General features: G+C 44.3%; 1 protein-coding gene across 2 annotated transcripts; it reads right to left on the reverse strand.

The window, feature by feature from the left end:
- Window positions 1-16,410: 16,410 nt before the first annotated feature.
- LOC142200013 (ubiquitin carboxyl-terminal hydrolase CYLD-like) lies at window positions 16,411-34,722 on the reverse strand. 2 transcript variants are annotated; one of them, XM_075270007.1, is made up of 15 exons: window positions 34,657-34,722; window positions 33,065-33,563; window positions 32,189-32,458; window positions 29,308-29,380; window positions 28,742-28,926; window positions 25,130-25,292; window positions 24,857-24,998; window positions 23,009-23,119; window positions 22,678-22,769; window positions 21,162-21,228; window positions 20,772-20,904; window positions 19,179-19,287; window positions 18,728-18,846; window positions 18,260-18,467; window positions 16,411-18,061 (listed from the first exon to the last, which is right to left on the reverse strand). In XM_075270007.1, exons 2-15 carry the CDS (start codon window positions 33,518-33,520, stop codon window positions 17,877-17,879), a joined length of 2,313 nt encoding a protein of 770 aa, XP_075126108.1. In that variant the 5' UTR covers window positions 33,521-33,563; window positions 34,657-34,722; the 3' UTR covers window positions 16,411-17,876. The 2 variants fall into 2 exon arrangements, with proteins under 2 accessions (XP_075126108.1, XP_075126107.1); XM_075270006.1 differs by having other exon boundaries at window positions 24,857-25,010.
- Window positions 34,723-72,089: the final 37,367 nt, after the last annotated feature.

The following is a 72,089-nucleotide window of genomic DNA, read 5'->3' on the forward strand; positions in this document are numbered from 1 at the left end:
CATAATATACCTCTCATAATATACCTCTCATAATATACAGCGCATAAAATACCGCATACTGTATAATATACCGCACATAATATACCGCTCATAATAGACCACACATAATATACCTCGCATAATATACCGCATATAATATACCGCGCATAATATAACGCTCATAATATACGATACAAAGTGGAACACAAACTAACAGCAGAAAAAGAATACATCCTATAAAGAGTGACACATTGTAAAAAAGTTGTAGTATTACAGTAGTTATATTCTTGTACATAGGAGTAGTATTATAGTAGTTATATTCTTGTACATAGGAGCAGTATTATAGTAGTTATATTCTTGTACATAGGAGTAGTATTATAGTAGTTATATTCTTGTACATAGGAGTAGTATTATAGTAGTTATATTCTTGTACATAGGAGTAGTATTATAGTAGTTATATTCTTGTATATAGGAGTAGTATTATAGTAGTTATATTCTTGTATATAGGAGGTAGTATTATAGTAGTTATATTCTTGTACATAGGAGTAGTATTATAGTAGTTATATTCTTGTACATAGGAGTAGTATTATAGTAGTTATATTCTTGTACATAGGAGTAGTATTATAGTAGTTATATTCTTGTACATAGGAGTAGTATTATAGTAGTTATATTCTTGTATATAGGAGTAGTATTATAGTAGTTATATTCTTGTATATAGGAGGTAGTATTATAGTAGTTATATTCTTGTACATAGGAGTAGTATTATAGTAGTTATATTCTTGTACATAGGAGTAGTATTATAGTAGTTATATTCTTGTACATAGGAGTAGTATTATAGTAGTTATATTCTTGTACATAGGAGCAGTATTATAGTAGTTATATTCTTGTACATAGGAGTAGTATTATAGTAGTTATATTCTTGTACATAGGAGTAGTATTATAGTAGTTATATTCTTGTACATAGGAGGTAGTATTATAGTAGTTATATTCTTGTACATAGGAGGTAGTATTATAGTAGTTATATTCTTGTACATAGGAGTAGTATTATAGTAGTTATATTCTTGTACATAGGAGTAGTATTATAGTAGTTATATTCTTGTACATAGGAGGTAGTATTATAGTAGTTATATTCTTGTACATAGGAGTAGTATTATCCTATTAATATTATAAATGTGAAAGTTTGTGTGTTTGCATGTTCGGATGTTTGTTCCTCAATCACGGAAAAACCGCTTGACCGATTCAGCTGAAATTTTCCACAAACATAGTTAATACACCCGATTAAACAATAGGCTACTTTTCTTCACAATAGCGCACATACGTTTGTGCCAGGACCCCCACAAAACCCAAACTCACACCACCATCTCTGCAATCTCACACAGTTTGGACCATAGCAAGCCACAAAATTCCTATTGCCCTCTACAGCCTCGCCCCTAACCCCACACAATCACATATACAGATACTTTACCACTTTGCCCCTCACCTTACCGATACTCCAGGAGGCGCTCTATAACGCTCCGGAGCAGCCATGTTTGCCGACCCCCACCGCTCTGACAATCCGCGACACCGCCTACCCATGTCAATACCACTAGGGGGTCTAATACATGCAAAAACAAAAGTTTAAAAAAAGTTAAAAAAAATATAAAAAAAAAAAAAAAAAGGACAAATCCCCCCCTTTCCCTAGAACATATATAAAAGTAGTTAAAAACTGTGAAACACATACATGTTAGGTATCCCCACGTCCGAAATCGCCCGCTCTACAAAGCTATACAAATATTTTTCCTGTTCGGTAAACGCCGTAGCGGGAAAAATGGTCAAAAGTGCCAAACCGCCATTTTTTCACTGTTTTGATTCTGATAAAAATTTGAATAAAAAGTGATCAAAGCAATAACATTTCCCGAAAATGGTAGAACTACAAAGTACACCCGGTCCCGCAAAAAAAGACGCCCTATACATCCCCGTACACGCACGTATAAAAAAGTTACGGCTGTCGGAATATGGCGACTTTTCAAAAAATAATTTTTAACACAGTTTTGGATTTTTTTTAAGGGGTCAAAATGTAAATAAAACCATATAAATTTGGTATCCCCGGAATCGTAACGAAACACAGAATACAGGGGACAGGTCATTTTGGTTGCACAGTGAACGCCGTAAAACCAAAGCCCGTAAGAAAGTCGCAGAAATGCATTTTTTCTTCAAATCCACCCCATTCTGAATTTTTTCCCTGCTTCCCAGTACATTATATAAAATCATTAATGGTGGCATCATGAAGAAAAATTTGTCCCAGGAAAAATTAAGACCTCATATGGCTCTGGGAGCGGAGAAATAAAAAAGTTATGGGGTTTAGAAGGAGGGGAGTCAAAAACAAAAATCAAAAAATGCCATCGGCAGGAAAGGGTTAACTTCAAATACTTCTGTCCCAAAGTCACTATGTACAGTATATACCAACACCGTATATATAGCAGCTCTAATACAAAGTAACTGCAACACAAAAGTCTCACGGATTCTCTGAATTACAGCAACAACAAGATACAAACTTACATTTCATATTCCATACCTTATACACAGTACGAAAACCTTACCCGCGCCTGTATATACCCACTACTACAATCACCGCAGACCAAGTCACGGGTACCAGCTAGTAGTAGTTATATTCTTGTACATAGGAGCAGTATTATAGTAGTTATATTCTTGTACATAGGAGTAGTATTATAGTAGTTATATTCTTGTACATAGGAGGGAGTATTATAGTAGTTATACTCTTGTACATAGGAGGTAGTATTATAGTAGTTATATTCTTGTACATAGGAGTAGTATTATAGTAGTTATATTCTTGTACATAGGAGTAGTATTATAGTAGTTATATTCTTGTACATAGGAGTAGTATTATAGTAGTTATATTCTTGTACATAGGAGCAGTATTATAGTAGTTATATTCTTGTACATAGGAGTAGTATTATAGTAGTTATATTCTTGTACATAGGAGTAGTATTATAGTAGTTATATTCTTGTACATAGGAGTAGTATTATAGTAGTTATATTCTTGTACATAGTAGTAGTATTATAGTAGTTATATTCTTGTATATAGGAGGTAGTATTATAGTAGTTATATTCTTGTATATAGGAGTAGTATTATAGTAGTTATATTCTTGTATATAGGAGTAGTATTATAGTAGTTATATTCTTGTACATAGGGGTAGTATTATAGTAGTTATATTCTTGTACATAGGAGTAGTATTATAGTAGTTATATTCTTGTACATAGGAGTAGTATTATAGTAGTTATATTCTTGTACATAGGAGCAGTATTATAGTAGTTATATTCTTGTACATAGGAGGTAGTATTATAGTAGTTATATTCTTGTACATAGGAGGTAGTATTATAGTAGTTATATTCTTGTACATAGGAGGTAGTATTATAGCAGTTATATTCTTGTACATAGGAGTAGTATTATAGTAGTTATATTCTTGTACATAGGAGTAGTATTATAGTAGTTATATTCTTGTATATAGGAGTAGTATTATAGTAGTTATATTCTTGTACTTATGAGTAGTATTATAGTAGTTATATTCTTGTACATAGGAGTAGTATTATAGTAGTTATATTCTTGTATATAGGAGTAGTATTATAGTAGTTATATTCTTGTACTTATGAGTAGTATTATAGTAGTTATATTCTTGTACATAGGAGTAGTATTATAGTAGTTATATTCTTGTACATAGGAGTAGTATTATAGTAGTTATATTCTTGTACATAGGAGGTAGTATTATAGTAGTTATATTCTTGTACATAGGAGCAGTATTATAGTAGTTATATTCTTGTACATAGGAGTAGTATTATAGTAGTTATATTCTTGTACATAGGAGTAGTATTATAGTAGTTATATTCTTGTACATAGGAGCAGTATTATAGTAGTTATATTCTTGTACATAGGAGTAGTATTATAGTAGTTATATTCTTGTACATAGGAGGGAGTATTATAGTAGTTATACTCTTGTACATAGGAGGTAGTATTATAGTAGTTATATTCTTGTACATAGGAGCAGTATTATAGTAGTTATATTCTTGTACATAGGAGTAGTATTATAGTAGTTATATTCTTGTACATAGGAGTAGTATTATAGTAGTTATATTCTTGTATATAGGAGGTAGTATTATAGTAGTTATATTCTTGTATATAGGAGTAGTATTATAGTAGTTATATTCTTGTATATAGGAGTAGTATTATAGTAGTTATATTCTTGTACATAGGGGTAGTATTATAGTAGTTATATTCTTGTACATAGGAGTAGTATTATAGTAGTTATATTCTTGTACATAGGAGTAGTATTATAGTAGTTATATTCTTGTACATAGGAGCAGTATTATAGTAGTTATATTCTTGTACATAGGAGGTAGTATTATAGTAGTTATATTCTTGTACATAGGAGGTAGTATTATAGTAGTTATATTCTTGTACATAGGAGGTAGTATTATAGCAGTTATATTCTTGTACATAGGAGTAGTATTATAGTAGTTATATTCTTGTACATAGGAGTAGTATTATAGTAGTTATATTCTTGTATATAGGAGTAGTATTATAGTAGTTATATTCTTGTACTTATGAGTAGTATTATAGTAGTTATATTCTTGTACATAGGAGTAGTATTATAGTAGTTATATTCTTGTATATAGGAGTAGTATTATAGTAGTTATATTCTTGTACTTATGAGTAGTATTATAGTAGTTATATTCTTGTACATAGGAGTAGTATTATAGTAGTTATATTCTTGTACATAGGAGTAGTATTATAGTAGTTATATTCTTGTATATAGGAGTAGTATTATAGTAGTTATATTCTTGTACTTATGAGTAGTATTATAGTAGTTATATTCTTGTACATAGGAGTAGTATTATAGTAGTTATATTCTTGTACATAGGAGTAGTATTATAGTAGTTATATTCTTGTATATAGGAGCAGTATTATAGTAGTTATATTCTTGTACATAGGAGTAGTATTATAGTAGTTATATTCTTGTACATAGGAGCAGTATTATAGTAGTTATATTCTTGTACATAGGAGGTAGTATTATAGTAGTTATATTCTTGTACATAGGAGTAGTATTATAGTAGTTATATTCTTGTACATAGGAGGTAGTATTATAGTAGTTATATTCTTGTACATAGGAGCAGTATTATAGTAGTTATATTCTTGTACATAGGAGTAGTATTATAGTAGTTATATTCTTGTACATAGGAGGTAGTATTATAGTAGTTATATTCTTGTACATAGGAGCAGTATTATAGTAGTTATATTCTTGTACATAGGAGTAGTATTATAGTAGTTATATTCTTGTACATAGGAGTAGTATTATAGTAGTTATATTCTTGTACATAGGAGGTAGTATTATAGTAGTTATATTCTTGTACATAGGAGTAGTATTATAGTAGTTATATTCTTGTACATAGGAGGTAGTATTATAGTAGTTATATTCTTGTACATAGGAGGTAGTATTATAGTAGTTATATTCTTGTACATAGGAGTAGTATTATAGTAGTTATATTCTTGTACATAGGAGTAGTATTATAGTAGTTATATTCTTGTACATAGGAGCAGTATTATAGTAGTTATATTCTTGTACATAGGAGTAGTATTATAGTAGTTATATTCTTGTACATAGGAGTAGTATTATAGTAGTTATATTCTTGTACATAGGAGTAGTATTATAGTAGTTATATTCTTGTACATAGGAGTAGTATTATAGTAGTTATATTCTTGTACATAGGAGCAGTATTATAGTAGTTATATTCTTGTACATAGGAGTAGTATTATAGTAGTTATATTCTTGTACATAGGAGGTAGTATTATAGTAGTTATATTCTTGTACATAGGAGTAGTATTATAGTAGTTATATTCTTGTACATAGGAGTAGTATTATAGTAGTTATATTCTTGTACATAGGAGGTAGTATTATAGTAGTTATATTCTTGTACATAGGAGCAGTATTATAGTAGTTATATTCTTGTACATAGGAGTAGTATTATAGTAGTTATATTCTTGTACATAGGAGGTAGTATTATAGTAGTTATATCCTTGTACATAGGAGCAGTATTATAGTAGTTATATTCTTGTACATAGGAGGTAGTATTATAGTAGTTATATCCTTGTACATAGGAGCAGTATTATAGTAGTTATATTCTTGTACATAGGAGCAGTATTATAGTAGTTATATTCCTGTACATAGGAGTAGTATTATAGTAGTTATATTCTTGTACATAGGAGTAGTATTATAGTAGTTATATTCTTGTACATAGGAGCAGTATTATAGTAGTTATATTCTTGTATATAGGAGCAGTATTATAGTAGTTATATTCTTGTACATAGGAGCAGTATTATAGTAGTTATATTCTTGTACATAGGAGGTAGTATTATAGTAGTTATATTCTTGTACATAGGAGTAGTATTATAGTAGTTATATTCTTGTACATAGGAGTAGTATTATAGTAGTTATATTCTTGTACATAGGAGGTAGTATTATAGTAGTTATATCCTTGTACATAGGAGCAGTATTATAGTAGTTATATTCTTGTATATAGGAGCAGTATTATAGTAGTTATATTCTTGTACATAGGAGCAGTATAATAGTAGTTATATTCTTGTACATAGGGGGCAGTATTCTGAGATTTGGGATTGGAGGACACTATAAGCAGTTTATTATTCCTCTCTCAGATATTTCGGATGTCACTTGACTGGATTTGTTCTTTATTGTTACAGAACAGATTTGTCTTAAAGGGCCAGCACTGCTATTATTTTGGTTGTCAGGCAGTTGTTGTTGGGGGAGAGAAGTTCATTAATTACACAAGTAGGGGATCAGTAATTAGTATCCTGCAGTTTAGGACAGGAGCGATGTCTGGGCCCCAGGGGTGGAGGTTTCCATTAGGGGACATGTGTCGGGCTCTCTGGGTGATGGATCAGGTGGTCGGGGTTTCGCTTTACCTGGGATTACAAGTATTTCCTTGCTTTATCTCTGACTTGTAATTAATGGCGCTCAGGCGTGCGGGTAATTTACACGGGGGGGAGCGCGCTCCTTGGAGGGACAATCTCTGACATCCTTGTCACTCCCAATTACTTGGTAATTACCTCCATGACGTGCACTTTATTAATCAAATTAATAAAAACCCACCGGCTTGACCTCGGCAGATCTGCTGACACCAGGCGAATCTTGGCAGGATGGACTGGTGGAGTGGGGGAGGGGTGTGTAGATGGGGGGTGCGACATATAGAGGTTACGATAATACGGACTGGGGGGGGGGGCTTATATTTCCCTTGTTTGGCTTTCTTTCTAATTAAAGTGTGTCTTGTTTCCTGGGGCCGGGGCTCCGGGGACCGCCGCGGGGTTATTGCTTACACATAATGTACAAACTTTGTCCTGCTGGAACTTAACCCTTAAAGTTCTGTATTTACGGCCTGAGGACACGTGGGAGGGTCTGCGATCCCAAATAATGTCTGTCCTGGAAATGTGAACACTGAAGGATATAAGTTCTACCTAGTAATATGAGCATAGCGAGCCATGGGAGTCCTCCAGAGCGGCGCTCACACTTCTGCTCTAGGAGCTCACCTCTTATACTCCAGTCACATCTAAAGCTGTAATTACAATCACATATGAATGGGAACATGAGACAACTCTGAGACCGACCATCCAATACTTCCAAACAATGCACACATAACAGTGACGTAGTATACAAAATACTGCCAAGCAGTGCTGACATATTTTAATACAGCCACACAGTTCCAAAATACTACTGCCATATAGTGCTAATTGAATACTGCCATGTATAATACTATTACTGCAACACAGTGATCAAATGATTCCACAATACAGTGCTCAGATAATACCACCGTACAATGCTCAGATACTACTACCATACTGTGCTCAGATAATACAATAGTACAGTGCACAGATAATACTACCGTATAATGCTCAGATAATACAACTGTACAGTGCTCAGATAATACTACCGTATAATGCTCAGATAATACCACCGTACATTGCTCAGATAATACTACCATACAGTGCTCAGATAATACAACTGTACAGTGCACAGATAATACTACCGTATAATGCTCAGATAATACCACCATACAGTGCTCAGATAATACTACCATACAGTGCTCAGATAATACCACCGTACATTGCTCAGATAATACTACCATACAGTGCTCAGATAATACAACTGTACAGTGCTCAGATAATACTACCGTATAATGCTCAGATAATACCACCATACAGTGATCAGATAATACTACCATACAGTGCTCAGATAATACCACCGTACAATGCTCAGATAATACCACCGTACAATGCTCAGATAATACCACCATACAGTGCTCAGATACTACTACCATACTGTGCTCAGATAATACAATAGTACAGTGCACAGATAATACTACCATACAGTGCTCAGATAATACAACTGTACAGTGCTCAGATAATACTACCGTACAGTGCTCAGATAATACCACTGTACAGTGCTCAGATAATACCACCGTACAGTGCTCAGATAATACCACTGTACAGTGCTCAGATAATACCACCTTACAGTGCTCACATAATACTACCATACAGTGCTCAGATAATACCACCGTACAATGCTCAGATAATACCACCGTACAATGCTCAGATAATACCACCATACAGTGCTCAGATACTACTACCATACTGTGCTCAGATAATACAATAGTACAGTGCACAGATAATACTACCATACAGTGCTCAGATAATACCACTGTACAGTGCTCAGATAATACCACTGTACAGTGTTCAGATAATACCACCATACAGTGCTCAGATAATACCACCGTACAGTGCTCAGATAATACCACTGTACAGTGCTCAGATAATACTACCATACAGTGCTCAGATAATACCACCATACAGTGCTCAGATAATACTACCATACAGTGCTCAGATAATACCACTGTACAGTGCTCAGATAATACCACCGTACAGTGTACAGATAATACCACCATACAGTGCACAGATAATACCACCATACAGTGCTCAGATAATACCACTGTACAGTGTACAGATACCACCATACAGTGCACAGATAATACCACCATACAGTGCACAGATAATATCATACAGTGCACAGATAATACTACCATACAGTGCACAGATAATATCATACAGTGCACAGATAATACTACCATACAGTGCTCAGATAATACTACCATACAGTGCTCAGGTAATACTACCATACAGTGCACAGATAATACCACGATACATTGCTCAGATTATACTACCATATAGTTATCGATTAATAACACCAGTCAGTGCCTAAACTATTTCACCCCATATAGTTCTCAAAATAATACAGTGTTCAAATTATATTAATTTACAGTGTCCAAATAATACCACCACACAATACTCAAATTATATCACCTCGTATAGTGATTAAACATCCCTATAAATGAATCATATAATACTGCCATATACCGTTAAATGATACCACTATATGACTTCCCAACCACCATACTATGCTCAAATACCACCACAAGTGATCAAATAATACAACCGCTCATGGTATTTTATCACCCCTTTCAGTTACCAAATAATACTACCATAGTGTTCAAATACTGCTACTATATAATGTTCCGCTACTTCCACCAGAGTCCATAAATAATGCTACTATACAGTTTAATTTATACCACTAGTCAGTCACTATACAATGTACTGTATATCACCCCCTGCAATTCTCAGATAATATCACCATATACTGCTCATTAATACCACTGCACAGTTTTCAAATGACGATCACTAAATTATACCGACATTCTGTGCTCAAATAATATCGCTATAGAGTGTTCAAATAATACCACAATAATCAACTAATAAATAATGCTGCTATGAACTGCTCCCATTAATTATACTGCCTTATAATGTTCAATGGGAAGAATATGCAAATCTGCCTTACATGATGTAATTAGGAAGACATATAATGTTCAAATAATACTGTACTATGTAATTCTCTACAATGCTCAGATTACACCAACATACAGAGCTCCAATAATACCACCATAGAGTCCGAGGAATAATACCACCAATATTAGGACAATCGAAATAACGGCAGTGACAGATTCATCATTAAATGACCCCAATGGTGCCCAAAAGACTAAATCCCAAATTATACCAGCATAACAAGATAATATGATCTGAGCACTGTATGGCGGTATTATTTGAGAACTATATGTGGTGATATAATGGGAGCAGTGTATGGCAGTATTATTTGAGAACTATATGGGGTGATATAATGTTAGCACTGTATGGCGGTATTATTTGAGAACTATATGGAGTGGTATAATGTGAGCTCTGTATGGCAGTATTATTTGAGAACTATATGTGGTGATATAATGTGAGCAGTGTATGGCAGTATTATTTGAGAACTATATGGGATGATATAATGTGAGCAGTGTATGGCAGTATTATTTGAGAACTATATGGGATGATATAATGTGAGCTCTGTATGGCAGTATTATTTGAGAACTATATGTGGTGATATAATGTGAGCAGTGTATGGCAGTATTATTTGAGAACTATATGGGATGATATAATGTGAGCAGTGTATGGCAGTATTATTTGAGAACTATATGGGATGATATAATGTGAGCAGTGTATGGCAGTATTATTTGAGAACTATATGGAGTGGTATAATGTGAGCACTGCATGGCGGTATTATTTGAGAACTATATGGGGTGATATAATGTGAGCACTGTATGGCGGTATTATTTGAGAACTATATGGGGTGATATAATGTGAGTACTGTATGGCAGTATTATTTGAGAACTATATGTGGTGATATAATGTGAGCAGTGTATGGCAGTATTATTTGAGAACTATATGGGGTGATATAATGTGAGCACTGTATGGCGGTATTATTTGAGAACTATATGGGGTGATATAATGTGAGCAGTGTATGGCAGTATTATTTGAGAACTATATGGAGTGGTATAATGTGAGCACTGTATGGCGGTATTATTTAGGACTGTATGCTGGTATAGTAGCTTGAAGTGTTTCGGGCCCCTGAGGGCCCCCATGTGCTGTTAGCAGTGTGTTGCGGGGCCCCTCTGCTGTGGTCCTGTTGTTTTCCTCGGGCTCTGGCGCGGTGTTCACAGACGTTTTGAGGAGTCTCCGGTGAGGTAACCTGATCGCCGCCCGCCATACTCTGCACAGCCGGAGCCTCAATTACAGAATCCATATTTAATAGGAGGTTGAGCGCAACTCCCGGCCGGGCTATTAAGGCGGTTATTGTAGAGGTAAGTAAGGAACGCGGAGGGGGAGGGGTAATGATGTCTTCTGCTCTCATCTTCAGCCGCTCCTTTATTAAACATTCAGGGATGGCGGAGACCAAATGTCTTATCTGTGGACCCCCGACCACAGGAGAGACTGTCACAGGAGGGCAAAGGTCAAGTGATCGGGGTGTTTATAGCCCGCCCCAGACAGAAATGACAGAGGACAGGGCAGGGCAGGGCAGAAGACAGGGCAGGGCAGAAGACAGGACAGGGCAAGACAGAACAGGACAGGGTAGGAGAAGACTGGGCAGGACAGGGTAAGGCAGGACAGGGCAGAAGAAGACAAGACAAGACAGGATAGGAGAGAACAAGACAGGGCAGGAGAAGACAAGGCAGGGCAGGGCAGAGCAGGGCAGGTCCTCCAGACAGAGATGAAGGTCCTCCACAGCCGGCCTCTGCTCCCAAATAGAGATCCAAGTCAGAACTTCCCGCCATTCAGAAGGATCTGACATGGGACACTGTGACCAGAAGAGCAACGAAACAAGATTGGGGAGAGCTGAAATCTGTTCCCATAATCCCGAGCAGCGCAGATTGTTATAATGAGAGATCTCCGGTAATGGTGCAGGGTCAGTAAGTGACATGAGAGGGCGACAGAGGCTACTCACAGGATACAGTATATACACAATGAGATGTGGTGTCATTATAGAGGTGACAGAGGTCAGTCTGAGAGGTAGTCACAGCCCCGCCCCCTGTTACTGACAACCAGCCTGTATATATCATGTCTGAGAGGTTGTCACAGCCCCGCCCCCTGATACTGACAACCAGCCTGTATATATCATGTGTGAGAGGTTGTCACAGCCCCGCCCCCTGTTACTGACAACCAGCTGTATATATCATGTCTGAGAGGTAGTCACAGCCCCGCCCCCTGTTACTGACAACCAGCTGTATATATCATGTCTGAGAGGTTGTCACAGCCCCGCCCCCTGTTACTGACAACCAGCTGTATATATCATGTCTGAGAGGTTGTCACAGCCCCGCCCCCCGATACTGACAACCAGCTGTATATATCATGTCTGAGAGGTAGTCACAGCCCCGCCCCCTGTTACTGACAACCAGCCTGTATATATCATGTCTGAGAGGTAGTCACAGCCCCGCCCCCTGTTACTGACAGCCAGCCTGTATATATCATGTCTGAGAGGTAGTCACAGCCCCGCCCCCTGTTACTGACAACCAGCTGTATATACCATGTCTGAGAGGTAGTCACAGCCCCGCCCCGTTACTGACAACCAGCTGTATATATCATGTCTGAGAGGTAGTCACAGCCCCGCCCCCTGTTACTGACAACCAGCCTGTATATATCATGTCTGAGAGGTAGTCACAGCCCCGCCCCCTGTTACTGACAACCAGCTGTATATACCATGTCTGAGAGGTAGTCACAGCCCCGCCCCGTTACTGACAACCAGCTGTATATATCATGTCTGAGAGGTAGTCACAGCCCCGCCCCCTGTTACTGACAACCAGCCTGTATATATCATGTCTGAGAGGTTGTCACAGCCCCGCCCCCTGTTACTGACAACCAGCTGTATATATCATGTCTGAGAGGTAGTCACAGCCCCGCCCCCTGTTACTGACAACCAGCTGTATATATCATGTCTGAGAGGTAGTCACAGCCCCGCCCCCGTCCTGGCACAGATTATACATATAATAGGGCCCGGGATCTCAGGGTGACATTTGGGCACCTGTACGGGGTTCGGGGCCGGTCCCCGCTCTTGTCTTCTCAGGTTGTGCAGAAATGATGAGCAGGCAGATGTTGTCAGTGACACAATGTTACCTCAGGCAGGGAGGGATCAGCGGCGCCACCTCCAGTACAAACCACATAGTAACACTGCCATCTAGTGCAGCCCTGGGGAACTGCAAGGGACTCTATTAACTACTTCACTGCTGGATGAAAGTAATCTCATGTCCTTCATTGTATAATGTACCTATATGATGTGGGGGAGGGGTAGAGGCGATGATCACATAGGCAATATGGTAAGTCTTTATCTGTAGGGCCAGAAGGACTGATACCGCACACGTGTATATATGTAATAGCGGGCAAGAAATGCGACAAAATAGTGACCTATGTGACCGTAATAGAAATAAGACCTCGTACACACCTATATATATATATATATATATATACAGTGCACCTCCATATATGGGAACAATCCCTGATATTAATGTCTTCCTATTCCCATCCACAAACTTCTTACATCTCTCAGGTAGAATTTTAGGCCCCTCCTCCTTTGCTCCCTGTCTCTCATATTTGGAGGCCCCTCCTCCTTTGCTCCCTGTCTCTCATATTTGGAGGCCCCTCCTCCTTTGCTCCAGGTCTCTCATATTTGGAGGCCCCTCCTCCTTTGCTCCCTGTCTCTCATATTTGGGGGCCCCCTCTGCTTTTACTCCAGGTCTCTCATATTTGGGGGCCCCTCCTCCTTTGCTCCAGGTCTCTCATATTTGGGGGCCCCTCCTCCTTTGCTCCCTGTCTCTCATATTTGGGGGCCCCCTCTGCTTTTACTCCAGGTCTCTCATATTTGGGGGCCCCTCCTCCTTTGCTCCCTGTCTCTCATATTTGGGGGCCCCTCCTCCTTTGCTCCCTGTCTCTCATATTTGGGGGCCCCTCCTCCTTTGCTCCAGGTCTCTCATATTTGGAGGCCCCTCCTCCTTTGCTCCAGGTCTCTCATATTTGGAGGCCCCTCCTCCTTTGCTCCCTGTCTCTCATATTTGGGGGGCCCCCTCTGCTTTTACTCCAGGTCTCTCATATTTGGGGCCCCTCCTCCTTTGCTCCCTGTCTCTCATATTTGGGGGCCCCCTCTGCTTTTACTCCAGGTCTCTCATATTTGGGGGCCCCTCCTCCTTTGCTCCCTGTCTCTCATATTTGGGGGCCCCCTCTGCTTTTACTCCAGGTCTCTCATATTTGGGGGCCCCCTCTTTTACACTCACAGACTAAGGTTGGATTCACACATGAAGTTTTTGATACAAAGGAGTCGATGTAAACAAAGAGACATGAAGCAGCTGAGGGTTTGTCACAGTGTATCAGTCTGGAGGTAAACAGGCCGGCAGCGCACTAATCTCTGTCCTATTCTGTTACAATGTATCAGTCTGTGGCCGGCCTGGATACAATTAGATACATTTACATTCCACGACAGAAAGAAAAACTACAGAAGGAGGCAGAAAAACCCTGCAGTGTGAATGAAGTCTAATGTTACCACTGCTTCATGTCAGGACCAGAACAATACGGACACGTACGGAGCGTGCCGGATCCCGCTGGGCGGCCATTTGTCTACACTGAAGTTTTTATGTACGATTTATGGCAGATCTGTCCAGACAGACACTCGACTGGGTGTGAACTTAACCTTAGAGGGTCCCTAGCCCCTGGCTGCAGCTGTCCTGGATTAGATACGTGGATTAGATACTTTTCCACTTTGTCCTCCCAATCAGAATGTTCTGTATCAGATGACTGGAGCAATGGTCAGCCCTGGATTTATACCCCAAAACAAACAGATCAGTGGGTGACCCCCCCTACAGGCGGAGAAGAGCAGCTGCAGAGGAGGAGCCTAGAAAGAGTTAATAAGCGCACAGTACACAGATTTTATGGGGTTGAAATGGTTAATTGATCCCCACTTTGCGGTGAGCCTGGAGGTCTACATGTCACCCTGACCCCCCCCCCCTCCCCGGGGCAACTACCAGTCCAGAGCCAATGAGGTGCCGCAGTCATTAACCCCTTCCTGGATCCTGCCAGGACCGGCGCTCACAGTAATGGACAGTACAATAACAGATTGGCGGTGGTGGAAACCGTTTTATCATTCGCATCTTGTTAAACCGGGCGGCTCAGCCAAGTGAAGACGGGCCAAGGTGTCTAGACGGAACGGGAGTTGGCGCCTCCATTACTACTGGTAGGATACGGGACATTATAACAAGCACAAGCCTTAAAGGGCAACTCTGCTGATATTAATAGGACAGGTGCGGGGATCATTCCTGAGCCATGTGGTGCACAACTGCTAAAAAACCAGGCATGAAAGTGACCCTCACCTCAAACATAGGGGGTGCGGAGATTGCCACATGAGAGGGCCTAAAGGGGTGCTCTGTCCCATGAGAGAGGAGCAGAAGTAGAAATGATGTGGATGGGGCAAATAGTGGGACAGCGGACACTATACACCACGCTTCCAGTATGGCGGATGTTTTGTCACTCGCTGTCGGTCGGCTTAGCCCGAATATTAGGAAACAAAACCTAAAAACACAAAAAATAATAAAAATAGGGAAAAAAAAAAAGCCAAACAGTTCCCTGTAATACACTGAAATGTCTCATGTCATCACTGACCTCTGGTGGCGAAAGGGAAGAATTACAGCAAATCACAAAATCAATCTACACAGAGAGGGAAGGCCGTCCGCGGGGGCCGAGGGGAATATTCCGGGGGAGGGTTATAATATAAGGCAAAGTAATGGGAGTCGGTGAGATCGGATGATTAGTAGAAAGTGGGGTAACATCTCAGGACAGCGGTGCGATGCCCGGACATTCCCATCTTCTGTGCACAGATGAGCGCGGCTCCTGCTGCTGGAGGTCATTTTGCAGGGCCGTGCTCCTCCTGTTCCTCCTTGCACAGTGGCGGAGGTAGCGGTCCTGCTGCTGGGTTGTTGCCCCCTCCACGTCTCCTGGTGTCCTGGCCTGTCTCCTGGTAGCCCCTCCGGCCTCTGGACACTACATGACAGACACAGCTCACATTGATGTGCCATCCTGGATGAGCAGCACTACCGGAGCCACTTGTGTGGGGTGTAGAGTCCGTCTCCTGCTACCACCAGTGTGAATGTGACCAAAACCTCAGCCAGAAAGCCTTGGCCCTGAGATGTGGCCGCCCCCCTGCAGAGCCCTCCTTTATTAATCTGTTGTCTCTTCAGTGCTTGTCAGTCGGTGCTCGCAGTTACATTGTGTCGCCTCAGTCTTCCCTTTATATTGTGGGCAGTGTATATAATGCATGGAAACTTCTGGTATCAATTGTACATCCCCTTTAAGCCCCTGTCTGAGCCCATATCTGTCACCGGAGCAGCATGTAAGGAGGCGGCCATACTATTGGGACTTGTAGTTCCCCGCAGCCTCCCATGTACTGAAGATAAAATCAGGAGACGTTACTGAAATTAGATTTTATTTATATAAAAATAAAAGCTGCGAGCGCTCCGGATACAATGTTGCATTGCTTGTGACAATTCTAGATCCTGAGATTTCCCAAAAATCAAATAAATCGACATTTTATATCAAGTCTATTGAACGCCCCCCCCCCCCGACAAGATCAGCAGAAAGATGGGGAGGCCACGAGGGTCACTCCGAAGCCTAGAAAGTGGCCCCTAAGGGGTTGTCCAGTCCGGTGAGGCCGGCGGTGACTGAGGAGACCTGAGATTCCTGGTCACAGCGATTTCACTTCCAGCGAGGAGGAGGAGACCTGAGGATCCCACTGATACATCCCAGCACCCACACCTGAGCCTCTGGATTTGGGGGGTGGGTGCTGTGTGTGCATAGAGCTTTGCTACTTTTAGGGGGTAGTGGGGTCCCCAGGGGTGTAGGGGCCACACTTCTGCTACATGGCACTTTTCGATGACCCTGACAGTGGCCGCAGGAGATCTATATGTTATCCGCGCTCCCGGTCACCGATCCATGGTCAGATCCTGCATCACACGTCAGTCAGATATACGGCCAAGCAGCCGCCGACGGGTCACCTACAAGCCCCAGGAACAACATCCCTACCCGTATAGAATTGTGTCTATATATAATGTCGTGTAGTGTATAGATGTGTGCCTGTGTGGTGTATAGGGGTGTGTTATATCTATGGGGTGTATAGGTGTCTGTAGTATGTACAACTGTAGCAGAGGTAACCTGACGCTGCGAGATATCACAGGACAAAAACCAATAAAAAGTGTACATGTATCATGTATATGGGGTGTATATGTATATGGGGTGTGCATGTATATGGGGCGTACCACGTATATGGGGTGTATATGTATCATGTATATGGGGTGTACATGTATCATGTATATGGGGTGTATATGTATATGGTGTGTATATGTATATGGGGTTTACATGTACGTGGGGTGTACATGTATCATGTATATGGGGTGTATATGTATGTTCGGTGTACATGTATCATGTATATGGGGTGTATATGTATATGGTGTGTATATGTATATGGGGTGTACATGTACGTGGGGTGTACATGTATCATGTATATGGGCCGTACATGTATCATGTATGTGGGGCGTACCATGTATATGGGGTGTGCATGTATATGGGGTGTGCATGTATATGGGGCGTACCACGTATATGGGGTGTATATGTATCATGTATATGGGCCGTACATGTATCATGTATGTGGGGCGTACCATGTATATGGGGTGTACCTGTGCCTACGAAGGGTCCTTAGGACTTTTGTCGTTCTCCCTGGCCTCAGTCACCTGGACCTCTCTAGGTCATCACATTGACAATCCAGGGACAGGAGGAGCCAGAACCCCCCAATGTTCCCCGAATCCAGTACAATCCCACTGAGCACTGGTCCTTCCTGGAATCTATAAGGTCCTAGTAGGACATATGTGCGCCCCAGACGTCACTTATACAGGGCCATACGCTTACTCTGATACATGTACATGTAGGCGTCACAGAAGAGGCGTTTGGCCACTCCTTTCATTTCGCGGGGGTTCTGATTCACCAGGTCGCTGAGAGGAGCCGCCAGGTAAGTGGCCACTTCTGGACAAAGGGAGACTCTCGGGATGTTGTAGCCGTCTTCACTGCCTGCAGAAATAATTAGAGAGGACACTGAAAGGGGGATCTGCCCGAATTGTGGAGGCCGGGGGCGCACCAAACCCTCAAAGCTCCAAGACTAAGAGAGGAACTGCTGGGAGACCCTATGGGACCACCGTGGAGGCCAATGACAAACACACAAGAGCAGAGAATCGGTGGTGGCTCCTGCCCAAGACTCCTTAGACTTACCAAAGCGGTCCGCCATGCTATCAAAGAACATCCAGCTGCCCTTCTCTGTCCCGTACTTCACGAAGGAGACGTAGTGACTGGTCTCTATGGACAGGACGGCGAAGAGCTCCAGGGTCTCCCGAGGGATTTTGTTGGACGTCTTCACAAACCCTTCTGGGATCTTTAGAGGGACTGGTTTGTGGTTCTTCCTCTTGTGATGTGAATGGACCTGTAGAGATGGAAGCCGGCTGTCATAGTAAGAGCTCGAGACCACCTAACTGGGGCCAGTGATCAGGTCACCCCCTCCCCATGTTGCCATTGGTTCTGGTAATAGAGGGGTTAATCAGCTGCAATGGCCGCCCCTCTGTGGTGTAAGATCTCGGCCACAGCACATTTTAGATACCTCATTGCCAATTGGGACCCTTTGGTATATAGTGACAGGGCCGTGGACGATTCGGAGCCCCTCTACTACTGCTGTGGTTACATTACCTGTCTACTGCACATCAGACAGTACTGCTTGAGGCCATGGTCGGACAGGATCACGTCCTTGAAGCATTCGTCACATTCATGGGTGGCCAGGCTGCCGCACACCACACACTCCCGGGGACCTGACAACACACAGAGGATGAGCAAACACAGCTGAGGGTCTGTTACAGTATCAGCCTGGATATGAGCTCGGGGTGATCACAGGGTTACATGTAGGAGATAGGAGGCAGACAGGAACAGACCCCATACATATAGAACAGACCACATACATATAGAACAGACCATATAGAAGACAGTACAGAAGAACCAAGACATCAATACAGGTACAGAGGTATAATGGGCGCAAAGCGAAAGGCCGGACCCCGCAGGAGACCCCCAGACTGAGCAAGACAGCCAAGAGCAGAGAGACAGCCAGGACTGTACTATAGAATAGATATATTATATATAGTCTCACTGTCAGAAAGAAGATCAGTAATGTCCAAGTCCAGAGAAGGAACAATCTTACTGAACATCTTATAATCCTTCCCGAAACGCGGCATCTGGAGGATGAAACAGGACGGGACCTGGAGGGGTGAGGAGATGGAGGAAATGGCTGATAACAGATAGTAATAGATTGTATTCCCCTGTCCTACAGTCGGCCTCTCCTCTCCTGACATGGCTGATAACAGATAGTAATAGATTGTATTCTCCTGTCCTACAGTCGGCCTCTCCCCTCCTGACATGGCTGATAACAGATAGTAATAGATTGTATTCCCCTGTCCTACAGTCGGCCTCTCCTCTCCGCACATGGCTGATAACAGATAGTAATAGATTGTATTCCCCTGTCCTACAGTCGGCCTCTCCTGACATGGCTGATAACAGATAGTAATAGATTGTATTCCCCTGTCCTACAGTCGGCCTCTCCTCTCCTGACATGGCTGATAACAGATAGTAATAGATTGTATTCCCCTGTCCTACAGTCGGCCTCTCCTGACATGGCTGATAACAGATAGTAATAGATTGTATTCCCCTGTCCTACAGTCGGCCTCTCCTCTCCTGACATGGCTGATAACAGATAGTAATAGATTGTATTCTCCTGTCCTACAGTCGGCCTCTCCTCTCCTGACATGGCTGATAACAGATAGTAATAGATTGTATTCCCCTGTCCTACAGTCGGCCTCTCCTCTCCTGACATGGCTGATAACAGATAGTAATAGATTGTATTCCCCTGTCCTACAGTCGGCCTCTCCTCTCCTGACATGGCTGATAACAGATAGTAATAGATTGTATTCTCCTGTCCTACAGTCGGCCTCTCTTCTCCTGACATGGCTGATAACAGATAGTAATAGATTGTATTCCCCTGTCCTACAGTCGGCCCCTCCTGACATGGCTGATAACAGATAGTAATAGATTGTATTCCCCTGTCCTACAGTTGGCCTCTCCTCTCCTGACATGGCTGATAACAGATAGTAATAGATTGTATTCCCCTGTCCTACAGTCGGCCTCTCCTGACATGGCTGATAACAGATAGTAATAGATTGTATTCCCCTGTCCTACAGTCGGCCTCTCCTCTCCTGACATGGCTGATAACAGATAGTAATAGATTGTATTCTCCTATCCTACAGTCGGCCTCTCCTCTCCTGACATGGCTGATAACAGATAGTAATAGATTGTATTCCCCTGTCCTACAGTCGGCCTCTCCTCTCCTGACATGGCTGATAACAGATAGTAATAGATTGTATTCCCCTGTCCTACAGTCGGCCTCTCCTGACATGGCTGATAACAGATAGTAATAGATTGTATTCCCCTGTCCTACAGTCGGCCTCTCTTCTCCTGACATGGCTGATAACAGATAGTAATAGATTGTATTCCCCTGTCCTACAGTCGGCCTCTCCTGACATGGCTGATAACAGATAGTAATAGATTGTATTCCCCTGTCCTACAGTCGGCCTCTCCTGACATGGCTGATAACAGATAGTAATAGATTGTATTCCCCTGTCCTACAGTCGGCCTCTCCTCTCCTGACATGGCTGATAACAGAGAGCAGAGCGCCCCCTGCAGTTCTCACCTCGGCCAGCTTCAGCCCGGAGTGATGGAAGGATTGCTCCAGGAGTTGCTGCACGTTGGGCACTGTCATCTCCTGCTGCTTCTCTATGAAGATCTGATAACAGTAGCTCTCCTGCACCCGCTGACCCTCGGACCTGCCAGGAGGAGTAACCATAGTAACCCTTAAAGGGAACGTCCACATGAGGATTAAACACTAAATAATGAAAAGTTCTCCAACCTTCTAATAGACTTTCTGTCTCATGTGCTCAGTATAGTAAAGAGCTCAGAAACTTATCTAATAAATGCTGGGGGTTTGTTACAATTACATTCATGTTAAGCAACTGTGAGATAAAACACTTCTGTCCTGTCTGGGGAAAAAACAGTCTCAGCTGCACCGCCCTCAGCAACTTACTGCAGCTTTAAGAGAGGATCCGCCCCTAAAATTCGGTGCATGATGAGATTAAGAAACTCCTCTGGGTCTAGAAAGGAAGCAAAGAAGAATAGTGAGCGCAGCTCTGGAGTATAATACAGGATAAGTAATGTAATGTATATACACAGTGACTGCACCAGCAGAATAGTGAGCGCAGCTCTGGAGTATAATACAGGATAAGTAATGTATGTACACAGTGACTGTACAAGCAGAATAGTGAGCACAGCTCTGGAGTATAATACAGGATAAGTAATGTAATGTATGTACACAGTGACTGTACCAGCAGAATAGTGAGCACAGCTCTGGAGTATAATACAGGATAAGTAATGTAATGTATGTACACAGTGACTGCACCAGCAGAATAGTGAGCGCAGCTCTGGAGTATAATACAGGATAAGTAATGTAATGTATGTACACAGTGACTGTACCAGCAGAATAGTGAGCGCAGCTCTGGAGTATAATACAGGATAAGTAATGTAATGTATGTACACAGTGACTGTACCAGCAGAATAGTGAGTGCAGCTCTGGAGTATAATACAGGATAAGTAATGTAATGTATGTACACAGTGACTGTACCAGCAGAATAGTGAGCGCAGCTCTGGAGTATAATACAGGATAAGTAATGTAATGTATGTACACAGTGACTGCACCAGCAGAATAGTGAGCGCAGCTCTGGAGTATAATACAGGATAAGTAATGTAATGTATGTACACAGTGACTGCACCAGCAGAATAGTGAGCGCAGCACTAGAGTATAATACAGGATAAGTAATGTAATGTATATACACAGTGACTGTACCAGCAGAATAGTGAGCGCAGCTCTGGAGTATAATACAGGATAAGTAATGTAATGTATGTACACAGTGACTGCACCAGCAGAATAGTGAGCGCAGCTCTGGAGTATAATACAGGATAAGTAATGTAATGTATGTACACAGTGACTGTACCAGCAGAATAGTGAGCGCAGCTCTGGAGTATAATACAGGATAAGTAATGTAATGTATGTACACAGTGACTGCACCAGCAGAATAGTGAGCGCAGCTCTGGAGTATAATACAGGATAAGTAATGTAATGTATGTACACAGTGACTGCACCAGCAGAATAGTGAGCGCAGCTCTGGAGTATAATACAGTATAAGTAATGTAATGTATGTACACAGTGACTGTACCAGCAGAATAGTGAGCGCAGCTCTGGAGTATAATACAGGATAAGTAATGTAATGTATGTACACAGTGACTGCACCAGCAGAATAGTGAGCGCAGCTCTGGAGTATAATACAGGATAAGTAATGTAATGTATGTACACAGTGACTGCACCAGCAGAATAGTGAGCGCAGCTCTGGAGTATAATACAGGATGTAAATCAGGATTAGTACAGGATAAGTAGTGTATGTACACAGTGAGCGCAGCTCTGGAGTATAATACAGGATAAGCAGTGTATGTACATCACTACTGTCTATGTGAGCTGCTATACAGTTGTACATCCTTGTGACTCTCACCTTTCTCGGAGGTGGTGAAGCTCGGGCACTGACTCTCCTCCATCAGTTGGCACCGCAGGTTCATCACACTGTCTGCGGATACGTAGCCGTTCCTGTAGAGAGTGAGACTGGTTAGTAAATAGAGGGAGCGGCTCAGTAATATTTCTCGTCTTCTTGTGTCTTGTAGAGACTTTCTTGTCTTGCGGCCACCCTTACACGTACTATAAGTCATGGTGGTCAGGAAGGGTTTACAATGTAAATTAGAAACAGTAAGACAAGATCTTCAGATGGTTGAATGAATGGTGACACAAGGACGGAGAGTTCTAGTAACTTGGATTGGGCCCTCACTCACTTGCGCAGCGGGTTGACAATTTCTTCTCTCAGGGTTTGTTGGATTTTTCCATCTGGAAGAGATGAAGGTTTGAAGAGGAGCGAATCCAGCACCGAACTACAGGAGAAGAGACTGCAGGGCCGAGAAAAGAGAAACACTCACAAACAGGTGAAAAATGATCAACTCTGCCCCAGACACAGCAGTAAACCTCACAAAGCCCCGCCCCTGAGGAGCACCGAGCCAATCCTGAACCTCCCTCCAATTACTTAAGATCATCCCTGTAGTAAGACCAGCTAGGCCATATCCTTAAACATAACTTCAGCTGACACCAGAAGGATACCAGTGACTCAGAAGTCTCAGGATACTGCTGGGTGCCGCAGAGTCACACCCCCGAGGAGCATACTGTCACACCCCCGAGGAGCATACTGCTGGGTGCCGCAGGGTAACACCCCGAAGAGCATACTGCTGGGTGCCGCAGAGTCACACCCCCAAGGAGCATACTGCTGGGTGCCGCAGGTTGACACCCCCGAGGAGCATTCTGCTGGGTGCCGCAGGTTGACACCCCCGAGGAGCATTCTGCTGGGTGCCGCAGTCACACCCCAGAGGAGCATACTGCTGCAGAGTCATACCCCCGAGGAGCATACTGCTGGATGCCGCAGTCACACCCCCGAGGAGCATACTGCTGGGTACCGCAGAGTCACACCCCCGAGGAGCATACTGCTGGGTGTCGCAGAGTCACACCCCAAGGAGCATACTGCTGCCTACCGCAGAGTCACAGCCACTAGGAGCATACTGCTGCCTGCCGCAGAGTCACACCCCCCAGGAGCATACTGCTGTCGAGTTACACCCCCCCGAGGAGCATACTACTGAGTGCCGCAGAGTCACACCCCCGAGGTGCATACTACTGCCTGCCGCAGTCACACCCTCGAAAAGCATACTACTGGGTGTTGCAGAGTCACACCCCGAGGAGCATACTGCTACCTGCTACAGAGTCACACCCCCGAGGAGCATACTGCTGGGTTTTGCAGAGTCACACCCCGAGGAGCATACTGCTGCTTGCCGCAGAGTCACACCTTAAGGAGTATACTGCTGAGTGCCGCAGAGTCACACCCCCGAGGAGCATACCGCTGGGTGCCGCAGTCACACCCCCCCGAGGAGCATACTGCTGCCAAGTTACACCCCCCGAGGAGCATACTGCTGTGTGCCACTGAGTCATACCCCCGAGGAGCATACTGCTGCCAAGTTACACCCCCCGAGGAGCATACTGCTGAGTGCTGCAGAGTCACACCCCCGAGGAGCATACCACTGGGTGCCGCAGTCACACCCCCAAGGAGCATACTGCTGCCAAGTTACACCCCCCGAGGAGCATACTGCTGTGTGCCACTGAGTCACACCCCCGAGGAGCATACTGCTGCCTTCTGCAGAGTCACACCCCCGAGGAGCATACTGCTGCCTGCCGCAGAGTCACACCCCCAAGGAGCATACTGCTGGGTGCTGCAGAGTCACACCCCCCAGGAGCATACTGCTGGGTGCCGCAAAGTCACCCCCCCAAGGAGCATACTGATGCCTGCCGCAGAGTCACACCCCCGAGGAGCATACTGCTGGGTGCCGCAAAGTCACACCCCTGAGGGGCATACTGCTGGGTGCTGCAGAGTCACACCCCCAAAGAGCATACTACTGCCTGCTGCAGAGTCACACCCCCGAGGAGCATACTGCTGCAGAGTTACACCCCCGAGCATACTATTGCCTGCCGCAGATTCACACCCCTGAGGAGCATACTGCTGCAGAGTCACACCTTCAAGGAGCATACTGCTGCAGAGTCCCACCTTCAAGGAGCTGGTGACAAATCAGAGACTTCCCATGAGTTACCTGAAAAGTGCAGCATCCATGTAGCAGGAATTGCAATGACCTTGAATCCCCCTCATATCTCCTTCTAGGATGTCCAAGGCAGCTGCACCCTGCAGAGGGGGGACCTTCCCCGAAACCCGGAGACTGTCATATGTAGCTGAAACTGAGATAATTCCTGTAAACAGGTGGATTATATAGCGCACTTATATAGGAGACCTGGATGGTGGCTATATAATAGTATATATCCTGACACTGCAGCACTTTTTAGTTCGGGTCACAGCCGGGTGAACTTACTGTTTTGGGGACTCTCCAAACTCTTTGGTGGAGAATCTCTATTGGACAGGAAGCGAGTGTCCGGCTGACAAGCAGTTAACTTCACAAAAAGCCCCCGCCTTGGTGGACACTGGAAATACCGGTGACCGCACCAGATCCCATCACTGCAACCCTTGTCTTCTTCCTGTAAGGCCAAAAAGAAAGCAAAATACCAGTGTATCCGAAGAAATGACCAAGTTACAAGGTCTCCACCCGATATGTGCAGGCCGGGATAGTCTACAGTCACCCCACATATTATATAGTCACCCCCATATATTATATTGTATTATACAGTCACCCCATATATTATACAGTCGCCCCCATATATTATATTGTATTATATTATACAGTCACCCCCATATATTATATTGTATTATATTATACAGTCACCCTATATATTATATTGTACAGTATATTATACAGTCACCCCTATTATATTGTATTATATTATACAGTCACCCCATATATTATATTGTATTATATTATACAGTCACCCCTATATATTATATTGTACAGTCACCCCTATTATATTGTATTATATTATACAATCACCCCATATATTATATTGTATTACATTATACAGTCACGCCATATATTATATTGTATTATATTATACAGTCACCCCCACATATTATATTGTATATTATACAATCACCCCCATATATTATATTGTATATTATACAGTCACCCCCATATATTATATTGTATATTATACAGTCACCCCCATATATTATATTGTATATTATACAGTCACCCCCATATATTATATTGTATTATATTATACAGTCACCCCCATATATTATACAGTCACCCCCATATATTATATTGTATTATATTATACAGTCACCCCCATATATTATATTGTACAGTCACCCCTATTATATTGTATTATATTATACAGTCACCCCATATATTATATTGTATTACATTATACAGTCACGCCATATATTATATTGTATTATATTATACAGTCACCCCCACATATTATATTGTATATTATACAATCACCCCCATATATTATATTGTATATTATACAGTCACCCCCATATATTATATTGTATATTATACAGTCACCCCCATATATTATATTGTATTATATTATACAGTCACCCCCATATATTATATTGTATATTATAAGTCACCCCTATTATATTGTATTATATTATACAGTCACCCCATATATTATATTGTATTACATTATACAGTCACGCCATATATTATATTGTATTATATTATACAGTCACCCCCACATATTATATTGTATATTATACAATCACCCCCATATATTATATTGTATATTATACAGTCACCCCCATATATTATATTGTATATTATACAGTCACCCCCATATATTATATTGTATATTATACAGTCACCCCCATATATTATATTGTATATTATACAGTCACCCCCATATATTATATTGTATATTATACAGTCACCCCCATATATTATATTGTATATTATACAGTCACCCCCATATATTATATTGTATTATATTATACAGTCACCCCCATATATCATATTGTATATTATACTGTGACTCCCATATATTATATTGTATTATATTACACAGTCACCCCCATATATTATATTAGGCTCCATTCACACAGAGTAACGCCAGGCGTCATTTGTGTGTAATTTGTGTGTCTTTTACGGCCGTCATAAAAAGTTTACATAGAGTTCTATAGGAAAAGACGGCCGTAAAAGACACACAAATTACACACAAATGACGCCTGGCGTTACTCTGTGTGAATAGAGCCTTATATTGTATTATATTATACAGTCACCCCATATATTATACAGTCGCCCCCATATATTATATTATATTATACAGTCACCCCATATATTATACAGTCGCCCCCATATATTATACTAGCTGGTACCCGCGACTTGGTCTGCGGTGATTGTAGCAGTGGGTATATACAGGCACGGGTAAGGTTTCCGTACTGTGTATAAGGTATGGGATATGAAATGTGACTTTGTATCTTGTTTTTGCTGTAATTCAGAGAATCCGTGAGACTTTTGTGTTGCAGTTACTTTGTATTAGAGCTGCTATATATACGGTGTTGTGAGAAACTTTACATAGTGACTTTGGAACAGAAGTATTTGAAGTTAACCCTTTCCCGCCGATGGCATTTTTTGCTTTTCATTTTTGACTCCCCTCCTTCTAAACCCCATAACTTTTTTATTTCTCCGCTCCCAGAGCCATATGAGGTCTTAATTTTTCCTGGGACAAATTTTTCTTCCTGATGCCGCCATTATTTATTCTATATAATGTACTGGGAAGCAGGGAAAAAATTCAGAATGGGGTGGATTTGAAGAAAAAATGCATTTCTGCGACTTTCTTACGGGCTTTGGTTTTACGGCGTTCACTGTGCAACCAAAATGACCTGTCCCCTGTATTCTGTGTTTCGTTACGATTCCAGGGAGACCAAATTTATATGGTTTTATTTACATTTTGACCCCTTAAAAACAAATCCAAAACTGTTTAAAAAAATTATTTTTTGAAAAGTCGCCATAGTCCGACAGCTGTAACTTTTTTATACGTGCATGTACGGGGATGTATAGGGCGTCTTTTTTTGCGGGGCCGGGTGTACTTTGTAGTTCTACCATTTTCGGGAAATGTTATTGCTTTGATCACTTTTTATTCAAATTTTTATCAGAATCAAAACAGTGAAAAAATGGCAGTTTGGCACTTTTGACCATTTTTCCCGCTACGGCGTTTACCGAACAGGAAAAATATTTGTCTAGCTTTGTAGAGCGGGCGATTTCGGACGCGGGGATACCTAACATGTATGTGTTTCACCGGTTTTAACTACTTTTATATGTGTTCTAGGGAAAGGGGGGTGATTTGTCCTTTTTATTTTATTTTTTATATTTTTTTTACTTTTTTTTGTTTTTGTTTTTACATTTATTAGACCGCCTAGGGGTATTGACATGGGTGGGCGGTGTCGCGGATTGTCAGAGCGGTGGGGGTCGGCAAACATGGCTGCTCCGGAGCGTTATAGAGCGCCTCCTGGAGTATCGGTAAGGTGAGGGGCAAAGTGGTAAAGTCTATGTATATGTGATTGTGTGGGGTTAGGGGCGAGGCTGCAGAGGGCAATATGAATTTTTGGCTTGCTATGGTCCAAAGTGTGTGAGATTGCAGAGATGGTGGTGTGAGTTTGGGTTTTGTGGGGGTCCTGGCACAAACGTATGAGCGCTATTGTGACAAAAAGTAACCTATTGTTTAATAGAGTGTAATAACTATGTTTGTGGAAAATTTCAGCCAAATCGGTCGAGCGGATTTTCCGTGATTGAGGAACAAACATCCGAACATGCAAACACACAAACCCACAAACTTTCACATTTATAATATTAATAGGATTGTATTATATTACACAGTCACCCCCATATATTATATTATATTATACAGTCACCCCCATATATTATATTGTATTATATTATACAGTCACCCCCATACATTATATTGGTCATAGGGTGAGAGTTACATAGTGGGAGGAGCAGGGTCACAGCAGTACAGAGTATTTCAGGAGAGCAGTGTGCTGATCTTATAGAGGGGATCCCTGGAATATTTTTGGAAATACATACCAGCTCCACTCCAGCCATGTGATCGTCCATCCAGCGGATGATCCCGAAGGCCAGGTCTCCTTCATTATACTGGATCTGCACCAGAGAGTTGACCTCCAGGAGGCGCTCTTTAGTGTTTCCCGTCACCCGCTCCTCCTTGGCGGCAGACTTCCCATCATGTACTAGAGTCTGATGACTGACTGTACCTGTAAGAGACAAGAAGCTGCTGACATGACAAGATCTCAGTATCTCCAGCCCCCCCCCCCCCCCTTGTCTATTCTCTCCTCAGCCTCAGGACCTCTGCTTGCTGTCAGTGCAGACATTCACTGGAACATCCTGATGACATCCTATGACTACTTGCACCGCGCTGATACATTGTAGCGAAGCCTGCAACAGAGTCAGCGTGTCCATTCACTGACAGAAAGCAGAGGCCTTCAGAATCAGGAAGAACAAAATGTCAATAAAGTTACAGAAGTTTGTGTCAAGGGTCCTTTGAGGTTTACTGCATGCAGGTGGAGTCACTGTGGGGGGGGGGGGTCAGTTTCCCCGCGGCGGCCATGTTGACCTGTCAGCAGACTGTATTGTACCTGGAGTCCCAATCTCCTCCTTCATTATGGAGTCCAGGGGGATCTTCAGCAGCTCACTGGACGGGGGGTCCTCCTGCCAAACAAGACGGAGAGCGGAGTCATAACCCCCATATTGTATACTGACAGAGGAATGGGATATACTGACCACAGGAAAAGCGCCATGTCTGGAGTCAGCTGATACTACAACTCCCAACAGGATCCATTCACTTCTAGAAGTTACAAGCTGACACTGCGAGCATGCTGGGAGTTGTAGTTTCATAAGAAGGGGAAATAAAGGGAAAAAATGCCAGAAAATCGTGAAAAACCTGCTGCAGTCTGTAAGAGACCTAAAGAGCAGCAGGACAGGGGCCTATATCATGTGCAGAGGACTAAGGGGGCATTATATACTGTGTGCAGAGGACTAAGGGGACATTATATACTGTGTGCAGAGAACTAAGGGGGCATTATATACTGTGTGCAGAGAACTAAGGGGGCATTATATACTGTGTGCACAGGACTAAGGGGGCATTATATACTGTGTGCAGAGGACTAAGGGGACATTATATACTGTGTGCAGAGAACTAAGGGGGCATTATATACTGTGTGCAGAGAACTAAGGGGGCATTATATACTGTGTGCAGAGAACTAAGGGGGCATTATATACTGTGTGCAGAGAACTAAGGGGGCATTATATACTGTGTGCAGAGGACTAAGGGGACATTATATACTGTGTGCAGAGGACTAAGGGGGCATTATATACTGTGTGCAGAGGACTAAGGGGGCATTATATACTGTGTGCAGAGAACTAAGGGGGCATTATATACTGTGTGCAGAGGACTAAGGGGACATTATATACTGTGTGCAGAGGACTAAGGGGACATTATATACTGTGTACAGAGGACTAAGGGGGCATTATATACTGTGTGCAGAGAACTAAGGGGGCATTATACTGTGTGCAGAGGACTAAGGGGGCATTATATACTGTGTGCAGAGGACTAAGGGGGCATTATATACTGTGTGCAGAGGACTAAGGGGGCATTATATACTGTGTGCAGAGGACTAAGGGGACATTATATACTGTGTGCAGAGGACTAAGGGGGCATTATATACTGTGTACAGAGGACTAAGGGGGCATTATATACTGTGTGCAGAGAACTAAGGGGGCATTATACTGTGTGCAGAGGACTAAGGGGGCATTATATACTGTGTGCAGAGGACTAAGGGGGCATTATATACTGTGTGCAGAGGACTAAGGGGACATTATATACTGTGTGCAGAGGACTAAGGGGGCATTATATACTGTGTGCAGAGGACTAAGGGGGCATTATATACTGTGTGCAGAGGACTAAGGGGGCATTATATACTGTGTGCACAGGACTAAGGGGGCATTATATACTGTGTGCACAAGACTAAGGGGGCATTATATACTGTGTGCAGAGGACTAAGGGGGCATTATATACTGTGTGCAGAGGACTAAGGGGGCATTATATACTGTGTGCAGAGGACTAAGGGGGCATTATATACTGTGTGCAGAGGACTAAGGGGGCATTATATACTGTGTGCAGAGGACTAAGGGGGCATTATATACTGTGTGCAGAGGACTAAGGGGGCATTATATACTGTGTGCAGAGGACTAAGGGGGCATTATATACTGTGTGCACAGGACTAAGGGGGCATTATATACTGTGTGCACAGGACTAAGGGGGCATTATATACTGTGTGCAGAGAACTAAGGGGGCATTATATACTGTGTGCAGAGGACTAAGGGGGCATTATATACTGTGTGCAGAGGACTAAGGGGGCATTATATACTGTGTGCAGATAACTAAGGGGGCATTATATACTGTGTGCAGAGGACTAAGGGGGCATTATATACTGTGTGCACAGGACTAAGGGGGCATTATATACTGTGTGCAGAGAACTAAGGGGGCATTATATACTGTGTGCACAGGACTAAGGGGGCATTATATACTGTGTGCACAGGACTAAGGGGCATTATATACTGTGTGCAGAGGACTAAGGGGACATTATATACTGTGTACAGAGGACTAAGGGGGCATTATATACTGTGTACAGAGGACTAAAGGGACATTATATACTGTGTGCAGAGGACTAAGGGGACATTATATACTGTGTACAGAGGACTAAGGGGGCATTATATACTGTGTACAGAGGACTAAGGGGACATTATATACTGTGTGCAGAGGACTAAGGGGACATTATATACTGTGTACAGAGGACTAAGGGGGCATTATATACTGTGTGCAGAGGACTAAGGGGGCATTATATACTGTGTGCAGAGGACTAAGGGGGCATTATATACTGTGTGCACAGGACTAAGGGGGCATTATATACTGTGTGCAGAGGACTAAGGGGGCATTATATACTGTGTGCAGAGGACTAAGGGGGCATTATATACTGTGTGCAGAGGACTAAGGGGACATTATATACTGTGTGCAGAGGACTAAGGGGGCATTATATACTGTGTGCAGAGGACTAAGGGGGCATTATATACTGTGTGCAGAGAACTAAGGGGGCATTATACTGTGTGCAGAGGACTAAGGGGGCATTATACTGTGTGCAGAGGACTAAGGGGGCATTATATACTGTGTGCAGAGGACTAAGGGGGCATTATATACTGTGTACAGAGGACTAAGGGGGCATTATATACTGTGTGCAGAGGACTAAGGGGGCATTATATACTGTGTGCAGAGGACTAAGGGGGCATTATATACTGTGTACAGAGGACTAAGGGGGCATTATATACTGTGTGCAGAGGACTAAGGGGGCATTATACTGTATGAGGACACTAAGGGGTTGATCAATGTATGTTACACACAAGAGGGCGCCATTACTGTATGGGGACATGGCATGACAGGTGGGGTTAGAGTCGCGTTCTTACCGGTAAGACCTCCACAAAGCCTGTCGCCGCTTGATTACTTGAGAAGACAACTATTCCTCGCTTCAGAGAGTCTTCTACAAAGAAGGCCACCTTGTCCCCAGCTTGAATAGAACCAGTCTGTGTATACGGGGCCCCCGCACCCTCTGCTGGAGGGGCCCCGGAGAAAATGACCTTATTGAAAGGCAGGAGGAGGCCGCTGTTCTTCTTACATTTGAAGAATGTCGACCCTTTATAGGTCCCGTCCATGTTACCGCGACCTTCACCTTCACCCTGTGGAATTATTGTCAGTGAATACAAAAACCCAAAAACTTCTGGGCCACATACCCCAGGGCCCCACATACCCCAGGGCCCCACATACCCCAGGGCCCCACATACCACAGGGCCCCACATACCACAGGGCCCCACATACCACAGGGCCCCACATACCACAGGGCCCCACATACCACAGGGCCCCACACACCCCAGTCTAGTCTAGTTATAAAATGTCACATCACACACTAAAGCCAAGCAAAACTTGACCTCATCTCACCCACAAGTGAACGCTAGTGACTCCCAGATTAAGCCCAGGCCTACTCCTACCTAAGGCCCCACCTTAAATCCTGCCCCACACTATTATATAACACAGCCCCCCAATAGTAACCCTACACCATTATATAACATCCCCCCACGATAGTAGCCATACGCCATTATATAATGGAGCCCCCCAATCGTACCCCCTCTCCTCCATACCCAGCAGTGCTAGCCTTTGGTTCACCCACTCCCCATGTAATATTAAGGAGGAGCCTCATGCACCATCAACTTACTGCAACGATTGGGGTCTTTGGAATGATGGGGGGGCACATACTATAACACTCATCATTGACAACTATTACTCACCTCCAGCTCCACTCCGAAGTAGACGGGGGGCAGTAAGGTGCTGGTGTCCAGGGTGCTGCCCACATGATGGATCAGGGCTGGGTACAGCTTCTGCTCGTGCTCCACCAGGACCCTCTGCCCCACCTCAGCCTGGATGGCCTGCTCCAGAAGACCCCTCTCCAGAAAGCAGCTGAGCCTCTCGGTGGGGTTGTGGATGGCCAGGAGGAGGGCGGCTTGTCTCTGGTTCAGAGGGTGCAGAACATTGACATCGACATCTATCAGGACGTTCTCCTCGATGGCGGTGATGCTGAGGGATTGGGCAGGGGTCTGGTCCAACGTCACAGTCTGGAGGTAAGAATCCTCACTCATACAGCACAGACTGCCGGGCTGCACCGCTCCTGCGCCCAGCGGGACCCGCTCCATCAGGATGAAGTACAAGAGGAATTCGTCGACCCCCTCTCTGCCCACCTGGGCCATGGTGTCCGGACGGCCCGCAGAGAGAGCAGACCCCAAACTACACCTGTACAAAGAAGTCACCGAAGAGATCTGTGTCAGTAATACCAGTAATCCCCGCAACGCAGACTAATCCTGCCAGGAGGAGCAGCTAAGACCCAAGTGTCCCCGATACCTAATACACTGATCTGTGCGCTTACATGGGACTGCCGGTGACATCTACTACATTACCTGTATATAGAGAGTTATCACTGTGTTATCTGTGCTGTTACATAGGACTGCCGGTGACATCTACTACATTACCTGTATATAGAGAGTTATCACTGTGTTATCTGTGGTGTTACATAGGACTGCCGGTGACATCTACTACATTACCTGTATATAGAGAGTTATCACTGTGTTATCTGTGGTGTTACATAGGACTGCCGGTGACATCTACTACATTACCTGTATATAGAGAGTTATCACTGTGTTATCTGTAGTGTTACATAGGACTGCCGGTGACATCTACTACATTACCTGTATATAGAGAGTTATCACTGTGTTATCTGTGCTGTTACATAGGACTGCCGGTGACATCTACTACATTACCTGTATATAGAGAGTTATCACTGTGTTATCTGTAGTGTTACATAGGACTGCCGGTGACATCTACTACATTACCTGTATATAGAGAGTTATCACTGTGTTATCTGTGGTGTTACATAGGACTGCCGGTGACATCTACTACATTACCTGTATATAGAGAGTTATCACTGTGTTATCTGTGGTGTTACATAGGACTGCCGGTGACATCTACTACATTACCTGTATATAGAGAGTTATCACTGTGTTATCTGTGGTGTTACATAGGACTGCCGGTGACATCTACTACATTACCTGTATATAGAGAGTTATCACTGTGTTATCTGTAGTGTTACATAGGACTGCCGGTGACATCTACTACATTACCTGTATATAGAGAGTTATCACTGTGTTATCTGTGGTGTTACATAGGACTGCCATGTTGGGGGTTGTAGTACTTTCTATTCCTCAGCATACATACAGGAGCAGATACGAGGCTCCTCCCCTAACAATTACTAATCCCCACAGTCTCTCCTATAGGTCTCTGTGTACATTCGGCGGCCATATTAGCACTACAGGTCCCAGCAGTCACTCACCTCAGAGCCGCGGCCTCCCCTCACTGTAAAGGCCGGAGGCGGAGAAGGAAGAGGATCCGACCAATCAGAGGTGGAAGAGGGAGGAGCCTGTACAGAGGAGGAGAAAGAAGAGGAAGACACCTCACCATAATATACAGAGGAACACTGAGCTGTGTATCTAATCCTATCCTGTGTGATACTGTATACTGAGCTGTATCTAATCCTATCCTGTGTGATACTGTATACTGAGCTGTGTATCTAATCCTATCCTGTGTGATACTGTATACTGAGCTGTGTATCTAATCCTATCCCGTGTGATACTGTATACTGAGCTGTGTATCTAATCCTATCCCGTGTGATACTGTATACTGAGCTGTATCTAATCCTATCCTGTGTGATACTGTATACTGAGCTGTGTATCTAATCCTATCCCGTGTGATACTGTATACTGAGCTGTATCTAATCCTATCCTGTGTGATACTGTATACTGAGCTGTGTATCTAATCCTATCCTGTGTGATACTGTATACTGAGCTGTGTATCTAATCCTATCCCGTGTGATACTGTATACTGAGCTGTGTATCTAATCCTATCCCGTGTGATACTGTATACTGAGCTGTGTATCTAATCCTATCCTGTGTGATACTGTATACTGAGCTGTGTATCTAATCCTATCCCGTGTGATACTGTATACTGAGCTGTGTATCTAATCCTATCCTGTGTGATACTGTATACTGAGCTGTGTATCTAATCCTATCCTGTGTGATACTGTATACTGAGCTGTGTATCTAATCCTATCCCGTGTGATACTGTATACTGAGCTGTATCTAATCCTATCCTGTGTGATACTGTATACTAAGCCGTGTATCTAATCCTATCCTGTGTGATACTGTATACTGAGCTGTATCTAATCCTATCCTGTGTGATACTGTATACTAAGCCGTGTATCTAATCCTATCCTGTGTGATACTATATACTGAGCTGTGTATCTAATCCTATCCTGTGTGATACTGTATACTGAGCTGTGTATCTAATCCTATCCTGTGTGATACTGTATACTGAGCTGTGTATCTAATCCTATCCCGTGTGATACTGTATACTGAGCTGTGTATCTAATCCTATCCTGTGTGATACTGTATACTGAGCTGTGTATCTAATCCTATCCCGTGTGATACTGTATACTGAGCTGTGTATCTAATCCTATCCTGTGTGATACTGTATACTGAGCTGTGTATCTAATCCTATCCTGTGTGATACTGTATACTGAGCTGTGTATCTAATCCTATCCCGTGTGATACTGTATACTGAGCTGTATCTAATCCTATCCTGTGTGATACTGTATACTAAGCCGTGTATCTAATCCTATCCTGTGTGATACTGTATACTGAGCTGTATCTAATCCTATCCTGTGTGATACTGTATACTGAGCTGTATCTAATCCTATCCTGTGTGATACTGTATACTGAGCCGTGTATCTAATCCTATCCTGTGTGATACTGTATACTGAGCTGTGTATCTAATCCTATCCTGTGTGATACTGTATACTGAGCCGTGTATCTAATCCTATCCTGTGTGATACTGTATACTGAGCCGTGTATCTAATCCTATCCTGTGTGATACTGTATACTGAGCTGTGTATCTAATCCTATCCTGTGTGATACTGTATACTGAGCTGTGTATCTAATCCTATCCTGTGTGATACTGTATACTGAGCCGTGTATCTAATCCTATCCTGTGTGATACTGTATACTGAGCCGTGTATCTAATCCTATCCTGTGTGATACTGTATAGTCCTTTAGTATCTCCCCTGCAGATGAGTGGCCGGGATTCATTGTGTCTTATGGAAGATGTCTGCTGTATGGAGGAGGAGGCTGCAGTAAGGTGACAGTAACACACAGGGACCTGCAGGGGTCACTAGTCCTAGTAATGTCCGGCATTTGGGGTTATACATATAGCGACTCCATGTGCCTCACATTAATAACAGTTACCCCATCATGTCCCTCCTATTAACCCCATATAAGGGTGACTAATAGGTGAGACACATGAGGGGACTAATGAAGGCCCTTAATGATGAAGATACTTAATTATTACCCCCATATCAGTAACTCTTATGTGAGGCACACAGGGGTTAATGTGAGGGACATGATGGGGTTAACGGCTATTGCTATGAGGCCCATGGAGTTAGGGCTCATTCACATCTGCGTTGTCCTCTCCGTACTTCAGGTTTCCGTTTCCTGCATAAACAGAGGCAGGAGACGGAAACCTGCAGGAGGCTTTCATTAGAATGGATGAGAGATGTCCGGCTGTGAGCGCTGGTGAGTGTTTTAGGCTCTCCGCCGCGAAACCGGGTTTTATAATCCGGACAGAGTCGGACATGCAGTACTCTGTGTCCGGATTTAAAAAAAACGTTTTGCGGCGGAGAGCCTAAACCGCTCACCCCCTCTCACAGCCGGAGCCGGTCTGTGCTTTCCTGGCATGCAGAAGACGGAAACCACAGAACGGAGACCCTGAAGGCAGGTGTGAACCCAGCGATACTGAGCTGTAATACACATGACCCAACCCCTCCCCCCCCAGGATTATGCTCGAGTCAATAAGTGTTCCCAGTTCTCTGTGGTAATATCAGGGGTCTCAGCTTATATTCGGGTCGGCTTATACTCCAGTATATACGGTATCTTGAATTTAACCCTTAAGTACTATCGTAGTTATATGTGTATGGTAGCGGGTCAGATAGGCACCATGATAGTACCAAAGGGGTAAGGTTATGCTTTATGTGGTTTTGTCCAGGGGTTTATACTGTGACATCATAACAGGAGGCTAATATACAGGGGAGACATATATAAGGGGGGTTGTTATACAGAGGAGACTTATATATAAGGGGGTTGTTATACAGAGGAGACATACACTCACCGGCCACTTTATTAGGTACACCTGTCCAACTGCTCGTTAACACTTAATTTCTAATCAGCCAATCACATGGCGGCAACTCAGTGCATTTCGGCATGTAGACATGGTCAAGACAATCTCCTGCAGTTCAAACCGAGCATCAGTATGGGGGGGAAGAAAGGTGATTTGAGTGCCTTTGAACGTGGCATGGTTGTTGGTGCCAGAAGGGCTGGTCTGAGTATTTCAGAAACTGCTGATCTACTGGGATTTTCACGCACAACCATCTCTAGGGTTTACAGAGAATGGTCCGAAAAAGAAAAAACATCCAGTGAGCGGCAGTTCTGTGGGGGGCGGAAATGCGTTGTTGATGCCAGAGGTCAGAGGAGAATGGCCAGACTGGTTCGAGCTGATAGAAAGGCAACAGTGACTCAAATAGCCACCCGTTACAACCAAGGTAGCCAGAAGAGCATCTCTGAACGCCGCACAGTACGTCCAACTTTGAGGCTACAGATGGGCTACAGCAGCAGAAGACCACACCGGGTGCCACTCCTTTCAGCTAAGAACAGGAAACTGAGGCTACAATTTGCACAAGCTCATCGAAATTGGACAATTGAAGATTGGAAAAACGTTGCCTGGTCTGATGAGTCTCGATTTCTGCTGCGACATTCGGATGGTAGGGTCAGAATTTGGCGTCAACAACATGAAAGCATGGATCCATCCTGCCTTGTATCGGTAACGGTTCAGGCTGGTGGTGGTGGTGTCATGGTGTGGGGAATATTTTCTTGGCACTCTTTGGGCCCCTTGGTACCAATTGAGCATCGTTGCAACGCCAAAGCCTACCTGAGTATTGTTGCTGACCATGTCCATCCCTTTATGACCACAATGTACCCAACATCTGATGGCTACTTTCAGCAGGATAATGCAATGCCATGTCATAAAGCTGGAATCATCTCAGACTGGTTTCTTGAACATGACAATGAGTTCACTGTACTCCAATGGCCTCCACAGTCACCAGATCTCAATCCAATAGAGGAGCATCTTTGGGATGTGGTGGAACGGGAGATTCGCATCATGGATGTGCAGCCGACAAATCTGCGACTGCAACTGTGTGATGCCATCATGTCAATATGGACCAAAATCTCTGAGGAATGCTTCCAGCACCTTGTTGTATCTATGCCACCAAGAATTGAGGCAGTTCTGAAGGCAAAAGGGGGTCCAACCCGTTACTAGCATGGTGTACCTAATAAAGTGGCTGGTGAGTGTATATAAGGGGGTTGTTATACAGAGGAGACATATATATATATAGGGGGGTTGTTATACAGAGGAGACTTATATATATAGGGGGGTTGTTATACAGAGGAGACTTATATATAGGGGGGTTGTTATACAGAGGAGACTTATATATAGGGGGGTTGTTATACAGAGGAGACATATATATAGGGGGGTTGTTATACAGAGGAGACATATATATAAGGGGGGTTGTTATACAGAGGAGACATATATATAAGGGGGGTTGTTATACAGAGGAGACATATATATATAAGGGGGTTGTTATACAGAGGAGACTTATATAAGGAGATATGTACAATAACCACAGCATGGCACTATGGAAAGTAGACTGTAGGAAAATACTAATCCAGTGAATACAGCCGTGCTCATTCCCTCCTTAAGAACGTGTTGCTATATCCAAAACTATGAATGCACAAAAAAAAAAACCTGAACCCAGCTTGTGAGATAAGCACAGCACTCAGAATGTACAAAAATATAAAATACATTTATATTACATTAATGTTAAAAAACAGACAAACAAATACAGGAAAACCACACAATCCCGATGGGCCAGAATTGGCATGAAGAGTATATAGAATGTACAGAGACTATTACACAAATGGACAAGCAGAGGATACAGAATAACCCCCATGTAACTCACTGAGACACAATGTAATGGGAATGTACTACATACAAAGCGCCACTAGGTGGCAGTGTAGATCTGTATGTGAACCCGGTGGTAATTTACATCTCCATGAATTGGACCCAACGTGCAAAAACTGTGCTAGCAAGAGTATGGTGTGAATAGGGACATATAGGAATTGTTATAAAGGCAGAGGGAGTGCTACCATTGTATACACTCACATCACTGAGATTTCAGAATCCAACCATATAGTAATGTGGCTATATACACACCTAAGAATTGTATCCCATATATTAAATTGCTATAACACACCAGGGAGATTAAATGGATAGACTCACATAGTTTGTATTGGCAATATATGCGCTGAAAAAAGTTGCACATCCAAAGTTACTCACCCATGCTGTATGAGAGTGTAGGAGAGCCAAGTGGGGAAGGCGCCAACCTGGCCACCCACCATGCATTTCAGTGCTAGCCTTCGTCAGGGGGTGGTATCTAGCCATGGGGTATGAGGAATATATAAAGGGAGGAGCTAATAACAAAATAAAATACAGCTGCAGATGTGGGGCCGGACCAGAATGACCGCCCACTCCATACATGTGGCCAATCCCAATAAGTGCATGTAGCGTATCACTGCAGGAAAGAGGAGTGACAAGAGACCTATTAATAAAGCGTGAAGTGTGCGATACATAATAAGTGCGCGTATGCGCAGTGTCACTGGATGTCGTCAGGACTTACTAACCAGACCGTGCATTGAATGAAAGAAGTTACACGCATGTAGAGTATGCAATCAAAATAGACCAACATGTAATTCACCAGACACAATGTAATGGGAATGTACTACATACAAAGCGCCACTAGGTGGCAGTGTAGATCTATATGTGAACCCGGTGGTGATTTACATCTCCATGAATTGGTCTCAACATACAAAAACTGTGCTAGCAAGAGTATGGTGTGAATAGGGTCATATAGGAATTATTATATAGGCAGAGGCAGTGCTACCATTGTATACACTCACATCACTGAGATTTCAGAAACCAATCATATAATAATATAGCTATATTCACCTAAGAATGATGTCCTATATATTATCCCCACCCACATATAAACCCTGCACCACAAGTCTCAGCCTAACAACATATGGTATTATAAATCCTTTACAGATCACATGTATTGGTAGGTCTGTAAAACCCCAGACTGACATCCATAAAGACACTGCGCGCAATAAACATTGAAAACCGTGAATAAAGTATTTGTGCACACAATAAATGCGTAGCTGCAAATATACGTATAAAAGTGAAGACCGTAATCATACAACATACAAAAGAGACATGCAGATAGAAAAAGAGACAGTGACAGAAGTCAGATACATCATTTAGTCAAAAAACAGGGGTATGGTCATGTGACTGAAAAAACCGTCAAAGATGAATCTTTCAATGTGAACTGTGTCCAGAAAGTGATGGTTGTGTCATTGTTTCTTTTTTTTTCCCTTTTTCCTTTTTTAGGGTTGGCCAAATACAAGGACAATCACTCGCCGCCTCCAAGTCACCAAGGTGAGTAATAGATGAAAGATGTCCATGTAGATACAGAATGTTTGATACGAATATCTATATAAAAATAAAAAAAGTAAAAAAAAACCACAAAAGGGTATTTGAAAAGACGGAAAACAATATTAGCCACTATACATGTTGTCTACTATTTTAATTTACAGCTACTGTATTTGTTACAAATGTATATAACACCCCCCCCCCCCAAAAAAAAACAAACTATGAAAACATAGCATATACTGTATTTTTCGGACTATAAGACGCACTTTTTTCCCCAAAAATTTCGGAGTAAAATGAGGGTGCATCTTATAATCCGAATGTGGGGGGGAGGAGTGGGTTTGCAGCATGGCCGCGCTACTACCACCGCTAGTTTTCTGCAGCGGCAGGAGCGTGGCAATCTGCAGGCCCCGGCAGCTAAAACACTTCCTGGCATCCGCCGGTCTATTACAGCAGATGCCGGGGACTGTCTTAGCTGCCGGGGCCTGCAGATTGTCACGCTCCTGCCGCTGCAGAAAACTAGCGGTGGCAGTAGCGCGGCCATGCTGCAAATCCGCTCCTCCTCCGCAGGTCCCGGCAGTTTAAAGTTAGCCCCGGGGCCGGTCCCCACCGGCCCCATACGTTTAGTGATGCAGGCCGGCTCCTGCACGGCGAGGCCGCAGGAGCCGACCTGTTCCGATGACAGCCGGGAGCCTAATGAAGGCTCCGAGGCTTGTCATAGACATATATTACTATCGCGGCTGGTCTATGACCCTCCGCGATAGTAATGTATAGAATGTATAGAATGCACTTGTATTGCTGTCTATGGGACTTGCAATCAAATGATTACAGGTTCAAGCCCCCTAGGCGGGGGATAATAAAATAGTAAAAAACAAACAAAAAAAAACACTTAAAAAAATATAATAAAAAATAAAATAAATAAAAGTTCACCTCCTTTCCCTAGAATACATATAAAAGTATAACATTACTGTGAAACATACACATTAGGTGTCCCTGTGTCTGAAAATGCCCGGTCTACTAATATTTTTATGTACAGTGAACGTCAAAATCAAAAGTGCTAAACCGCCGGGTTTTTCTCACCGTTTTGCCCTCTGATTTAAATACAAGGTGATCTAAGCAATAAACATTTCCCAAAATGGTAAAACTATAAAGTACACCTGGCCCCACAAAAAAAAAAACGCCCTATACATCCCCGTACAGCTGCAGGGTCACCTGTCAATGTGGCCTTGCAGCTGTTCCAAAACTACAACTCCCATATATTAAATATTTTACCATTTTTTGCCTGAAAATTTTTTTCCCCTATTTTTCTCCTCTAAAATCTCCGAAAAATACGGTGTATATATATATATATATATATATATATATATATATATATAAACATGTAAAACATTAAACACAAAAACTAACGTACACAATAAAAACAAAAGAGATGCATGGAGGGCATAGCCAGGAGTCACAGACAAGAGCCAAAGCCTGTGGCTTCATGAAGTCCAGAAGGAATCCGGGAGCCGAGGGCCCAAATCCATCTGGACTCTAGTTGGGCAAGACGCTGCGTGACGTCACCCGCCCTGATCTCTACATCCCGCAGGTCAATACCAAAGACCTTACCTTGGAATGGATCACTATGATGGAAGGAGGCAAAGTGTATGGCAATAGGTTTATTTGTGTCCAATACCCAATTCGGGTCACCTGACGCCCTGATATCGCGGACATGTTCCCGCACTCTGACCTTTAGCTCCCGGGACGTCATCCCGATGTAAATCCAAGGACACGGACAGACTGCGCAGTATATTACGTCTTTACTGTTGCACGTGATTTTTTCCTCATTGTATAGGTCTTATTCCTACCTGCATTTTGGAACTCCGTTGTTCTCCTAATATTGGGGCAGGCCACACGGGGAACATCCCGGTCTCGGAGCGCTGCTACCAAAGGGCTTGGATTCCTCTGTCATGTAATGGCGATGCACCAATAAATCCTTCAGATTTTTACTCCTTCTAGGAATGATTTTCGGTTCGGGTGACACAAATTTGGATGCAATCGGGTCTCCTAGTAGAATAGGCCAGAATTTTTTAATAATACCATACATTTGGTTCCAGTGTGAATGAAGTTTGGTGACATACCGTACTTCAGCTAAAGCAGATTTCTTACACGTGGTAGAGTGGATCACCTCACCGCCAGATGTATCGCGTGCTCGGCTATAGGCGGTTTTTACCAACCTGTTGCTGTAGCCTCTGTCTCTAAATCTCAATTTTAGATCATCTGCATATTTCTCACATTTGTTGTCAGTGGAGCAAATACGTCGCCTGCGTAAGAATTGTCCTGTAGGGACGGCCATGATGACTGGAGGTGGAAGCAAACAGCAAAGAATTAACGGATGTCTCTTTTCTAAAAATTTCTCTCAGAGATTTCCTTGGAGATGATGTTGGCACCCAGAGCTGAGATAAGTATGGCCTCAAGGCCTCTGCAATAAGACATGAGGGGTTAAAGGTTCATTCTTTGTTTGCCTTTTCATTGCGCAGCTGCCTGAATGCCTCTTTCTCGTACATGAGGGTCGGCCATAGAACCGCCTTCCCCCCCTTATCGGCCGCCATTATGACGATGTCTTTTTTGTCATTAAGTGTCCGCAGGGCAGGTCTCTCTGAGCGTGGTAAGTTATTTTTAATATAACTGGGTATTTTGGCGAACTCCTTACTCACCAACTTTACAAATTGGTCAACTATATAAGGGGGTTGTTATACAGGGGAGACTTATAGATAAGATAAGATAAGATAATCCTTTAATAGTCCCACAGTGGGGATATTTCAGTATGTTTCAGCTGCATAGTAATACAGATACAGGATAATACACAGTAATATATTACAGAAGTATTAGACACACAAATGCTGAGAAAGATATACTAGGAGTCCATAGCAGCTAAGGAACAGAGAAGAAAGAAGGAGGACTTCATAGTCATTTAGTTCTCTGTGCGGAGTGTCTGCGCTTGGTCTGATGTAGATTATACAGCCTGGTCGCGGTTGGAAGGAAGGACCTGCGATAGCGCTCCTTCTCACACTTGGGGTGAAGCAGACGGTCACTTACAGGGCTGCTAAGTCCCATCAAGGTCTCATACATGGGGTGGGATTTGTTCTCCCGCATGGAGGTCACCACAGACAGTATCCTTCTGTCACCCACCACCTGTACTGGGTCCAAGGGGCTCCCCAGGACAGAGCTGGCCCTTCTGATCAGCCTGTCAAGTCTATTTCTGTTCCTGGTTGTTATACAGGGGAGACTTATATACAGTAGATAGATAGATAGATAGATAGATAGATAGATAGATAGATAGGAGATAGATAGATAGATAGATAGATAGATAGATAGATAGATAGATAGATAGATAGATAGGAGATAGATAGATAGGAGATAGATAGATAGATAGATAGGAGATAGATAGATAGATAGATAGATAGATAGATAGATAGATAGAAGATAGATAGATAGATAGATAGATAGATAGATAGAAGATAGATAGATAGATAGATAGATAGATAGATAGGAGATAGATAGATAGATAGATAGATAGATAGATAGGAGATAGATAGATAGATAGATAGATAGATAGATAGATAGGAGATAGATAGATAGATAGATAGGAGATAGATAGATAGATAGATAGATAGGAGATAGATAGATAGATAGATAGATAGATAGGAGCTAGATAGATAGATAGATAGATAGATAGATAGGAGATAGATAGATAGATAGATAGATAGATAGATAGATAGATAGGAGATAGATAGATAGGAGATAGATAGATAGGAGATAGATAGATAGATAGATAGATAGATAGATAGGAGATAGATAGATAGATAGGAGATAGATAGATAGATAGATAGATAGATAGATAGAAGATAGATAGATAGATAGAAGATAGATAGATAGATAGATAGATAGATAGATAGAAGATAGATAGATAGATAGATAGATAGATAGATAGATAGATAGATAGATAGATAGGAGATAGATAGATAGATAGATAGATAGATAGGAGATAGATAGATAGATAGGAGATAGATAGATAGATAGATAGATAGATAGATAGATAGATAGATAGGAGATAGATAGATAGATAGGAGATAGATAGATAGATAGATAGATAGATAGATAGATAGATAGATAGAAGATAGATAGATAGATAGAAGATAGATAGATAGATAGATAGATAGATAGATAGATAGATAGAAGATAGATAGATAGATAGATAGATAGATAGATAGGAGATAGATAGATAGATAGATAGATAGATAGATAGGAGATAGATAGATAGATAGATAGATAGATAGATAGATAGATAGGAGATAGATAGATAGATAGATAGATAGATAGATAGGAGATAGATAGATAGATAGATAGATAGATAGATAGATAGATAGGAGCTAGATAGATAGATAGATAGATAGGAGATAGATAGATAGATAGATAGATAGATAGATAGGAGATAGATAGATAGATAGATAGATAGATAGATAGATAGGAGATAGATAGGAGATAGATAGATAGATAGATAGATAGATAGATAGATAGATAGATAGGTTATACTATCCTCAGTATACAGTGTGCTGTGCACCTTCCCTCTAGTATGTATATATACAGTAGTCAGACACATGAGATCTGTATACTGGTCGCCCGGGATGGTCGGTACTTTCAGCCTCCGACTTCTTGTGAAGTTTCCATCAATTCTGTTCATCCCCCTGAAGGTTCGGGGAGAAGTTTCTGTCCTGAGTGATTCCATCCGCTGGATATTGTCAGCCTATAGAAAATAGATGGTTTGTTCTGGAAAAAGTAGTAATGACAGGGTGCGCCCTGAAGCCGCGGGACGTTATATAATAGGAGAGTGCGGTAATAGAGAGCACCAAGCAGGACAAACCCTCCGCAGCGGCAGATTTTCTGGACTATTAGATGTTTTCCCAGTAAAATGTGAGGTGAGGGTTTGTATGACTATATAACACACCTTATAGTATATATATATATATATATATATATATATATATATATATACATATTAGCCATCGTTCAGTAGCAGCCGCCGCCCTATATAGGACATTATAGAGAAGCAATGACTTCTGTTGATATGAAGTATCCGGGGTGAGATAGAAGCTTCCTCTTAGCTCCAGCAGCCTGTGCCTGTGCTTGTTTTCTTCCTCTCAGCTCCAGCTCACTCCTTCCCTCTCCATAGACTTCTATGTAATCTGATACCTGCAGTTGGTCTAGCAAGACAAATACAGCAGAGATTTCAGAGTGAAAGTCAGTTTAGCAGGAAGGGGGACCTGATAAGATACATTTTCTCTGAGAAGATATCTGTTTCTTATATTTGTAGTTTGATACTTTGTATCTAAGCAGCTCGGGTGTAATACCTGGAGGTGCCACTGTCGGCAGCACTGCTGCACACACACTCGTACTATAGTTTCCGTCTTTCCCGGGTTTTCCGCCAGTTCTTTGCTGTAATTCAGACACACTGGCAGGTTTTCTTGCTTGAGTTGTATCTTTGATGTCTGAGCACAGCTTAGCTATAGGTAAATGGGTTTGTGCTGAGTCCTTCAGGTGACATCCCTGTCACTGCCGAAACCCAACTCTGCTCCATCTGGATTTCCAGGAGTCCCTTTGAGACTGATACTATGAATTCCCCTGAGGTGGATCCGCCGCCTCCTGTACTGCGCAGGGCACCAGGTCTGACTCTTTGGCCTCTCATTTTGTACATTTACCCCTCAGACCGTTCCCAAACCCTCTGACTGTTTCCTTCCATCGTGTTCATTACAATTAGAAGCCACAATTGTTATTCTGAGATGATAATTTAGGCTCAGTCGTTAATTATAATGTTCTGATAACGTGTAATTATTAGATTTAATAATATGTGAAAGGTTACATTGTAGCGACCACACCTACCCCGCGTACATCCTACACCGTGGCACTGGGCGGGCGGGGAAAGCTCTGCTCATATATTACAACATCTACTAGGAAGGGTTAATGTCAGGAGAGGACACAGAGGAATAATCCTACAAGAACTGACGAAACAGGACCAGAGACAACCCAAGAGAATAAAGACAATATAACCCCGCAGATATGGGGGATGGGAAGGGGATAGTGAACCTCTCCATCACCGCTAAGAGTCACAACACCAAATACTGCCGGCCATACCAAAATGTAACTGTGACCCCGCAGACAGGTCAGTGAGATGTACAGGACACCCTGACCCTGGCGGGGCGGACAAATAGTACCAGCAGGAAAATACTCATCCCAAAACACACACAAGGGATACCCAGGAACAGAGACCGCAAAGCGATTCATTCTGAGCCAAGTCTGAGCGGAGGAGTAAAAACTGTTCAGGTTCTAACAACTCAAAATAAATCTTGTGTTTGCCTTATAGAGCTTAAAATGGGATAGATGAGATATAAGGAGCCCTGAAACTATGTATTATAGATATATATATATAGTCCTAGGAGCCCTGACAGTGTCATACACTATGTATTATAGATATATATATATATAGTTCTAGGAGCCCTGACAGTGTCATACACTATGTATTATAGATATATATAGTCCTAGGAGCCCTGACAGTGTCATACACTATGTATTATAGATATATATAGTCCTAGGAGCCCTGACAGTGTCATACACTATGTATTATAGATATATATAGTCCTAGGAGCCCTGACAGTGTCATACACTATGTATTATAGATATATATAGTCCTAGGAGCCCTGACAGTGTCATACACTATGTATTATAGATATATATAGTCCTAGGAGCCCTGACAGTGTCATACACTATGTATTATAGATATATATAGTCCTAGGAGTCCTGACAGTGTCATACACTATGTATTATAGATATATATATAGTCCTAGGAACCCTGACAGTGTCATACACTATGTATTATAGATATATATAGTCCTAGGAGTCCTGACAGTGTCATACACTATGTATTATAGATATATATGTATAGTTCTAGGAGCCCTGACAGTGTCATACACTATGTATTATAGATATATATATATAGTTCTAGGAGCCCTGACAGTGTCATACACTATGTATTATAGATATATATAGTCCTAGGAGCCCTGACAGTGTCATACACTATGTATTATATATATATAGTCCTGGGAGCCCTGACAGTGTCATACACTATGTAATATATATATATATATATATATATATATATATATATATATATATATAAATATATATATATATATATATATATATATATATATATATATATATAGTTCTAGGAGCCCTGACAGTGTCATACACTATGTATTATAGATATATATAGTCCTAGGAGCCCTGACAGTGTCATACACTATGTATTATAGATATACTAGCTGGTACCCGCGACTTCGTCTGCGGTGATTGTAGCAGTGGGTAAATACAGGGTGAGGTAAGGTTTTAGTAGTGTGCTAAAGCTATGAGATAAGAAATGTACTGTTGTATCTTGATTTTGTTGTAATTTAGAGAACACATGAGACGTTTGTGTTGAATGTAATTTTTATTACAGCTGTTAGAGGGGTTTGTTAAAAACTGTACATGGTGTCTTTGGGACAGAGGTATTAAGTTAATATACTGCGATATACGATATTGTATGATTTGTTATTTTCGGCCAGTACATGTCAGTTTTGGGCACAGGACACTCTTGAGCAGCCACATACAGTTGTCCCTGTGAGGAGCCTGGTGTGGCTAAATGTCTTCCTGCTACTTTCAGCGTTTGTCCTTGGGATTTATTAATGGTCATTGTAAAAGCCAATTTAAGGGGAAATTGTAGTCGTTTGAATTGAAATGGGAAATTATTTGGTATAATTGGAATGCGTGGGATTAACACACTGTCACCTGTAGCTGCTCCTGTAAGAATAGTGGCTGCAATGATATTTGTTCCTAGTAGTGTGACACGTAGCCTCGCGCCATTACACAATCGGGGTGCAGCGAGATTACGCATGAGTAGGACAGGGACGCCAATCTTCAGTTCTAGTTTATGTGAAGGGACGCCGGGTAATTCTAAGGTGTTGAGGAATTCCACAGGGTAACTTGTAGTCTCTTCAGAGGTTAATACTGTGTCTATGGATTTATATATGGTGGATTCACCAAGTAACTGTTGTAATATCTTGCGGTTGATGTTATTGACCAAGTCATTTTTGGGCGCTAGCAGTGCTCTTTCGCATAACCATTCTTCGTTGCTGATATTTGTTTGCAAAGATGGGAAAACATGTGTAATCAGTTCTTCTTCAGTGGTGACGGGATTGCAAAATTCGTTAGTAAATTGAATTTGGACATGTAAGTCTGTTTGTAGTCGGCCGTCTCCGATTTCAATCAATTTAGAGGCAAAGGCACCTGATTGTAAATCATTGTATAGGTGGACTCGCATGTTGCATGTTAGGTGTAGTTTTTCGACTTTTGACCAGAGTGGTGATGCTTTTATACATGCATTCATCTCATCCGCTGGTGTACCTCTTTCGATGACTGGCAGGGTTTGTCTGAAATCGCCAGCAAGCAAGACGACCACACCTCCCATGATAGCTTTGTTGGTGCGAATGTCTTGAAGACTGCGGTTTAATGCTTCGACAGCGCGCTTGTGTGACATGGTGCACTCGTCCCATACAATTAGCTTACACTGTTGTAAAAGAGTGCCGCGGCTGCTATTTTTGGTGATGTTGCATGTAGGAGCTTCGTCAGCGGCAAGATTGAGTGGCAATTTAAAAGTTGAATGCGCTGTTCGACCACCATTGAGCAAGGTTGCTGCAATACCTGAGGAGGCCACAGCCAGGGCTATGTTGTGGTCTTTACGAAGGGAGGCCAGTAGAAGGTTGAGTACAAATGTCTTACCAGTTCCTCCTGGAGCATCGAGAAAGAAGAGTCCCCCATTGCCACTATTTATGCAGTTGAGGATGGAATTATAGACGTGACGTTGCTCGGGTAGTAAACGCGGCACCATTTCATTGACTAAAGTAGTCAAGGCCTCTGTATCGTAATGAAGTTCTTTCAGCACTTCGCTTGTTAATTCTCCAGTTCGTTGTGGTTTTGGCAAACCAAATTCTGTTATGTTTTTGCCTGATAAGTTAATGATTTTGTCTTCTAGTAATTTGAGAGATTCATTGATGATAATGTCTTCATGCGTGCATTGCAGCTTATGTGTGATATCCTCAGAGAGCGCATCCTTGTATTTATTCCAGAGCTCGAGGGTTGGAGAGTCCACAAGTGCATAGTAAAATAGCAAAGAGCTCTCTGAGTTTTGAGGCAGAGCGACACAGGACGGCTTCTTCCATAGTTTTGTCCCAGTGATTGTCATTTTGTAATAGGCCACGTGCTTCACATGCTTCTTTGAAGGTGGTGCACTGTCGGCCATCAATGTTTTTGAGTGAGTCAAAGTTGGTGGGACCTCGCACTTCATTGAGTAACAGCCGTAAGCAGTAGCATTCGAAGTTGGTAACGTGTACGGTATACATACGGCCTAGTGTGTCGGCAGATTTAATACCTGGCCAGGCTTGGAGAGCTGTGCCCTGGACACGACACTTCCACTCTTTCTTTGTTGGATTCCATGTGTAGTATTTAGGTAGTTCAGTGTATAACAGGGTTTTTGCAAATTGGTCTGTTTGGCACAGTTGGAAAAATGCAGTTAATGTTGTCTTGGGAGGTATGGCAATTTTTTCTCTGAAATTGTGCTCAGTGAAGTAAATGCGTGCGCCATTGGGCAGGTGGACGGCTAAATGGGTGACAGCGGGGTGTCTTTCGTGAAGTGGTAATCCAAAGATGCGCCATACTGCCTCGTTGCTGCTGACGTAGCGTGCTGCTCTGAATGTTTGTATTTCATCTCTGGGGTCTAGATTGGGATATTTTGTGTGTGTCATATTGAAAACTGCCTGATCGGTTCCTTTGTTGATGTACTTGCAGATATATTTTATTGCCTGCACTGAATTACAGAATTCCACATTAATATGGGCGTTGAAGATTTTTGTGAGAAGGGGAGAATAGGGCACAACCCACTTGTTATCTACTGTGACATTTTGTGTGGTGCCACGAATTGTTAGTGTAGTTGTGTGTCCTCCATCCTCAGGTGCTCTGCGGCGGTAGAGCGGATATCCATTTTGGTTTGTCTGTGTGTCGTTGAGTAAGGGGCGGGGGTATTTTTTGGTACACTTTCTATCTTTCATACACGGAGATGACATATTCAGTGCTCCACATGGGCCATGGATCATATTTTTCACAACGCTGTCGTATAGTTGTTGGTCAATGTTGGGATTGGGTATTTCGGCACTAATGATGTCGTCAATTTGGTTGGGCCGTAATTTTTGCTTTAGCCACAGTAAAAGATGTACATGGGGTAAGCCTCGTTTCTGCCATTCAATGGAGTACATGAAGCACTGTGTTTCTCCAAATATTTGTCCTTTGGTCAGAAGAGCTACTAACTTCTGGACTTTAATTTTAAAGACTCTGGCAATGATGTCGTGTCTATCAGTGGCTTTTTGTCCGGGCATAAGTTCCCGTGTAATCTCAGGTCAGGCGGAATTGCATGTGAAAGTGATGAATAGATCGGGTCGGCCATAGTTGTGAACGTATGTGAAAGCATCCTGTGTGTACTCGTGGAGGTATCTTGGGCTGTTGACCACAGAGGAGGGGAGTATAACTATTTGGCCGACATCACTGGCGCTAAGTTGTGCATCTGTTTTGATGGCATCTTGCAAATGAATGTAGTTTTCAGCGCGTAACTTAGTTTGATTTAAAGCAATGTATCTTAAGCGCTCACTTTCCATTTTGACATACATGTCAACTAAAAACTGGTGGAGAAGCTGTCTGCAGCGCAGGAGTAGATTGAAGTTATTCTTTCGAACCATGAGGTGGTAAGAATAGAAATCCTTGCAGGAAACTGTTTTAGTTAGCATAGGGGAGTTAGTGTGTGGATTGGTTTGCGGTATGTTAAAATGATATCCTTCTTGTCCTTTCCAAAAAATAATGGGGTATTGGAGGGCATCATAGAAGCGATGGGTGTCAGCTATGCGGCAAAGTTGGCCATCTCGTGTATGCAAGACGATGTCTCTGGTGCTGGTGTGTTCGGCGATAGCTACCACAGCTGCAACTTCATTGGAAGTGGGAGCATGTAGTGGCACTGGTGCTGGCCGTGTGGTACACGGTCAGGGTGGATGACGACTTTGTAGCTTTCATTAGGCATGTTTTCAAGAGCGGTTTTAAATTCTTTGACTAAAATATTGTTAGTGTTCAGAACACTTTGTATTTTGTTAACTATTTCTGTTCGAACTCCTTGCACAATAGAGGTACGCCGATGTGTTTGTGCTGCGTCATCGCCTATAAAATAAATTTGTAAAAATTGTGGTTGTCCATTGGAGTGTGGAAGGAGTGAGCCAATCCTATGATACACTTGGCCTTGGACAGTAAATGTTGGGCAGAAGCCTGGCATGGAAACAACAGTATCAGCTCCAAACGACGTCATGTGGAAGCAGGCATTGTACTTTCGTAGATTTTGTAAAAAATGTGTGGATTCTTCAGTGTTATCTGCAAATAATTTGTTCAAGGGTTCGGCAGGCTCTTCTAAAAGTGGGATAACGACTTTACCCCCTGAACAACACATGCCAGGTGCTTCTTCTTTCCATTTCTGCGCATTGCAAAACCTACACGTTGTGTTCATCTGGCTGATTGTTAGGAGTCTGTGTGCGCTGTAGTTGAGAGCGGGATCATACTCCAATGCAGCGTGATGGAAAACACTCCAAGTGTTTTGAGTGAAATTTGTGTGGCGTTGTGCTACTTTTTGCGCAACAGCGTTGCGCCGGATTTGTGCTTCTTCCACAGTCTCAGTAGCTCGTTGTGATGCCATATAAAGAGCGGTTTGTTGGCGTTGATGATCAGCTTCTTCATCTGTTTGGCGAGCTCTTAAGTTGGCTTGACGCTGAACTTGTTTTTGGCGGCGTGTTTTGGTGCGTTGGGTGCTTTCAGCAGCTCTTTGTGAGGCAATGTACTGAGTGTGTGCTTGGCGTCGAGAAGTTGTCTGTTGCGGTGTTTCCGAAGCTCGTAAGGTAGCTTGACGTTGTTGTTGTTGTTTTTTTCGTAGTTGTGTTTGAAGTGGGGTTTCAGCTGCTCTCTTGGAAGCCATATATCGAGTTTTTCTTTGTTTGTAAAGAGCTGCTTGCTCCACTGTTTGCACAGCTCTTAATTGTGCCTGGCGCTGAAGTTGTTGTTTGCGTGGGATCTGTGATTGTTGGGGCATTTCAGCAGCTCTGCGCAAGGTCATGGAATGCAGTTTTCTGTGTTGTCGGCAGCGTGTGTGCTGTGGTGTTTCTGCAGTGCGGCGTGCTTGTGCTTCTTGTGGCATTTCAGCTGCTTGTTGGGATGTTCGGTGTCTTCGCCGTTGTACGTGCTGTGTGCGCTGGGACGCTATATAATGAGCATGTTGTTGTCGTCGTACATGGGCTTGTTGGGGTGTTTCAGCGTCGCGAAAAGCGGCTTGACGCGTCGCTTGCTCTATTCTTCTTAGTTCAGCTTGAGCTGTATTTTCTTGTTTGCGAGCTACTTTCATAGCTGTTTGTTGTTTTGTTTGTCGTGAAATATTGGATTTCCGTTTCTTGGGCATTGTGTAAATGGAGGAACAGTGAAGGTGTGGGAATGTGTGCGCAGATGCTGTTTGGAGAGTGGGATTATGTCTGCTTTGAGTTGTGTGTGGGCAATATCCTGCGGGTGAACATAACAGTTATTTAGTTGACGTAAGAGGTAGATGGGTGGAGATAGAGGATGCAATGGTATGTTTTGGCTGTATAGAGGGCTTGGTGAGGTGAGTGTGTGATGAAGCGCTGATGTTGAGATAGTTGTGGCAGCGAGGGCTGATGAGTTTGCTGTAGTGTTGGGTTTTGATTTGTGGTTTTATTGTGCTGTTGGGTTTTTGAGTGTGGTGTTTGTAAAGTGTGTAAAATCTATTTGTGTGTTGTAGTACGTTTCTGAGTTGTGAATGTTTGTGTGAGAAATGTGTTTGTATGATGTGGCTATGGATTATTCGTTAGAAGGTAATGGTAAGTTGTGGGCCAATTTTTGATGTGGTGAATTTGTTTGAAAACTGCATTTATGGGAGGTTGTTAGGGGCTTGTGTTTTCCGCCGTTGAGTGTGAAGGCGACATGACATCGTCCCTGTGTTGTGTTTTTGGGTGAAATTGTGGGGATGGTAACGTCATATGGTTTTATGAATCTTTGCAGTCTTTTTGAAAAAAGCGAAAGTGTGTTGAGCTTTTTTTTGTGTGGAAAAGTTGTGGTAGTGTGAGAGCAGTGATTTTTACACACGTGTGTGTGTTGGGGGATGTCTTTTCTTGTGGGCCACGGTTTGGTTCGTACGGTAGGGTCCCGACTATAAGTGGCACATAAAATCCTACAATTTCCTCTGAAAATGAAAGAGCGGCTTATAGTCGGGTGCGCCTTCTATATGGATGGAAGCGAGGGCCCGCGAGGAGTTAAGTGGCGTCCGGTGGCAAAGTCTGGGTGCCGTTTCCATACCTTGCAATGGGAGGGTGCTATTGGAATAGTATTTGCTCATCTGTAACTTCAATTGTAACTGCTTCCAATTGAACTTCGAGATGAGCGAAGAGTATTGGAATAGCACGCTCCTATTGTAAGGTATGGAAGCGGCACCCAGACTTTGCCACCGGACGCCGCTTAACTCCTCGTGGGCTGTCGCTTCCATCCATATATAAGGCGCACCGGACTATAAGGCGCTCTTTCATTGTCGGAGGAAATGGTAGGATTTTATGTGCCACTTCTAGTCGGGACCCTACCGTACGAACCAAACTGTGGCCCACAACAAAAGACATCCCCCCACACACACACGTGTGTAAAAATCACTGCTCTCACACTACCACAACTTTTCCACACAAAAAAAGCTCAACACACTTTGGCTTTTTTCAAAAAGACTGCAAAGATTCATAAAACCATATGACGTTACCATCCCGGTTCCCATTGCCGGCGGCCGGCGCATAACTCCTGGCGTGTCGAGCGCTGTCATTCATTTCAATGGAAGCGTGGCATTGAAATGAATATAAGCGGCTGGGACGCGGTGGGTTAAGCGGCTGGCGGCAAAGTGAGTGTGCCGCCGCTTTCAATGACATATAAGGCGCATCGGACAGCGCTGCGCCTTAGAGTCCGGTGCACCTTATAGATGAACCTAGATAGGACTATAAGGCGCTCCTTGGTAATGCGCCTTATAGCGCTGTGCGCCTTCTAGTCAGCAAAATATGTGTTTGATCATTTTGTATTGATATTTGTCTGAGAATGTACAGAGTGGGCAAACGTTGGTTAGGGGGTGTGGAGTATGTTTGGCGCTACGGCGGTAAGCGTCCAGGTGAAATATTTGTATAGCTTTGTACAGCGGCCAATTTGGGACATAGGGAGAGGTAAGATGTATGTGTTTCACAGTATTGAGGAAGTTTTATATGTGTTCTGGGTAAGTGTTTTAATTTTTTTTTGATTTTGCATGTATTAGACCATCTTGTGGTTTTGAACAGCAGGAGATGTGATGAGCAATACAATGCATGACAATGCTAATGCATTGCAATGCATTGCCAAACAATCCTAATTTCTTTTGCAGGCTGCATATAGCAGGGTGCCAAAGAAAAGGATTGTTAAAGAGCAGGGGGTGTGCTGCCAGTGCTATTGCAGGCTATGTAGCATAGCCTGCAGAAGCCTGGATCGAGTCAGCTGACTGGGAGACCTGGCGCCTGCCGCCTAGCTCAGTGTAGGCAGCGAAGAACAGGCAGAGGATGCCTACGCGCAGCGGGGGACAGATCGGAGGCGGCGTGCAGGTAAGAGTTGGGCGGCATAGATGTTAATGTCGCCGCTTGGTGTGGGCAGGATATAATGGTGGCTTTTCAAGTGGGCAAGCACTATGGCGGGCGTCCGGCTCCCGGGCGCCTGCCACAGTGAAGCGGCCGCCATGCGCCGTACTACAACGGCGTATGTCGGCCAAGCTGACAGTGTGGGCATACTATGTGAGCGGTAGCAGCGATATAGGCCAAAAGCTTTGTGAATGCAGTGTGGCAGGCGTCCGGCTCCCGGGCGCTTGCCATAGCGAAGCTGCCGGCATGCGCCGTACTATTAAGGGGGGGTATGTGAGCAAGAGTATAGTAAGAGGGGACATGACGGCGTCTTGTAAAGAGTGCAAACACTATGGCAGGCGTCCGGCTCAGGGGCACCTGCTCCAGCGAAACTGCCGGCATGCGCCGTACTATTAAGGGGGGTATGCCAGGAAGACTACACAAAGAGGGGACATGACGGCGTGTTGTTAAGTGTTCAAGGGTGTCCGGCTCCGGGGCACCTGCCACAGCGAAGCGGCCGGCATGCGCCGTACTACAACGGCGTATGTCGGCCTAGACTACAGTGCGTGCATTCACTGTGGCGGGCGTCCGGCTTCTCATTGGTAGCAGTGAAATAACAGACGGGCGCTTGCCATAGCCACACCGGCGGCCTAGGCCGTAGTCGTACGGCATATGTGGGGAAGGGGTGCAGTAATGTTTTAAGGCACTGTGATGTGTTTCTGGGAGCAATAGATGTAGAAGGCAGTAAGGGAGATTGGTGACATTGTTATGGAGCGTAAGCTGTTCGTGCTGTGTGGAAGGATACAGCAGAATATAGAGGGCCGAAGTAGAGGCAATGTAAGCATGGTATTGCAACTTACCAGTGTCGTTGGCGTGCAGAGGTAGAGAAGCTGGATGGATCGTGAAGACGGGAACAGCAGTGAGGTGAGGGTGCCGTCGGGGAGTGTGGCAGGCCGGCTAGAGTAGTTCGGGTGCTGATGCCTACGGTGGAGGGGCAAAATGGTGGCGTGCTGGAAAGATGGTCGGGAGGTGGCTAACATGCGCATGCTCCTGCCAGTGAAGTGGCTGTGTGGGCGGGATCGCGGATCGTCAGACCAGTGGGGGTCGGCAAAGATGGCTGCCTCGGAGTGTTGAAGAGATAGGCTCCTGGAATATCGTTAAGGTGAGGGTGAAAGCAGTAAAGTATGTGTAAATGTGAGTGTGTGCTGTTAGGGGCGAGGCTGTAGAGGGCAATATGAATTTTGTGGCTTGCTATGGTGCAAAGTGTGTGAGATAGCAGAGGTAGTGGTGTGAGTTTGGGTTTTGTGGAGGTCCTGGGAAAAACGTATGTGCGCAATTGTGACGAAAAGTAGCCTATTGCGCAATGGGGTGTAGTGACTATGTTTGTGGAAAATTTCAGCCAAATCGGTGGAGCGCGTTTTGCGTGATTGACTAACAAACATCCGAAAAGCCAATGCCACAAACATCCAAACTCACAAACTTTCACATTTATAATATTAATAGGATATAGTCCTAGGAGCCCTGACAGTGTCATACACTATGTATTATAGATATATAGTCCTAGGAGCCCTGACAGTGTCATACACTATGTATTATAGATATCTATAGTCCTAGGAGTCCTGACAGTGTCATACACTATGTATTATAGATATATATAGTCCTAGGAGCCCTGACAGTGTCATACACTATGTATTATAGATATATATAGTCCTAGGAGCCCTGACAGTGTCATACACTATGTATTATAGATATATATAGTCCTAGGAGCCCTGACAGTGTCATACACTATGTATTATAGATATATATAGTCCTAGGAGCCCTGACAGTGTCATACACTATGTATTATAGATATATATAGTCCTAGGAGCCCTGACAGTGTCATACACTATGTATTATAGATATATATAGTCCTAGGAGTCCTGACAGTGTCATACACTATGTATTATAGATATATATAGTCCTAGGAGCCCTGACAGTGTCATACACTATGTATTATAGATATATATAGTCCTAGGAGTCCTGACAGTGTCATACACTATGTATTATAGATATATATAGTCCTAGGAGTCCTGACAGTGTCATACACTATGTATTATAGATATATATAGTCCTAGGAGCCCTGACAGTGTCATACACTATGTATTATAGATATATATAGTCCTAGGAGCTCTGCCGTGTCTCATCTTGTATCCAGTCTACAAGTGTAACATCTGTGGTAAATGTACTGCTATATACCATACAGATCCTGTATATACCTCCATGTCCTAGAGTCTGCACCTAATTATCCAGTGTCCTCAATAATCTTTCCTATGTAATTTTGCCATTACCTCCATAGATCATTACTAGAGATGAGTGAACAGTAAAATATTGGATGTCCGTTATCCGTTCTGAATATCATCTCACTATTGGACTATTGTAAGGAATCTGGAACCCCACTATAGTCTATGGGAGACAATGCTTCGTTTCAGGGGATCCCACCATTCACCTCAGGAGAGTCACCAAGTCCACTATGACACCCCAGGAAATGATGCAACACCTCTGCAATGTAACTGGGCCAGCAGGGGGCGCATGTCTGGGGGCATCTAACACCCCAAAGCCCCTCTATTACCCCCCTATCACAGCCTAACAACTACACACTATACACACTCACTACAACCGCTATCACAGTGGGGGGGAAATACCTGGAAACCTTCTTTACTCCCCAAATGGAGGGACACAAACCCCAATGTAAGCTCCACAAACATTACCAAGCCCCCCTTTATATCACGTCCCCCATGACAAGCACAGATGGAATAGACAATGGGAAATCCTTCAGTCCCCCCCTGACCTGTCATTGTGGATGTGTGTGATGAGGGGAGACCTCCCAAAATTCACTTTTCTGGCCCTTAACATGAGCCCGTACAAATGAAGTTCCAGGCCCTTAAGCTCCAGCAGAGATTGGGGCCCTTCAGGTGAGTAGAGCCTTCACCAGCAGAGTGTTAGCCCCGGTGGTTCCAGAACCATCCCTCTCATTGTGTTGGATTGATGCAGTGGATGGGACTGAGGACCAGACATTGACCTTGATTGTGATTGGGAAATTGATAACATTTTAGCACCAAGTCCTGGGGGTAACTTTTATTTAGAGGACCACAAAGGGGGAGAATTGGCTGCAACCACTACTAGCGGTAATGGTCCTCTAATATCGGACTCTACATGACCTCTACAGGGTTCTGATCAGGTGTTAATAGTCCAAACAACATGCTCCAGTACTTTACATGTAGATCAGAAACCACTTTCCCTTCCGACACCAGATGTAGCCAAGCTTCACCATCATCATCCTGCTGAGATGGAGCCACTAAAGGAAACCTTGTCTTCCAAGGCATAATAATAATAATAATAATAAAAAATGTTATTTATATAGCGCCAACATATTCCGCAGCGCTGTACAATTTGTAGGGTTCAGATACAGACAGAAAGAGACATTACAAAGAAAGTCATTTCACACAATGGGACTGAGGGCCCTGCTCACAAGAGCTTACAATCTATGAGGTAGAGGGGGTGACACAAGAGGTAGCAGGGGCGGCATTGCTTATACAGGGGTCAGACACTTCTGTAATAGAGGTGACTGTCATTACACAAACATAAGACTTTATGAGCCGTCACCAGTCCTGTCCTGTAACATGTGGATAGAGCTTGGACCTATAAAGTTATCCTGAGATGACATCATATCATGTGGGGTAATGTGGGGGCGGGGACAGAGGAGGGTTAAGGGTTTACGTTAGACATTGTGATCGGCCGGTCTGATAAGATGCGTCTTTAGTTTGCGTTTGAAACTGTAGAAATTGGGAGTTACTCTGATTGTCTGGGGTAGAGCATTCCAGAGAAGTGGTGCAGCTCCGGAGAAGTCTTGTATACGAGCGGGGGAGGTTCTGATAATAGAGGATGGAAGTGTTAGGTCATTGAGTGAGCAGAGAGCATGGGTTGGGCGGTAGACGGAGATGAGGGAGGAGATGTATGGGGGTGCGGCATTATGGAGAGCCTTGTGGGGGAGGGGGAGAATTTTATATTTTATTCTATAATGAATAGGCAGCCAATGTAGTGACCGGCACAGACCGGAGGCCTCGCTGTAGTGACCGGCACAGACCGGAGGCATCGCTGTAGTGACCGGCACAGACCGGAGGCCTCGCTGTAGTGACCGGCACAGACCGGAGGCCTCGCTGTAGTGACCGGCACAGACCGGAGGCCTCGCTGTAGTGACCGGCACAGACCCCAGTCCTCGCTGTAGTGACCGGCACAGACCGGAGGCCTCGCTGTAGTGACCGGCACAGACCGGAGGCCTCGCTGTAGTGACCGGCACAGACCGGAGGCCTCGCTGTAGTGACCGGCACAGACCGGAGACCTCGCTGTAGTGACCGGCACAGACCGGAGGCCTCGCTGTAGTGACCGGCACAGACCGGAGACCTCGCTGTAGTGACCGGCACAGACCGGAAGCCTCGCTGTAGTGACCGGCACAGACCCGAGGCCTCGCTGTAGCGTCTAGCCTGATAGATGAGCCGCTGCATTCAGAATAGATTGTAGAGGGGAGAGTTTAGTGAGGGGAAGACGGATTAGTAAGGAGTTACAGTAGTCAAGGCGAGAGTGAATCAGAGAGACAATAAGTGTCTTTAGTGTATTTCTGGTAAGGAAAGGGCGGAGTCTGGAGATGTTTTTGAGGTGGAGGTGACATGAACGTGCGAGTGATTCAATATGAGGGGTGAAGGAAAGGTCTGCGTCACACATGACCCCGAGGCAGCGGGCATGCTGCCTAGGAGTTATAGTAAGGCCTGAGACTGCAATGGATATATCAGGGACAGATCTATTAGATGGTGGAAACAGTAGTAGCTCAGTCTTAGAGAGATTTAGTGTCAGATAGAGCGAAGACATGATATCAGAGACAGCAGAGAGACAGTCACTGGTGTTCTGTATGAGTGCAGGGGTGATGTCACGGGAAGATGTGTATAATTGAGTGTCATCAGCATAAAGATGGTACCTGAAGCCAAATCTGGCAATGGTTTGTCCAATGGGGGCTGTGTAGAGAGAAAAGAGCAGGGGGCCGAGGACCGAGCCCTGAGGAACCCCAACAGCAAGGGAAAGAGGGGAGGAAACAGAGCCCGCGAATGATACACTGAAAGTGCGGTCTGAGAGATAAGAGGAGAACCAGGAGAGCGCAGTGTCCATGAGGCCGACTGAGCGGAGCATAGTGAGGAGGAGATGATGGTCAACAGTGTCAAAAGCTGCAGAGAGGTCCAGAAGAATAAGAAGAGAGAAGTCACCATTGGATTTAGCCGTCAGGAGATCATTGGAGACTTTTGTGAGAGCCGTTTCAGTAGAGTGCAGAGCGCGGAAGCGCGGAGGAGGATGGCAAGATTCCAGAAGAGAGAGAGTGGTTAAATATCCTGGAGCATGTCCTGGAGCTGCGACTGAGCCAAATCTAAACACAGAGTCCTTTGGAACGGAACAAAATTCAAAGTGTCAAAAGACTTTAGAGACTGTTGAAAGTAATGGGATCCAGAATAAGGAATTCATCACAAGGCTCAGACCCAACTCCACATGCTGCAGCACAAGCCACCAGCAGTCAGACTAAGATGGTCTCTTCATCAAGCAAGACACAAGATTCTTTGGAACCAGAACAGGAGACCCCAGTGATTGCCATTGCAGCAGTGCCTCGGCCATCTGTCAGAGCAGATCATTCAGAGATTGAATTGGAGAAAAATAAGGACATTTACTTTGATGGAGACTTCCTGCATATTAGTGGGCATGGACAACCTAACGTACAAGATCCTCATGCTGAGCTGGCCTCATTACTGAACACGATCAACCAGGATAATCAGGGCTGGAAACAGCCATCACATCTTACCGAAAGGAATCACCCTCGGTTTGGAAAGAAGCCATCTAAACGTTGCACCTTTAATTGAGTTGAGCATTGAACCAGCAGAATGTTAGGCCCTTTGGGTGAGTTGAGCCTTTAACCAGCAGAGATTTAGTTTTTGGCCCTTGGGGTTAGTTGAGCCTTGCACCAGCACGTGTCCCGTAACATCAGGCGGGACCTAAGTTCTGCGCTTTGCAAAAAGTTCCACTTGACCACCGACGCGTAGACAAGTGCATGCGGCCAGGGATGCCACATCTCAATAGCGACACACTGGCTGAATGTAGTTGAGGCTGGGACCGGGTCACAAACTGTGGCGGCCTGCTTTGTCTCCCCCGCCCAATATTCCTGGCAGGAGTGCAGAAACACCACCCTCCTCCTCCTCCTCCTCCTCCTCTGCCGTTGAATCGACCCCAGCTACTGGTGTGGGGAGACGTCAACAGGCCCCGCTGAAGCTCATCAGCTTGGGGGACAGACAGCACACTTCCTCCGAGGTCAGGGATGCCATCCTGGATGAGATGGCAATGTGTTTTTCCCTGCTGCACCTGGGACCAGGCATGTTTGTCTTGTGTGATAATGGCCAGAACCTGGTAGCGGCTCTGGAGCTTGCCAGCCTCCAACACGGTACATGCCTGGCCCACGTCTAACTTAGTGGTGCAACGTTTTTTGAAAACATACCCAAATGTACTCGAGCTACTGGTGAAAGTGCGGCGCTTGTGTGCCCACTTTCGCAAGTGTACAGGAGCCGCTGCTAGCCTCAAAACACTCCAGCATCGTCTCCATCTGCCCGAACACCGGCTGTTGTGCGAGGTGCGAGGTCACCACACGCTGAAACCCTAGATACCATATGTTGAGCACGGTGTGTGAGCTGCAGAGACCTTTGATGGAGTTCCATCTCCAAAACCCAAGGGTTCCTCAGAGTCTGCTCCCTCAGTTTCTGCACCAGGAGTGGCCATGGGTGGCAGACTTATGTGAAATCCTATCCCATCCTTTCCACTGGACACGAAACATTAGCATGCGCTCATCACAACTCCGGATATGGCAGCTGCATTAAGCAGGGTGCAGGGTACAACGCAGACCAGGCCCGAGCACCAGGAACAGGTGTTACAAATACTGGAGCATCCGAAATTTCCTTCCAATTTTGTGGTTGTGGACCCGCAACCGACGTTTCTGGGCCTCAGTGATGATGATGAGACAGTTGCCATCAGGGCAAGATGGTTATGTGCGGTTTGCAGTGAGCAATTGGAAGAGGAGTTGGTGGACGACAAGGCCACTGACCCAACATGGACAGGGGTGATGTTTAGCGTGGAAAGCAGTGTAGATGTGGAGGCATGCTAAGCAACAAAAACGGTGGCTACTGGCAAAGGCATGTCCAGAGGCAGCAAGGAACACGTTAATGGCCCCCCTGGCCAAATTACCACCACTGAGGGGCCTACTGTCACTAGGAGGGACAAGTATAGGCACATGTTGTGGGAGTATCTGGCCGACCCCAGCTCTGTCCTCTCCAATCCCTCTGCATCCTACACTTATTTTCTCTTCTCTTTTGCTGCAATACACAAATCTTTTGAAGTTCCTTTGGGATCTCAGAGGAGGTGGTCTCAGTGCTAAAAAACACATTGCTCCTTGGCGATATGCATTAAGAGAACCCTCGAGCAACCAAGTGTAGTCAGCTAGCATAGCGTCGAGCATGGCTAAATGCAGAGAAAGAAGTTGTGCCACTTCCAGAGATGGTGACTTCAGTGCTGCAGTTGACAATGGACGGTGTAACAGGATTAGCTCAGGGATCATTATTATTATTGTTTATTTATATAGCACCATTAATTCCATGGTGCTTTACATTTGGGGGTTACATACAATACACAGAATATACAGGTAGATATAATACTAACAATGACCGACTGGCACAGTGGGGTAGAGGGCCCTGTCCGCGAGGGCTTACAATCTATGGGGGAAGGGGGGTAGAGACAGAAGGAGAGGGGGAGACTGTACAGATGGCGGTGCGGTGATAGTGTTATTGGGGGGTGTAGGCCTTCCTGAATAGGGGAGTCTTCAGCGCCTTCTTGTGATTGTGGGGATCAGTCTTATGTGTCTTGGTAAGGAGTTCCAGAGTATGGGAGATGCACGGGAGAAATCTTGGAGACGGTTGTGTGAGGAGCGGATGAGAGCAAAGCGGAGCAGGAGGTCATTGGAGGATCTGAGGTTACGTGTGGGCAGGTGGCGGGAGATTAGTTCAGAGATATATGGAGGGGACAGGTTGTGGATGGCTTTGTATGTTAGCATTAGTAGCTTGAACTCAATTCGCTGGGCTATGGGTAGCCAGAGGAGGGACTGGCAGAGGGGAGCAGCCAATGAAGATCGGGGGGAGAGGTGAATTAAGCGGGCAGCGCAGTTTAAGGTGGACTGGAGGGGGGCGAGGGTGTTTGCTGGGAGTCCATGGAGAAGGGTGTTGCAGTAGTCTAAGCGGGAGATTATGAGGGCCTGGACGAGCATCTTGGTAGTTTCAGGGGTGAGGAAGGAGCGGATTCGATGGATGTTCTTGAGCTGGAGGCGGCAGGAGGTGTTGAGGGTTTGAACGTGTGACTTGAAGGATAGGTCCGAGTCCAGGGTTACCGCAAGACATCGGGCCTGTGAGACAGGGGTAATTGTGGTTCCGTTAACTTTGATAGATGGGTCAGGTGGAGGGATCGCTGTCTTGACCACTTTTTGGCACAAAATGAAAGTCCAATCCAGCCAAGTATGGTGCAAGGATTTAACCCCACATATCCCAAAACCTGGAGTGGCTGAATGGAGTAGAAACACCAATACTCCCTGCTCCAGCAGCCAGACCTTTACCAGGGTTTTGGTAAGACCCACCAGCCAGGAGCACAGTTTTGCTCAGCTGCACCTAGATTGTGTATAACAGGAACCTGGGAGAAATGTATACTGCTTCTACCACTTTTACCCTGGTCCTGTCACAACGGTCACACCAGATGTTTGGATTGTCCTTCATGAAAGTTTCCTTGTACTTTAGGAAATAAACTTGTGAGGGTGAAAGGATGAGATATCGCATCAAACAATCCTTAACTGTACTTGTGTGACTGTGAAGAATGCCACCAGTGGCCCTTGGAAATAGGTAGACACGAGCGACCTGAGTATCCAATATATTGTTTAGTGTATCACACCGTATTGAGGGGAAGGGGTTCAACAGAGGGAGAAAAGGACCCAAAAAGAGATCCAGGGAGGGCGGAGAAGTAATGGCGGCAGTTGTACTACATTTATAGAGCAGTGTCAGTGTTCTAGTACCAGTGTCCGGTGCTTGGACTGCTTGAGGTATTGGTGGAAATAATGTCACAGAAATCAATGAAAAATACAAGGGGTAGACACTTAATGGGATTGAGCTGATATAGCCTGATTGAATTTCTGTCTCTCCCACCTAGGTTTGGGGGTACACACCCTGGATATCTGGATTGAACGGACATAGCCTGACCTAATTGCTCTGTATCCTTGTTTTGGGGTTACACAGCCTGAAAAGCTGCTTTGCATATATATAGCAAGAAGTAACTGCAGTGGATTGCTGCTATTTTTGAGGACCCCCAAAATTCCAGGCTTTTCCAGCTCTATATGATGTAGTCACTGCTGTGTATTCCGGCTATTCTGTGTGCGGACAGCCAACAATGAACGCTGTTTCTCTGCTATATATGAAGTTGTATCTGTTGTGTGTCCCTGTTTCCCACCGTCCGGGGAAAGCTGGACTGATGTCCCTACAGTATATAGCTCTGAGCTGCTGGTTTTCTTCTTTAGTTCTTGCCTATCTGAAGCTAATCGCTATCTCGCCCTCAGCAGATGTTTATCTCCCTATGTCTGACCGCAAAAATGGCGAATAGGGCGGCGGCCGTTCTTATGAATGGGAGGTCACATGTTTTTGGCAGCCAATGGGTTTTTTAAATTTTTTCCACTGCCTCCGTTGTCGTAGTTCCTGTCCCACCTCCTCTGCACAGTTATTAGTGCAAACCTTGGCAAGTGCTGGGGCCCCAAGCTCCTGAGGGGGCCCACTGGGTTGCCGGGTGCTGACTGCAGAGGGGGCGGCAGCCCTGGACCCTCCTGCAGACACCGATCTAGTTAAAATGTTTCCTGCAACTTGTAAACCACAAGCCACATGATGCCTGAGTGATGTCGGCTTCTCAGCATGGGCGCCGCAATAACATCATAGCATCGCTCTGCCTGGGCTGAGACAGACGTCCTGCACGTGGACAGGGAGGCGGCAGCAGCTCCAGTCATCAGGATCGCAGGGAGGGGAGTAGAACTCAGGAAGGGGGAATTATGAATATAGGGGGGGGGGGGGCTATAGAAGGGTTATTAGGGGGCCTCATTCATGTTAGGGGGCATTACTAATACAAGAGGGGAGGTTATTTATATATGGGGTGATTAGGGGTGCGGTATTAATGTCAGGAGGAATCAGGGGTATACTATACTAGACTATATACTATGAGGGGGCAGTTCATTTATTGAAGGTGACACTTTATTAAGACTAAGGCCCCATGCAGCGGCCGCAACAAAAAACGCTACAGGAAAAAACGCGGCAGTAATGCATTGTGTATTTTTCCTGCAGCGCTTTTCACAGACGGTCCGCAGAGCTTTCCTCTTCCATTACACCTATAGGGAAACCAACAGTGTTTTTGTAGATATAATTGTCTTGCTGCGATTTCTTATACCCCAATGTTTTTGGAGATCGCAGCGTGTCCACTACGCGTCTTTTTCCACAATGGGTGGTTGGGATTTGCTAGAATCCCTTGGCATGAACGGTACGATGCCATATTTTTTCCCATGGTGTTTTTGCCACGTGAGGCCCTATTCCCACTTTTCAGTAAAATAAAACACACGCTGTAATTTCCAAAACAGCCGCGGTACACCTACGGAAACACCGACTTCTTAGATATACTTGAAGCAGAAAGTACGAGGAGGAAACCGCTGCAAACTTTCTGTGCAAAGGGCTGCAGGAAGAAACGCGATGCTATTTATGGGGTACATAGGGAAGTTATTAATATACAGGTGCACTTGCCCCACGTTGGGCGCCAGGTTTACTGTTGGGGGAACACCCCAGGATGCCAAATTAAAACAAAATGGCTGACGAACTCGGAGAGCACAAACAGGCATACTCATATGCTGTATATCAAAAGTGTTCTAATCTTTATTACAAACTAGCTTCTGCCCATGACTTTATCTGCAGGTTGTTGTTGGTGATGAGCTGCTAACAATTAGCCAAATGTGGTTGGCGGTGATCCACTTGCGTCCGCATGTTGGCTCTGCTACATCTGTGCATATGAGCAGCAGCCCCAGCTGTCTGCACATCCGTATGGAAAGCAGAGCAAGCTATGGTACCGCGCTGCCTCAGCTCAGCTACATCGGGCAATTTGGATCACAGGGGTTGTCTTGTCTCAGTGTCCTATCAGCGTCTGTGTTAGACACGGCTGAATGGCTGCTAGTGAAATTTGACACAGTTTGCCCCTCCCCCCTGAAGACCACATGCCCCTGTGTTACACACACAAACTGCTAGCACGCTGCCTGAGCTCTGCTACATCTGCTAATTTGTGTGAGAGTTTCTGAGCAGCTTCTGTGTTAGACACAGAAGTCTGTACCCTGGCCGTCGTGCAATCGCCCGTTAACTGTAAATCAAGAAAACTAATAGATAAACTGTAATGAACGTCAGAAAAGTTAAATTTAAATTATTAGTATTAACATAATCCAGGAACATTGGTATGGGCGCTACACTTCTCCTCAAGACAATCAAAATATCGTCTATGTAGCGCCCATGCCAATGTATAGTGGGGACACTTCTCCATAGTGGGGACACTTCTCCATAGTGGGGACACTTCTTCATAGTAGGGACACTTCTCCATAGTGGGGACACTTCTTCATAGTGGGGACACTTCTTCATAGTGGGGACACTTCTCCATAGTGGGGATACTTCTCCATAGTGGGGACACTTCTTCATAGTAGGGACACTTCTCCATAGTGGGGACACTTCTTCATAGTGGGGATACTTCTCCATAGTGGGGACACTTCTTCATAGTGGGGACACTTCTCCATAGTGGGTACACTTCTTCATAGTGGGGATACTTCTCCATAGTGGGGACACTTCTCCATAGCGGGGACACTTCTCCATAGCGGGGACACTTCTCCATAGCGGGGACACTTCTTCATAGTGGGTACACTTCTTCATAGTGGGGACACTTCTCCATAGCGGGGACACTTCTTCATAGTGGGTACACTTCTCCATAGCGGGGACTACTTCCTAGTGGGGACACTTCTCCATAGTGGGGACACTTCTCCATAGCGGGGACACTTCTCCATAGTGGGGACACTTCTCCATAGTGGGGACACTTCTCCTTAGTGGGGACACTTCTTCACAGTGAGGATACTTCTTCACAGTGGGGACACTTCTCCATAGTGGGGACACTTCTCCATAGTGAGGACACTTCTCCATAGTGGGGACACTTCTCCATTGGTCCAGAGTCTAGTTGTGGTGCAGGAAGCTCTGCACACTTCCAGTGCTAATCCTCACCTGACTGTCTGGTCCAAGGGTCACCATGAAGACAGGTCTCCTACACCCTGACCAGTGGCCTGTGATAGGCCAAGGCTGTACCAAGGCAAGGATTTGCACAGTGCAGAGGGGGAAACAGAAACTTGGAGCCGGCCTTGGGTCAGTTCTTGGGTGGGGTAGGACAATGAATAACTTAGTGTTCAGGTCCCAGTGGTTGAGGACCATGATGGTGTACATGTTCTATCCTCAGGTCGCTCCCATAGCCCAGTTTATCACCCCTAAAACTATCCCTGATAGAAGAGCAGGGACCAGGACTAGTCCGACCTCCCACTAGTTGTTACTGAGCTGGGGACAGGGGCGTCTAGCAAAAGTTTCCACTTGACTTGGTGGTGTATATTTGTGTCCCTTGTTAGCCCTGGATCCACCTTGTTGGCTGTTCCCGGCCTTCCTCTCCGGCCCCATCAATCACGATGATGTCCTCTTGCGTGATGCCAGCTTTATAGGCTTCTGCCTGTACTTTTCCAAGGTGCCCGTGTGTAGATGAGCCTTGGTGGAGAACTTGTTGTTCCTGTCGCTTGTGACCTGGTAGCTGAGATTGTGTAATGCTAATATATATGTAGTCCAGGTATATAAGCCGCCCCAGGCGTGAGATCTGCAGGAGCCCATAAGACTGTCAGGATGAGACTGTGCCTCGGACTTGTAGTGGCTGCGGCGCTGAGCCTGGAGATGGGTAAGAAGTTCTGATCCTCTGACATGTCCTGAGACTTCTGCAGATCTTATCTGTGGAAACAGCTACAAATTAGAAGAGTATTTGTCTCGTATATGACCTCGTTACTGACGCCGACCTGATATATATACGTCCATATTGTCATGTGAGGACGTGTCAAGGGTCAATGTGATGTCCAGTGAGAGTGCACTGCAAAAAAGGAGGTGGGGGGGACAAGGACCAGAGGGGGGGGGGGGGACCAGAGGTGGGGTTATCTATACTCAGCACTGAGGTCACTGGTACTCAATGGAGACAGAATATAAGTGCGGGGATCACATGGTATATAGGTGCTATATAGCCGAGTATATAACTGGATACATGAGATGACTCTCTCTGCAGTCTCTACCTGGCGTGAAGTCACTGTGTGCAGTTCTGGATGGCTGTCTATTCTTCTACAGCAGTCTCTTATACTTATGTATTACCTGTGTGCCCAAGTATCAGCCTGTAGTTATCCTGTACCCCAAGTATCAGCCTGTCATTATCCCGTACCCCGAGTATCAGCCTGTCATTATCCCGTACCCCGAGTATCAGCCTGTCATTATCCTGTACCCCAAGTATCAGCCTGTCATTATCCTGTACCCCGAGTATCAGCCTGTCATTATCCTGTACCCCGAGTATCAGCCTGTCATTATCCTGTACTCCAAGTATCAGCCTGTCATTATCCTGTACCCCGAGTATCAGCCTGTCATTATCCTGTACCCCAAGTATCAGCCTGACATTATCCTGTACCCCAAGTATCAGCCTGTCATTATCCCGTACCCCAAGTATCAGCCTGTCATTATCCTGTACCCCGAGTATCAGCCTGTCATTACCCTGTACCCCAAGTATCAGCCTGTCATTACCCTGTACCCCAAGTATCAGCCTGTCATTATCCTGTACCCCGAGTGTCAGCCTGTCATTATCCTGTACCCCGAGTGTCAGCCTGTCATTATCCAGTACCCCAAGTATCAGCCCGTCATTATCCTGTACCCCAAGTATCAGCCTGTCATTATCTTGTACCCCGAGTATCACCCTGTCATTATCTTGTACCCCAAGTATCAGCCTGTCATTACCCTGTACCCCAAGTATCAGCCTGTCATTATCCTGTACCCCAAGTATCAGCCTGTCATTATCCTGTACCCCAAGTATCAGCCTGTCATTATCTTGTACCCCGAGTATCACCCTGTCATTATCTTGTACCCCAAGTATCAGCCTGTCATTACCCTGTACCCCAAGTATCAGCCTGTCATTATCCTGTACCCCAAGTATCAGCCTGTCATTATCTTGTACCCCGAGTATCACCCTGTCATTATCTTGTACCCCAAGTATCAGCCTGTCATTATCTTGTACCCCAAGTATCAGCCTGTCATTATCCTGTACCCCGAGTATCAGCCTGTCATTATCCTGTACCCCAAGTATCAGCCTGTCATTATCCTGTACCCCAAGTATCAGCCTGTCATTATCTTGTACCCCGAGTATCACCCTGTCATTATCTTGTACCCCAAGTATCAGCCTGTCATTATCTTGTACCCCAAGTATCAGCCTGTCATTATCCTGTACCCCGAGTATCAGCCTGTCATTACCCTGTACCCCGAGTATCAGCCTGTCATTATCCTGTACCCGGAGTGTCAGCCTGTCATTATCCTGTACCCCGAGTATCAGCCTGTCATTATCCTGTACCCCAAGTATCAGCCTGTCATTATCCCGTACCCCAAGTATCAGCCTGTCATTATCCCGTACCCCAAGTATCAGCCTGTCATTATCCTGTACCCCGAGTATCAGCCTGTCATTATCCTGTACCCCGAGTATCAGCCTGTCATTACCCTGTACCCCAAGTATCAGCCTGTCACTATCCTGTACCCCAAGTATCAGCCTGTCATTACCCTGTACCCCAAGTATCAGCCTGTCATTATCCTGTACCCCAAGTATCAGCCTGTCATTATCCTGTACCCCGAGTGTCAGCCTGTCATTATCCCGTACCCCAAGTATCAGCCTGTCATTATCCTGTACCCCAAGTATCAGCCTGTCATTATCCTGTACCCCAAGTATCAGCCTGTCATTATCCCGTACCCTGAGTATCAGCCTGTCATTACCCTGTACCCCAAGTATCAGCCTGTCATTATCCTGTACCCCGAGTGTCAGCCTGTCATTATCCTGTACCCCGAGTGTCAGCCTGTCATTATCCCGTACCCCGAGTATCAGCCTGTCATTATCCTGTACCCCGAGTGTCAGCCTGTCATTATCCTGTACCCCAAGTGTCAGCCTGTCATTATCCTGTACCCCAAGTATCAGCCTGTCATTACCCTGTACCCCAAGTATCAGCCTGTCATTATCCTGTACCCCAAGTATCAGCCTGTCATTACCCTGTACCCCAAGTATCAGCCTGTCATTATCTTGTACCCCAAGTATCAGCCTGTCATTACCCTGTACCCCAAGTATCAGCCTGTCATTGTCCTGTACCCCGAGTATCAGCCTGTCATTGTCCTGTACCCCGAGTATCAGCCTGTCATTATCCTGTACCCCAAGTATCAGCCTGTCATTGTCCTGTACCCCGAGTATCAGCCTGTCATTATCCTGTACCCCGAGTATCAGCCTGTCATTATCCTGTACCCCAAGTATCAGCCTGTCATTATCCTGTACCCCAAGTATCAGCCTGTCATTATCTTGTACCCCAAGTATCAGCCTGTCATTACCCTGTACCCCAAGTATCAGCCTGTCATTATCTTGTACCCCAAGTATCAGCCTGTCATTACCCTGTACCCCAAGTATCAGCCTGTCATTATCCTGTACCCCAAGTATCAGCCTGTCATTATCCTGTACCCCAAGTATCAGCCTGTCATTACCCTGTACCCCAAGTATCAGCCTGTCATTATCTTGTACCCCAAGTATCAGCCTGTCATTACCCTGTACCCCAAGTATCATCCTGTCATTGTCCTGTACCCCGAGTATCAGCCTGTCATTATCCTGTACCCCAAGTATCAGCCTGTCACTATCCTGTACCCCAAGTATCAGCCTGTCATTACCCTGTACCCCAAGTATCAGCCTGTCATTATCCTGTACCCCAAGTATCAGCCTGTCATTATCCTGTACCCCGAGTGTCAGCCTGTCATTATCCCGTACCCCAAGTATCAGCCTGTCATTATCC

Source organism: Leptodactylus fuscus, chromosome 4 (genome assembly GCF_031893055.1).
Source record: "Leptodactylus fuscus isolate aLepFus1 chromosome 4, aLepFus1.hap2, whole genome shotgun sequence".
Taxonomy (NCBI): domain Eukaryota; kingdom Metazoa; phylum Chordata; class Amphibia; order Anura; family Leptodactylidae; genus Leptodactylus; species Leptodactylus fuscus.

Bases quoted from the DNA above. Each gene is read 5' to 3' on its own strand.
- LOC142200013 (XM_075270006.1), bottom strand. From the start codon at position 33,520: ATGGCCCAGGTGGGCAGAGAGGGGGTCGACGAATTCCTCTTGTACTTC. The intron at 23,120-24,856 runs GTAACTCATGGG...TCGGCCCTGCAG, and splicing joins ATGGATGCTGCACTTTTCAG to TCTCTTCTCCTGTAGTTCGG. The intron at 18,062-18,259 runs GTAAGTCTAAGG...TTATTTCTGCAG, and splicing joins TAGCATGGCGGACCGCTTTG to GCAGTGAAGACGGCTACAAC.